The following is a 72089-nucleotide window of genomic DNA, read 5'->3' on the forward strand; positions in this document are numbered from 1 at the left end:
GTCATCACTAACTGCTAAAGAAACAGATCTGAATAACAACAGAAACACCAGCAACAGGAAATAGGACAATGTGCTTACTGCAGCACAGCAACAGAAGCAGAAATAAATGGTTTCTGTCTACTAAAGTACTAGAGGGCTTTTAATTTGTAAAATAATGCAGTATGTAACTTTAACACAGCAAAATTAGTAACTGAAAATGAGGCTTCCTACTAAAATATTGCTCTGACCAGTTCTACATATCACACAGAGGGAGTTAGATATAAGGACTCTAATGAATACTGAACTGTTGTTTATCTATATGTGAGACACAATACAAAAGATACTGTGTTGCTTCTAACTTTCTCTCTGAGCAACTATTTTACAGTAAACACAGCTGAAATCACAGCACAGTCTTTGTCTTTAGTTCATGTGTTTGTGATTTTGTCACGCAGTTACATAATCTGGATTTGACTGGAGGCTGTCCAGACATAGACTAGGTTTTGACCTAGTCTTGTTTTCAGGACTTTCACTCAAACATTTTGACTGTTTTAACTGTTTAACAGACAAAAACACCCCAGATTTGCACATGATGTCATTGCCACAATTTGTTAGAAGGTGTGTGGGTCCCTGGGGCAAAATCTTATTCAGAACCACTGATCTATTGACAACCACCCGGTTGGATGTCTGGAAATCAACACTTTCTGATGTGATTTACACCATGTTTTACTCACTGGGTTAGAACCTAAATATAATTAACCCTTCTGGTACAAGATGTTAATGTAACATTAGTAGATTATAATTACTCTAATTTTGGAGTAGTAGTTAAATTATAGTTTAAAATGAAAATTGGGATGACATCAAAAGCCAGCATTGGCTAACTGACATTGTGATGTTTAGCAGACATTTAGATGATGTTGGGTTTTGATCACTATACCTCACAACTGGAATGTTGGTATTCTATGGTGTTGGCGTGAGACGTTTGGAAGATGTATTTTAGTTTACTTAACAACGCAACTTCAAACCAACAAAATATCAACATTAGCTATTGTCAGTATTCTATGTCAAACTGACATTGGTGTTCCATATTGGTCAATCACAACATCACAACCTACAGTCAACCAAATAACAACATCTGAGTGGCCAGCTGCATGCATGCTGAAAAGTAACATTAACTTAACATATTCACAAATACTAAGTTTAGTGGTACATACATTGTACTTAATACTGGCAAATTAGTTTTTACTTGTACTCCGAAAGTACTCATGAAAATTGTGTGTTGTCACCAGTGTGTGTTGATTCAGCTCGATGGTCATTTCTGATACAGTGTGTTTCTGATATTTTGTCTACTTGACAATGTCATAAATACAGTTATGAAATCACCATAGTATGTGATCTGACCCAGTATCAATAACAATTATTATTTCAATATTACACACTTATATAAAGAGATATTTATTAAAAAATACTGGGTAGGGTTTTCTATTGCATGCATAGTTTAAGAAATCACACTGCTGTTTACTGTGCAGTTCATATTCAGAGTGAGTCCAAAGTCCCCGGCCTGTTTTTATTCCCACTCTGCACCCCTTTAAGTTTTCACAAAAATGTTTTTATAATCAAAAAGAATTATTAAGTCATTGATTGCCTATATGCTTTATAGCCAATTTCAAAAATAAAAACAAAAATAAGCCATTTATAGTTCTTCTTCGCATGTTGTGCATCTTATTGCTATGTGGATGCTGTGTGTTCATCAAGCATTAATAATGGCTGTGGTCAGTCTGAATTAGTGGCTTTGAGTCATCAGCCACACTACTACTACCTAAATCCTGTGTTGAATATTGCTCACTCAACCTGAGTCACATACACAAGCACACACAGCACTGTATTGGTGTGCCTCTTTGACAGCAGCAGCCTCAGGCCACTCAGCCTCCTTCCCTACACAATTACATCCAGGGACAAACTGCTTCCACAGTTCTTCAGAACAAGAATTCATTCATCCACCTCTGCTCACATGAAGGTAACAACACACACACACACACACACACACACACACATACACATGCAGTCTTGTCACATAGCATTTGGGCCATGAGTAACCCTGTGGGTAAACCCTTCTTACCTTGGGGGCTTCTGCTGCTCCCTGTTAATGGGGATGACCTTGGAACCTTAAGGTCCACCACACACACAGACACACACACACACACACACACACACACACAGAGACATGCCCCATTAGTCACACTTTGCTTGAGGAATCACCCCCCTCTTCAAACTGAGTTGAGTCACAGCCTCATTGTAGCAAACTCATATACACAGACACACACATGCTCATAAAAACAATAATCCATTATACTTTTGACCACCTCACTAACCTTTAACTAACTTCCTGTCAGAGGTGACCTTTGACCTTACCCTCAGGCTCCCCTTGCAAATGAATATTTCACGCTTAGCATCAGGTTAGCAGCTTCCTCCTTCCTTTTTAGGCTTCATTGCATTTTCACACTTACACACACACACACACACACACACACATGTATATGCAGAATACATGTTGAGTGTTAATTCTTCAGCTGCTTTGTGCATTATGAAATCCAGTAATGATAAAAAAGTAATTGGATGAAGACATAATTAAATGATTAATCATAGTAATAACACAATAATAACAGTAGTAACTATTTCAAAGATGTCACTAAATCATCACTGTTACATCTCCCCTTTGTCTTCCACCCTGTAAAAACACTGCATCACAAAGAGGAGTCCCGCCTTCCTCCTGACTGACCTGGCTCTTTCCTGCAAGTCATTCCCCTCTCTCTACCCCCTTTCCCGTCAGTCTCCCCTACTCTATAATAAAGGCACAAAAGCCCAAAAAAATAATTGAGCCGTTTCTCGCTAATACACGTATTCACAATGTATTTTGTTTTTGTAAATTGACACTTTTGGTGACTAAACATCCTGATGTTGAAGCTCACAATGGTTAAATTATGTGTATGTATCAAAAAGTATTGACCTGGTGAAGTGTTGACGTGTTGCTGTGGTGATGTTGATATATTGATATGGTGACATGGTGATATGTTGACGTGTCGATGTGGTGACGTATTGATGTTGTGACATGTTGATGTTGTGACATTTTGACGTGCTGATGTTTTAATGTGCTGACGTGTTGACATTTTGATGTTGTGACGTGTTGATGTTTTGACGTGCTGACATGTTGATGTGATGACGTGTTGATGTGTTGACGTGTTGACGTGCTGACGTGTTGATGTGCTGATGTGACGACGTGTTGATGTGATGATGTGTTGACGTGTTGATGTGATGACGTGTTGACGTGTTGATGTGATGACGTGTTGACATGTTGACGTGTTGATGTGATGACGTGTTGACGTGTTGATGTGATGATGTGTTGACGTGTTGATGTGATGACGTGTTGATGTGTTCACATGCTGACGTGTTGATGTGCTGATATGTTGACATGTCGATGTGATGACGTGTTGAAGTGTTGATGTGTTGATGTGATGACGTGTTGATGTGATGATGTGATGACGTGTTGACATGTTGACGTGTTGATGTGATGACGTGTTGACGTGTTGATGTGATGATGTGTTGACGTGTTGATGTGATGACGTGTTGATGTGTTCACATGCTGACGTGTTGATGTGCTGATATGTTGACATGTCGATGTGATGATGTGATGACGTGTTGACGTGTTGATGTGTTTATGTGATGACGTGTTTATGTGATGACGTGTTGACGTGATGATGTGATGATGTGTTGACGTGTTGACGTGTTGACGTGATGATGTGATGACATGTTGATGTGATAACGTGTTGATGTGATGATGTGATGACATGTTGATGTGTTGATGTGATGACGTGTCGATGTGATGATGTGATGACGTGATTACATGTTGATGTGATGATGTGTTGACTTGTTGACGTGATGATGTGATGACGTGGTGACGTGATGACATGTTGACGTGTTGACGTGATGATGTGATGACGTGATGACGTGATGACATGGTGATGTGATGACGTGATGATGTGATGACGTGTTGACATGTTGACGTGTTGATGTGATGACGTGTTGACGTGTTGATGTGATGATGTGTTGACGTGTTGACGTGATGACGTGTTGATGTGTTCACATGCTGACGTGTTGATGTGCTGATATGTTGACATGTCGATGTGATGATGTGATGACGTGTTGATGTGTTGATGTGTTGATGTGATGACGTGTTGATGTGATGACGTGGTGACGTGATGACGTGTTGATGTGTTTATGTGATGACGTGTTGACGTGTTGATGTGATGATGTGTTGATGTGTTGATGTGATGACGTGTTGATGTGATGATGTGATGACGTGTTGACGTGTTGATGTGTTTATGTGATGACGTGTTTATGTGATGACGTGTTGACGTGATGATGTGATGATGTGTTGACGTGTTGACGTGATGATGTGATGACATGTTGATGTGATAACGTGTTGATGTGATGATGTGATGACATGTTGATGTGTTGATGTGATGACGTGTCGATGTGATGATGTGATGACGTGATTACATGTTGATGTGATGATGTGTTGACTTGTTGACGTGATGATGTGATGACGTGGTGACGTGATGACATGTTGACGTGTTGACGTGATGATGTGATGACGTGATGACGTGATGACGTGATGACGTGGTGATGTGATGACGTGATGATGTGATGACGTGTTGACGTGATGATGTGATGACGTGGTGATGTGATGACGTGTTGATGTGATGATGTGATGATGTGATGACATGTTGACGTGATGACGTGATGATGTGATGACGTGGTGATGTGATGACGTGTTGACATGATGACATGTTGACGTGTCGATGTGATGACGTGTTGATGTGATAACGTGTTGATGTGTTGATGTGTTGATGTGATGATGTGATGACATGTTGACGTGTTGATGTGTTTATGTGATGACGTGTTTATGTGATGACGTGTTGACGTGATGATGTGATGATGTGTTGACGTGTTGACGTGTTGACGTGATGATGTGATGACATGTTGATGTGATAACGTGTTGATGTGATGATGTGATGACATGTTGATGTGTTGATGTGATGACGTGTCGATGTGATGATGTGATGACGTGATTACATGTTGATGTGATGATGTGTTGACTTGTTGACGTGATGATGTGATGACGTGGTGACGTGATGACATGTTGACGTGTTGACGTGATGATGTGATGACGTGATGACGTGATGACGTGATGACGTGGTGATGTGATGACGTGATGATGTGATGACGTGTTGACGTGATGATGTGATGACGTGGTGATGTGATGACGTGTTGATGTGATGATGTGATGATGTGATGACATGTTGACGTGATGACGTGATGATGTGATGACGTGGTGATGTGATGACGTGTTGACATGATGACATGTTGACGTGTCGATGTGATGACGTGTTGATGTGATAACGTGTTGATGTGTTGATGTGTTGATGTGATGATGTGATGACATGTTGACGTGTTGATGTGTTTATGTGATGACGTGTTTATGTGATGACGTGTTGACGTGATGATGTGATGATGTGTTGACGTGTTGACGTGTTGACGTGATGATGTGATGACATGTTGATGTGATAACGTGTTGATGTGATGATGTGATGACATGTTGATGTGTTGATGTGATGACGTGTCGATGTGATGATGTGTTGACGTGATTACATGTTGATGTGATGATGTGTTGACTTGTTGACGTGATGATGTGATGACGTGGTGACGTGATGACATGTTGACGTGTTGACGTAATGATGTGATGACGTGATGACGTGGTGATGTGATGACGTGATGATGTGATGACGTGTTGACGTGATGATGTGATGACGTGGTGATGTGATGACGTGTTGATGTGATGATGTGATGATGTGATGACATGTTGACGTGATGACGTGTTGACGTGTTGACGTGTTGACGAGATGATGTGATGATGTGTTGACGTGATGACGTGTTGACGTGATGATGTGATGACGTGTTGACGTGATGATGTGATGACGTGTTGACGTGTCGATGTGATGACGTGTTGATGTGATAACGTGTTGATGTGTTGATGTGTTGATGTGATGATGTGTTGATGTGTTGATGTGATGACGTGTTGATGTGCTGACGTGTTATGGAGTGCAGATTGGTCCTAAACGGCTAATTTGATGTCAGTGTTAATGCATCAAATTTGTCCGTCTAAAGAAGACAGAAAATAACGTCTTAACCCCCTCTTAAGTAGGGGTTACCTTTAGCTGTATGTATGCATACGTTGCAGTGATGTAGGCTCTTGCTGGTGAGTACGTTTGTGCTACATACCTTTCATATGTCTGTGAATAGGTTTTGGGACAGTCCATTTGTGTGGAGGGGGGGATCAAGACTTACAACTCCTGACTAAATCAGTACAACTTGTTAAAGACAAGAAGCTGTTGAACCGTTTTCCTTACTGGATATGTTCAGCTCTTTTTTGTTTTGTTTTAGTTCTGTATTTATCTTTTTGTGTTTGGTTTCATTCTTGCACAGCCAGAGGCAGAGGATTTTTGAACAAATAAATGAATAAATTAAATTAAAATATATTTACTTTTTTTTTGTCAGGGACTACTGTTTGAGTCAAGCATAGAAGCTGTACTAGTCCACATGTAGCTCTGGTTGTGTTTGTGTTTTTTGTCTATTGGTCTTTAAACAGGTTGCCAGCCACAGTGCTGATACAGTGGGTTGTGAGCTTCCGATGGTCAAACATGGGATTTAAACATTTACCAAATATCTTATGCCAGATTCTGTCTGGACACAGCTGCTGCTTAGGTTCTAAAACTTCATGAGCGGGTTTAAGTGACATCTGTTGAAGTTCAAGGATGTGTTAGTTTGAGGTGGTGTCAGTGGTTCAGGTGTGCTCCTCACTCTGCTCCAGCTCAACCCTGCCCACCTGCTCTGTCTCTACAGGCTCTACAGGTTCTCCCTTCTGCCCAGAAAGTGAACAACAGAGCATGTGTTTTCATTCTGTCACATTTTCTTTCTAAACACAATCGTGGTGTGAAACAGGAAAACATCCTGATCCACAGTCTGTTCATGAATGGACAAATGTAAAATTAGATTTTTAAAATGATGTTCACAATGTAAAATATAATTCACATCAGAAAAGATCTTTTAGACAAACACCACATTTAATGAGCATGTAAATAATGATACTGAAGCTACATTTTGCTCAATAAGTAGTATTATATTAAAATTCAGATATTAATAATGTCAACATTATCTCCTAAACCTCAGTTTATTGGTAGGTTGGCTAGGGGAATTTCTTCTTGTGAAATGACTGAGGAAGTGGTACCACCCAATTTTAAACGCCTTTAGACGTTCAAAACGGATGTGTTAACATGGATATTTTTTTCATCATAAGAAGGGAAATTAACGCGGACGTGAAATTAGTTGTTTTGAACCAATCTGCATTCAATAATGTGTTGATGTGGTGACATGCAGATGCGTTGACGTGGTGACGTTAACTTTAGATATTTTATAAACTGTCATGGCTTCCTGAAGGACTTATCCTTCAGCAAACAAAAAGAAAGAAAGAAAGAAAGAAAGAAAGAAAGAAAGGCAAGGAAGAAAAAAGGCAGAGAGAAGACATTCATTTTACTTAGAACCTTTTTATGGAGATTGTACAGTTACCTGAACCATTGGCTGGCTAACGTTAGCAAGGTAGTTTTACCACGTGTAATACGAGCCAATGTAGCTGAATCTAATATGTCCATTGCAAATAAACAAACATACAATCACTTAGAGATCAGAAAAACACACTCCCTGTAACTTCAGAACACTCCTGAGAGTTAACATGTTTTTAACTTTTATTCATTGTCAAAGTCATCAGTGATAGCTGTCGGTACATTATGTTCTACACAGTAAACAGTAACTGTTAGTAGTGAATTCAGAATAGAATAGCCATTATCATTGTATAATCAGTATACAATGAAATTAGGAGAGCCTCCTCAGTTCAGTGCATTCATAGGAGTGTATCATAAAAAAGGGCATCATAGCTAGCACAGCGCACTTGTGCAACTTTATATTCACTATTCCTATCTCAGTTTTCTATCTGTCCATCTTGTGAGAAGTTTTAAGGTGTAACATCATCCAAAATGCTGATGATTGGTACTGGCATGACTCCGTGGATCATCATATTTGGCTCCTTCTGTTCCACCTGTGAAGCTGGGCTTCAGAGTATGACAGGAGCTCCACATCTCCTACACGCTATCTCATGGAATGACACCATCCCATTTCTTAGCATGAGGACACATGCACAGCAGCATTCAGATTCATCTCTATCAGAAAAGCAGTTGTTCTATCAGAGTCAGACAACTGCACCAGAAGTGGAGGTCTGTGTGAATTCGGTCGCCATAAGCTGCAGAAACAGACATCAATATTCAAAGGCAGACATTACAATAAGTAAAAATGTTTCTGTGGAGGGCAGCATGGTGGTGCAGTGGTTAGCGCTGTCACCTCACGGCAAGAAGGTTCTGGGTTTGAACCCTGGGGCCTTTCTGTGTGGAGTTTGCATATCCTCCCTGTGTCTGCATGGGTTCCCTCCGGGTACTCCAGCTTCCTCCCACAGTCCAATGACATTGGTGACTGTGAAATTTGTGAGTGTGAACGTGCCTGGTTGTTCGTCTCTATATGTCAGCCCTGTGATAGACTTGTGACCTGTCCAGGATGTAGCCTGCTCTCGCCCAGTGTTGGCTGGGATTGGCTCCAGCCCCCCTCCATGACCCAGTACAGATAAGTGGTATAGAAAATTAATGAATTAATGAATGTTTCTGTGGAGTGGATCACACAGGTCCCAATGCGCCAAAGAGCTTCAGTCAACAACAACATTCTAAATTGTCTGGTGGGGTAGAGCTCAATGTCAGCACTGTGACAGTCTGAACAAGGACAGTTCTCATTTTTTTAATATGTTTTCTGATAAGACATAGAGGTGAGGTTTCAATGTAGGGAAGTCAGTTTTTGAACAAGATGCACATTTCCCTACTCCTTCCCCCTCATTTTTACTTACAAACAAAAAATCTTGCCTCCACATGTTACAGCAACTCAATAATGTCCCATCACGGTGTGTATTATTTGAGTGGTTTCTCTTTATTTAGTGCGGTTGAAATAGTCATTTAAACAGATAATGTCCAACATGTTAAGAAGAACTGCAGCACCCCCAAGTGTCTGTCCAGGGTTATTCCAGGCAAAATGGGAGCTGTGTGTGTGTGTGTGTGTGCCTGTGCCTGTGCCTGTTTGTGTGTGTGTGTGTGTGTGTGTGTGTCTGTGTGTGTGAAGAGTTTTATAATAGTGAGCATTTTCATAGAAGTGTGTGGTTGCTCAAACCTGCTGCTGAAGCCAACTGCTTTCCTGCAGCTCCTGCAACCTACTGTACTTGCAGCTGCAGCAGCAAGAGCTGTGATCCTGCTGCAGCCCCTTTCAGCTATTAAATCTGATGGCACATAGAATCCACAGGTAACAGACTTTTTTCTTGTACACATAATGGATTATGTGTGACCATGAAAAATCTTCAGACATCAATAAATATCCACATGGTGGCACTATCACAACTATTGTTGAGTGTGTGAAACATTTCACCATAGGCCAGATGCCAAGTTTCATTTCTGTAGCCTTTACATTAATTTTCATTCATTCATTGTAAGCGATATCTACAGTCTGTGTATAAGCTATCATTTCCTCGTCATGCTTAACACTGTATAAGTGAAACCATGTTTCTGGCAATCAATATCCTGGAGTAGCTGCAAGTTCTTTTCAGCGATTATTGGCGCTTTTTTTCTGTTTGTTTGTTTGCTTTGGGGTTTTTTTTGGCCAAACCATCCCCTGGTGAAACAATTTGAGACTCAGTAGTCTTATTAGTCCTTATTTTTATTTTTGACATCTTTTTTAAACAGTAGTTTTAGTATTGGATACTAATTTAGATTTGAAACATTACAGAAACTGCAATCTTCCAATAATATTTGGATAGAAATTCAAAAATAGATACCAATAGAGATGAAGTAGACAAACCAAAGAATAAATGGAAATGTTCTGTTGTCAAAGCTGATTTCACTTTAATGCACAAAAACCTAAAAGAAAAACACATTTCTGCTGGGCCTTGAAACTGAAAGAAAATTACATCACTGCTTGTGATCTTCTCATGATGATGCCGATGATGATGATGCACCGTTCATTAACTGTCAGAAACTCTTTTCTTATTTCAAGTAAATGCAAAGTTGTAAAGTAAACTAGCCACAGTTGAATTAAAACCTGTTCTATCTGATACAGGCTCATTTTACAGACTATGTAGAAGGATATGAGGGACTTTAAAGGAAACTGTTGAGCATTAAAACTGTAGTTTTGATTTCCACCAACCTGTTTTTTATGAACTTAATAGTTGTGGACTGTGTATGTTGAAAACAACAGGTTTGAAACTGACTGTACATTGTCTTTGTCACAATGAGAAGTAGCTACAGACAGACTGAGGTCACTGACCAGGATATGCTGATGAAAGTCTAATGATTATTGATTCTAATAACAAAACACAAACACACCCGCCCACTACAGTAACATCTGGCTGAATAGGGGATGTAAATGAAAGACTTACTATCATCCATGGAAGGAATGTTTTCTTCTCTCAGCCTCAGTCCAAAGACTGTAGTGATGAGGAGACCTTCAGTCAGGTCTCTACCGAGCAGTGTCAACGAAACTGCAGCTGCTGCTTCTTCTGCAAAATATTTTCAAAGGTAAGGAAGCATTTCCGTGGAGATTAAAACCAGTGAGACCACATTCAATGTACATGAGAATATATTTGACAAAAAGCAAAAAGATAAGACTGAAGTCTCACCATCTTGTGCTACATGCTGCAACTCTCCTTTGTCCAGTTGTCTTTACATCATTTTATTGAGGGTAGTACTTTATTTCAACACCCCCCCCACCCCCCCCCCCCACCCCCCACCCCCCTCCACACACACACACACACACACACACACACACACACACACACTACAGTTTTGTAATGTGACCCTTGTGAAGACATATTTTACATATATCAATTTTATGTGATGGTCTACAGTGTATTGTCATTCATTATCCATTTAAATGTCAGCATCCCATTATGGATAATATATGGGGGTTATAACTGTTAACAAATATTTTCATAAGCATGGTCCTTATAACTGTTTCCAATTAACATGTACATTACAGTGTATTATAGCATTGTGGATGCATTCACGTCTTAATAAAGGCTCCTGTGAACTCAGTTTAATAAATGTTCAAGTAACACTCCAGCCTGAGCAGTAACAGCCTATGAGCCATCAGCAGTGTGGTGAAGGTCCATATGCCTGCAGTGTGGGCACAGCTAGCTAACGCTATTTACCTAGTGGAAGCCATAGTTTTTATGGTTCACTGCTAAAGCTCGGGGGCACTGTGTCTCCATCCTGTCTTCCTCTCATCAGCAGTAAAAGCCCTCAATTTACAGGACACAGATCTGAGGGGGGAAGCAGTGAGCCACAGGGCAGCAGTTACACAGACAAATTACCTGCAAATCCCACCCTGAGGGAAGGGGGAGCAACCAGAAATGCTTTACAGAGTCATTTACCAGGAATGCATGGATTACTTTGGACTGCATGCAGACAGCCACAAGGGTCCATATGTGCAGACATAGAAACCATGCATTGGCCTTAGGACTGTAACCACACCAGGCTTCATAGGGCCAAATCACTCCACTTGGTAATGTAAAATGTGAGCAGACAGCCCACGTAAGGTCAGACAGGTGATGGAAGTATAATTATGATCAAGTCAAGTGACAAAGGACCCGATGTGAGGGCCTGACTATCTGCCACTGACAGGGACATTCAGAGAGACTGAAATGTTGTGTGCCTAGGTGATTACTGTCTCTGTCTTAGCATCGGGTGACCCTCCCCCAATGTTGCACTACAAAACTTGTTAAATCTGAACTAATCAATATTTTTGTATTGAAATTGATTACATTATATATAATTTGGGGGGCTGCTGAATTTTCTAACTGTATTTTTGTGTCTCAAAATGAAATGTCCAGATACCACCAGGGGAGTTCAACAAGTCAACACATCTTAGTAAATACACATAAAATGTTGCTCAGAGATGAACTGTTGAGAACCTCCCACGGGGCAAAACAATCTGACTGAATGTCAACAGGTGCCGTTCACACTGTTAGAGAATGTAGTGCCTGATGACATCTGATAATTGATACCAGTAACCTCTAAAGCTTGCTGTTAACTTTGGTTTGGTGTAGAAATCTCTCTTTGTAATCTAGAGAATTGCTCATCAGACCCATTAAAAAGTGTGATATGATATGGAAGGAGGCGGAGCTCAGCTCTGGCAGGGTATGATTTGCATGTGGGGAGCAGCAAAGTGCTAGCTGCTGGCTGTTGTCCATGTTTGTTTGGTACAAGATCATGTGACAAGCCACGTTATTGCAGGATTCATGGGATCATATACCAGAACTCCAGTGGTTACTGACCAGTCAAACAATGTATCATCTAGTATGGTTACTTATTGTTAAAGAAAAGACTAATATTTTATTACCTCGATATACTGTATATTGGAAATAACAAGAACAACGAGATACCATGCTTTGATAGTCATGGAGGATAGTTTTGGTGTAAATACTAAAACTATCCTCCATGCCTAACTGCCAAGCTCAAAAATGAAACACGAATCATCTGAGCTGAAGGTAGAAATCTTAACACATTCACCACCCATCCTTCTGCCATGCTGTTGGTGTCTGTCCACTGCCTGGTTTTAGGCATGTATCCCATTGATCTCATGCCATTGCCCCTTTTTCTGTTTGTTCCATTTCATGCTTTGACTCTCAGCTTCCGGTTGCTATTGGTGGCTGTAAAAAGTACAAATCATAAGTCACTGCCCTGATCAGTTTACACGGTTTCATGTACATTCTCAAAGCTGGGAAAACATGTCCATATTCATGTGGAAGTCATATGACACCTCTTGCATCAGAGATATTGGATTAAAAAGACAAACTTTACATCGATGGCAACTAGTTTATAAATACCTCAACTAGCTTAATGGCTGATGCAACTGTAGGTTTATGTTTATGTGGGGAAGAGTATCCAGATGTGCCTGTCAGTAGCCTGATGGGAGTAATAGCTAACATTCATGTTCATGACATCATTCTTTATGGTGTTCATCTGTGTTGATTCTTTCTTTGTGTGAAGTGACGTGTTTAAAAGCAACGTTTGCTGCTTTCTCACTAATGGCTCATCCTAAAAACGTCAGAGTCCACACTGCACTTCCTGAGGTCCTCCGGTGCACACCCATCAAGTTTGAAGTCAATCAGATGAGCAGTTGTTGAGAAAATTGAAGGACAGACAGAAAGACTGAGATTCCTCCATTCATAGTGAGATTATTTACAATCTTTATGTACAATAACTAAACCAGCTGATTTTTACATCGTTTCTCCAGAGATGGATGAATGAACTGAATGAATCGGATGAAGAAAAACATTTTAATTTGCCACTCAGACAACTTCTGAGACATCATATGGTTATAAACACATAATAAAACACAAATACCACATTCTGACCAGTCAACATGGCTACCATAACATGATCAGCTGATCCTAGAGCTGTGCAAGATAATTAATTTAATTAGCACCACTGTGTAAATGCTGGTAGATGTTGACCGCTGCTGAAGAAAGGCTCTTCTTCTTCTGTTCTTCAGTTCACACTGCGCAGATTCTAAAAATGATCAGATGTACTCGGCCTACCTACACACTGTGACACACTTCTAGTATCACAAGAGACATGATGCTCATTTCACAGTGTTTGTCATGTGACCCACAAAAAATTTACTAAAGTACATAAATAACACAACTGAGTGTGAGGGTTCAAGGAAACAGTGACAACATGAGACAAACCTTTCTAAGAGTCAGTATGAGACTATATAATAAAACCACATTAGTCCAGACAGTGGCAGTATCATGTGCAATGAATTCCTGTATATGGACACACAGTTAGCGGGCTGTTGGCTATATAGAGGAAACTGATCAGATGGTCCCTACATAAATAATCTCAATGTTCACAAAAACAGTGACATCATTTACAGTAGAACACGATTACCAGCTGCAGCAGCAAGGCTGCTGCTTCTTTCCACCTTGTCAGCCTCTGTGTGTCTGCGTGTCATCATGGTATAATGTGGTCCTGGTGACACTTTATTGTGTTATGCATTATATAGAACTGCATTCAGCAGTGGCATAATTAACTTTCAAGCCTTGTACCAAATTAGTCTTTTGGAGAGAATAACACTAGTTTTACTCGTACTGAGCTCAGTTTGTATTCATGATTCGAAGAGACCAAAGAGTGCATGTCGTGTCTCTGTGCTGTTACTGCTCAGTGGGGACGACCTCCAGGATGATCTGTAAGGTTCTGTTGATGGAATCTGAGGACAGAGAGAGAAAAACATATAATGACATAATTTCTACATAATTTCATGTGAACAATAAGATAACATAAGATTGTGTGCATCACTGTGTGCTTTATACACTTTTGCCACTAGGTGCATTATGGCAAAAGGAACAAAATAATAATTGCTTAAAAGAAATTACAACAACTCCCAGGCTGTGATGACTACAAACATGGTTCCACTTTTAAAGTTCAAGCAAGACTAGGCAATGTAAACCACTTGTTGTTATCTCTTATAATTTAAGCGTTATTATTATGGTGCCACACCATAATTAACAGTCAAAAAAGGGAAAAATGTGACATTGCTCATTGTGAGCCCATGCACAAGCCAGTCTGTGGAGTGTCCTCAAATGTCCACTAGTCAATAATAGGCCTACACAATGAACCAGGAACATAACAACTAACCTCTTAGATCATCTTCTCAGTAGCACACTACACACACACACACATCTTTGCATGACACACAAATGTAATATCTGTAGTGTCTTCTAAATTATTAAAAGTGACACTGGCTGAGTAGACATATTCTTTTCCTGTGATGATGTGAATGACTTTTTATGACATTCGTATTATAATATTAACAGTAATAATAATAAGTGATTAGCAGCCTACATTGCTGCTGTAATGACCTGTTGCTAGCTTGACATTACTACTTAACTACTGAAAGTGAAGTAGAATAAATCTAGATCTCTAAATGCAGGTGCTTCAGGGGGAATGAATTATGGCTTGAAGTTTTGTTTTAGAAATATCTTCTTATACCCTTAACCTTAGCTCATTAGATACCACCAGATACCAACAACTCTCTCTCTCTCGCTCTCTCGCCCTCCCTCTTGCTCTCACACTCACACAAAATGTGTGCACACCAAGTAGTGTGAAGTAGATTTGCTGCTTGAATGACAGAGGACCCTAATTGTAGCCTACTTGCATTTTTGATCAACAATGTAATGGTATTGTCAGAGACTTTAAATCATGATCTTAATGAGTAATGAAAAGATTCTGGGCTATTTTTCATTTTGTCTTATTTTTGTATAACATAAATAAATAAATCTTTGAGATCTGGCAGTTTTTGCAAAACACCGGGGTTGAATCCCCAGGAGCAGAGGCCTAATGAAGGCTATGATGCGTACTATAGTACATATATTATAAACATGCTCTGCCAGTTTAGCAATTGACCCTAAAACAATTCCAGCATTATTTTCTCATATGCTGTTTGTATGCAGTTCACAATTTTGTGCAAGAAAGGTCACATGGTGCTGACACTTCCACATAACTTTGTATCCCAAGCATGATTCATCATGGCACTGCAACAATTATTTTTTTTATCATGTTTGATGTATCATTAAATCATGAGCAAATGGTTAAAAATACCCATCACAACATCTCAGAGCCCATGTAACAGCTTCACATGCCTAGTGCACTCATCAGTTAATCAAACAACTTCAAACAGCTTCACTGCTAATCAGTCTGTTCCACTTTCATGTGTGCAAAAGAATTCGTTACCTAAAGCCCACTGAAACCACTTTGGTTTGTGGTGGAAGTAGATGAAGATGTAGTATGCTGGGATGCCAGTGAGGGAAATAGCAAAGCCAATCCCAGTGTTAACTGGGTCCGAGTACAGAGAGAGAAAGACCATGAAGAAACACGTGAGGCAGAATATCACTGGGATGAAGAGCGGGACCTGTGGACACATCAGGAGTGATGTCTGTTACTATTCATACACTGTATGTACAGTGGTTTCAGAAAGTATTCAGACCCATTCACCTTTTCCACATATTATTGTGTTGTAGATTTCATTTTAAATGAAGATAATTGTCATTTTTGGACTTAACTCTACACTGGGATGTGTCTAGAATATCACTGAAGTGCCACAGCAAGTCCAGACTCAAGCCCCATACAACATCTGAACACCTGAAGATGGCAGTTCACAGTCACTACACTTCCCATCCAATCTGATGGCGCTTGAGAGAATCTGGCAGGAAGTAATTAGATAAACCTCCCAAATCCAGGTGTGCAGAGCTTGAAGAGACTTAGTACTGAATTAAGGGTCTGAATACTTTTGTTAATGAGAGATTTTCAATTTTTCATAAATTTGTAATTTACAATGAGATCAACAACACAATGAAGTGAAAAAGTGAAGGGGCCTGAATATTTGATGAAGCTTGTACACAGAAATTGATGTTTGACTTTCTTATGGAGTAACTCATTCACATCTATCTTCTAAACCTGTTTTCCAAAAAACATGAAATATAGCAATAAGAACAACAGTACTGTGGAATACAATGATGGTGAATAAGCTGTAGGTGTGTACAGTTGTGGAAACACTGACCTTAAATGGACGCGGGAGGTCAGGCTTTGTGTACCGCATGTAGATTAAACCCAACACCACCATACCAATGAACAGCCACCGCAGGAAGCTCATGAAGTTCAGCAGGCCGTAGATGTCTCCTACAAACAGCTGGAGCATGGTCATAGGATACTGCACACACACATACACACACATACACACACACACAAACACAAATGTTAAAATCTTTGTAGCCAGTATGGCAGTTGCTGTGGTTTATCTAAATTTATTATTATTATTTAAATTATTGGCCTGGTATGGCCAGAGAACATAGTTTGTGACTGGCTGGGAGATGTCCATTAAAATCCATTATCAGGACAGCAGGTAACCATAGAAACAATATTATTGCTACACGCTACATTATCAGTGAAATGACTTGGCCTGAGGAGAAAACAATTTTAAACATGCACTATGGTCAATACTACTTGTTTCAGCGTTATAGTTTATTTGAATTGAGGGTATTAGGGATAAATGGTTTTGTCAGTATTGGATAATGAACAGTTATTGATTGTCATTATTACTGTTACTGCAGTGAACTGACCAGTATGAGAACAGCAGGCAGTGGAGTGTTTCTGCGGACGTGGATCATTGACAAAACCTCAGGGAGCTGTCCTTCACGTGATGCCACATAGAACATTCTGGTGAACACACACACACACAAGCACGCATACAGAAATTTTACAGTTAATATTGAACTGAATAACTGCATGACTAAAACATGTTCATTTTAATGTATGTATCTTTTTAATGATGTATTTTATATTTGTATCTGTAATGTCACTTAAGATGTAATGCTTGTTGTTTTATCTCACCTGCATAGGGACTACAGATGTGAAATTTTTAACCATCCATTGTTCCTATCAGATAAATAAATAAGTAATCTGGATCACATTCTCTCTGTGTTGACATTATAATAAATGAGTGTCAGGATGTCTGATTTCTATTTCCATTAAGAATGTCTCAGGTGCGATAACCAGATAAGACAAGATAAGAATTTATTGTGAAATGTGCTGTATGAATGAGTGTGTGTGAACAGGTGAATGTGGCTTGTAGTGTAAAGTGCTTTGAGTGGTGTAGTCCATTTACCATTTGAAACCTGCACACTATGCGAGTACAAACTCCAAACAGAGGCAGTGAACTAGTGCCCTATCTACTTTTTTAAATTGGTTGAATAGTTTTTTTCACCTCAACTGCAGATATGTGAAACAGATATACTTTATAGGCCCATCAGATATACTCTACATATTAACATATTTTAATTAAGAAGCTTCTGCTTTTTCTTTCAGTTTGCTGTTTTTAGATCATAAGTTACTGTCAATAAAACTCAACACTTCCTGCACAGATGTTTTAAATAACATAAACCATATCTTGGCTTTTAAAATGAAATATCCACTGGAAGTGTTATTTTCCAGGGGTTTGCATGTTTATCTGAAATAAATACCTAACATTATTACAGCAAGTACAGTATTTTGTCAAGGTTATTTTAATGTACATAGATGTGAGATGAAGGCCAGCATCTGTACCTTGACAGTGCAAAGAGGCAGCCATTCATGGAGCCAAAGCAGGACAAAGCCACAAACACTGGAACAGCTATTGAGAAGTTCCCCATCAACTTCTCTGCAAATGTCTGTGCTCCAGGTACAAACAGAGGGAGAGAGAGCAAAGTGAGCAAGAGTATGATGTTGGATTCAAACATGTAACATGACCATAATATGTCAACAGTATCTGTAAAAAACAATTCTTCAGAAATTTCAATGGACAATGTACATCATTATTAAGATCTTTCACCTTGTCAGCTGAGACAATCTGACACCTGCAGACCTCCATCAATAAGTGAAAGATGTATCCCAGGCTATTACTAAGAAAAAAAGAAGCTAGTTTGTCAAGAAATGTTGATCATGGAATTCCCACTAAGCCCACAAATTTTAATTTTTACATTTAAGAAACAAGCAAAGTACAATAAGTTAATTTGTGATCTTTATAAGCATTAGTAAGTGTAATTGTGAACCTGGTTCCAGTGTGCAGGTGGGCTAACCACATCCTGGCTTCAGCACACACACGTGGCACTGAAAACTACTTTATCTTTTCATTTCAGTCTTGAAAGGAAAGCAAGTAGTATTTCCCAGAATGTTAGACAGATAAGGGCAGTGGTGTTCTCATGAGTGTGGATGTATCAGACTCTCCAGCTATCAGTTTACTGAATTGTGGTTTGTCTGATTTTATTAGCTGTAGTTAGAATTAGAGCACTTGACAGTGCTGCTGACAATAATTGTCATAAATGGGTCAGAAGTGGGAGTAAAAGCTGCTTATTATTCATGAAGCCATTCAGTGCTGATTAGTCACAGTCCATGCTTGTATCAACAAGCAAACACTGTGAGGAAAAAGAATAGGAATTTGTGATGCATGATTGTGATTTTGCACAAATGGACACTGAAATGATGTTGTCACTTGAGTTCATTTCTAGGCAACCACAATGATGATAAATATTCACATGACATAGGTGGACATATGTAAGTCCACCTAGTGGAACAGGATCACATCTGAAAAAAATGCATTTCACCAAAAATAACGCAACACAAAAAAACACAGAGATCACAGTGTCTGCAGTTATGAGCGGGGATTTATACACTGAAAGGGGTCTATATCATGAAATTAAAGCAGGTTGTTCTTGTCTGTGAGGTAATTTTTCAAATGTATCTACTACAATGGTCTGCATATGAAATTGTTTAAGGATGTTGAACATGTGTAAATGATCTGGATCAGTGGTTGCCAACCTACAGTATGTGTTGGGGCCCACTGATTGTGCCATGAAGGTATTGTAAGTGGACCGACAAATCATTTGCAAAACAGTAAAAGTTTTGGTAAAATTATGTAATTATAAAAATTAATTAATTAAAAATATATAAACAATGATTTTTTTATGTTTCAAATGAAATGATTTTTTTTTTTTTTATTAAAATGTTTTAAACTCCTTTTTTTAATTTCTCTCATTAAAGCCTATCACTGTAATAAGACAATAATAGGAACTTTTATGTTGTTGACAGCCGGACCACTTTGCTGCCAGATCACACTGCATATTTTGCAGTTTTGGTGTGATTGCATGGTAAACGTATATCAGTCAAAATGGATAGCTGGGGGGTGGCCTGGTAGTCGAGTGGTTAGGGCGCGTACCATGTTGAGCGCAAGACGCTCTTAGCAGGCAGTCACTGGTTCGACTCCCAATTGGTCCAACTCTTTCCTGCATTCCCCTCTCTCTACCCCCTTTCCTGTCAGTCTCCACTGTCCTATAATAAAGGCATAAAAAGCCCAAAAAATAATTAAAAAAAAAAAAAAAAAGGATAGCTGGTCAGCAACAGGAAGTAGCCTATTAAAAGGAAAGAGAGTCAAGAGACAGATGGTGAATCGACAAGCGATCTCTCTTTGTCAAACAAAAAGAAAAATTGAGCTGAACCTGCTTTCAGTTCCATCCCAAAAGTTGTTTTTTTAAATATTCATTTAATATTTATTATTATTATTGTTATTATAGTTTTATTTGTTGTTGTATTACAATGATCTTAGCTAATGTTCCACTAAAGATTAGCTTGGTCTATAAGGTAATTTTGTTTGTCAGTTTTCATTACCATTAATACACAAAGCAAAGGCTGATATTGATAACCAACACAATAAAAGGTTAATTTTTTTGTTTGTTTGTTTGTTTTTTTAGAATTTAGTATTTCCTTCATACCTTACAAAATAACTGAAAATATATTTAGCTGGCTTTTGGGATTTGCCCCCAGCTGGTACCTAACAAATACATGGTACAGTGTTGGTGGGAAGCCAGGCAGGATCATGTGAATCCTTTCTACAACTCTAAAACTCAGTAACTATGAAGCAACATGTACATTTTCTAACAAATCATGACAATAACTTGTCATTTTCATACACAGTATGACCACTAAATGTAGACTAAAGGGTTGACTCCATAAACAAAATTTAAAACAAAGTACTGGTACATGCTTCCAGTCTTACAGTGACTAACCTTTATAAACCAACTGGCCAAAGCAACAAAATGAAATTAATTTTTCATCACAGTCATCAGTTTTGAATTTCAATATACCTTTAATGTATAGGCCAGCCTCCTCGAGACAAGTTCTAGACATGATTTAAACTCTGTAATTAGGTTTGAGAATTAAAGCACACTGTCTGTGAGAAAGGAAGAACAGAGTGTAATTCCTTTATCCCAGCGCAGCCTTCAAAGAACAGATAAATGCTCCTAACACCTTTCTTAAGGCACTCCAATCACTCATCTTGCATAGGGCAATAAAACTAACTGCATTAGAAAAGATCAGAGATCTCTTAGTGAATGAATCTTCCCTAGCTATAGGCTTACAGTAGCACTGATAGTAGTCCTTAGTCTTAAGCAACGGCGGCTGTTATTAGGAGATATCTGTGATGTGATTAGCGTCAACAGGTCTGGGCTGGAACAATCACATTAACAGCTGCTGGGAAGCTGAGCTTTCAGAGACACTTGGCTAATAATGACAGTTTAAGTGCAGGAAAGCAACCATGGCACTCACATTAGGAGAAAACATCACTAACAGCACAGCAGTGAGACCTCAACTAAAAGGGTTACAGTAGCACACACCTCTCCACTGCAGGAGAGCCAAGGCCAACTTGAAGCGTGAAGAACTCACCATCAATAATCTGCTGACAGCCAGTTGGTGGTTAGTTTTGAAATGTAAAAATGAATGACTCGAAAGCAAAGGAGACACTAAATGCACAATGAGCCTTTTGGATTTTTGTTGTTTTTTTGTCCATAGTTGTTTTTTTAAATATTCATTTAATATTTATTATTATTATTGTTATTATAGTTTTATTTGTTGTTGTATTACAATGATCTTAGCTAATGTTCCACTAAAGATTAGCTTGGTCTATAAGGTAATTTTGCAAAGGAGACACTAAATGCACAATGAGCCTTTTGGATTTTTGTTGTTTTTTTGTCCATAGTTGTTTTTTTCCCTGGAAAAAAATACTTATTTAATATCCAAGCTGTGATAGTCGGACTTTTGGCCAACAGAAGCTATGGGCAAGGGGTTTTCAAAGCCCAACACTATGGACCCTATCACTGGTTTACTTTGATACTGAAGAAAATTTCAAACTATAATGGATCTCAGGTAAGTTCTGGAGTTATCTGGAGTTCAGTATCGGGACAATTGTTTGGAAAGACAGACATAGTCATAATATTTTGAGAATAAGGCAGTAAAACAAAAAAAAACATACTATTATGACTATGACTATTACAAAGCCATATTAATTCAAGATAAAAGTACATATTTGGAGAACAGAATGTTGTATTTTTTGAAGATTGACTACTGACTATTGACTATGGGGGCTTCAGGCCTTCTGTCCCAGTTAGGAATTCCAAAGCAACGAGTGAGCCAGCTTACCTTTTCCTGGCTAGGCAAAAAATCTGATTGTATATCAAAATTTTTATGGTTTTAGAACGGTAGCCCTTTCATTTCTGAAGCAAACTTCACAGAAAATGAGGGTAAATTAGAATTAGAAGAGAAAAATTGTTAATTGAAAGAGATTAAATATAACATTTAAAATGCTGTTTGACCCTAGGGTTAAGGGTTCCTGAGTGGGGAACCCTCAGATTTTGCTTAGATTTTCTATACCAATAATTTACCAATGCACTACTTTGAGGAAATAGTATTCAGCCACTGAATAATGTTTTATTTGGCATTATATATTTTTTTTTCCATCTGTGTTTAAAAAAAATGTTATTACTCACCACAGCAACAGCATCTGATGCCAAGAGCTCCTCTGGTGACAGCACCGTGTAATATGCCACGTTGGTCAACACATAGCAGGAAGTCACAATCCCCATGGAGATGCAGATAGCTAATGGCACAGTCCTAAGGACGGGAGTGTTAATAACACAAGTGGCACACTGTTATTCATTTATTCACTCATCTTCATTTCACCTCATATGACCTCTGCCTTTTTTTTCTTTCTCTGTCCTCTCTGTATTGTAATAACACAGTAGGAGGCCGCTCTGTTGCTGGTAACTATTCATACACTTACTATGAATACACTGAATTTCAAGAGGGTATACCCTTCATTGTCAAATTAAAGCTGTAACTCAAATACTAAGGGCCGACACAGATAAGTAATGGTTGGAAATGTTGTGTCCTATTACACCTTACATGTTAAAGTCAGTGAGATGTCTACATCCAGTGCCCTAATTCCATCAGTATCATGCTCAGCACTCTGCTGCTTTGACTTTCTCTTTTTACAACCAATTATTTCCATTCACTTCCATTTGCTGTGTCTGGATTGTTGTTGAAAGTCAACACATCCTACAGATTTTGTCATAATAAAAACCTTTGAGGAAAGGGAGGAATTAAACCCATTGAGCTGCATCAAAACTTTTAATGTCAAATATAATTGTAGGAGGTGCAGTACTGAATTTCATTAGAATTCAATCCAAATGTCTAAGAGCAAAATGGAAGCAACTGGAAATAGTTAATGAAAACAGTATATGAGTTTGAGAAGAGAAACTCAGAGCAGCAGAGTGGTGAACTGCACATGACCATCGTCGTACTGATGGATGTTACAGGTAAATGAACATTATACTGAATTTATCAAAGGAAAAACTTGTTGAACATGTAGGGAGTGTTGAGGTTGCATTAACCACATTCAGCAGACTGCTGTAATTGTTGCTTAAGCAAGAAATTCAAATAACTGAGATAAAGTATCCATCAGTATCTATCAATCCATTTTCTTTCTGTTAACAAATCCCATAAAAAGACACAAATCAAAAGTCTGTACTCTGTCTGTGGCTGACACACAATGCCTATTGGTTCCTAGCAAACACACAATTAACATGTTTTTTAATGCTAAAACTATAACTCAAACAGGAGGACTGCAGGGGTGCATTTTTTGGGGACTATTTTCAGCGGCAGATTAATCCACAGAGTATTCTCAGAAGCAGGGCAGTGTATGTGGGATTGATTCAAAGTAAACAGTGGAAATGAAGGCCAAGCCCAACAGTGTGGCTCACTGATGTGTTTTTAATTTGTTCTAGTTTTTGAACAACAATGGAGCTCTATGGCAAAGAAGGATAACATATATCAGGCTTTGGATACACACACAGTATGTACAGGACACACTAATAGTTTATTTGGCTCGCCACATGAATTTGCTGATAATAAGAAAATCTTTTATACGTATTACCATTGTCAGTTCTTTCTACTTTTGGGGAGGACAAAATGGTAACATTTTCTGTGCGTTCAGGCCTAATAAAGTTGATATGGCTCATGTAATAGGCTACAGTTGCCATTTTACACATCCAGTAGACAAAGAGCAAGATTATCATTCACCTGGCGTGGTGTTTGAGCCCACTTGATAAATGTACATTCAATATTTACTTTCTTATAGATCTATGTTTAGTCTCTAAATGAAAGAGCAGAGAAGTTGGATGTAGAGCAGACTGTGGAGGACTGTGCACAAGTCTCACTAGGATCAAATGACTTATTGTTGTAACAACTACTACTATGTTGCCTTGCAATAAAACACTTAGTCTGTGTTCACTGGCTTCAGCTACTGTGGATTTTATTTAAACATCTCCACTTTTCTGCTTTATTCTGCTGTTAATTCTAGTGGCAGCTATTTGACATGTGTATCTTAATATTGCTACATAAAGTCTAAAGACCCCATTAATAGCAATGAAGGTAGACTAAATGACACCTGTTTCTATTTCTCTCTTTCTGTGTCCAATGCAATACAGCTCAGCAGCACCACACATTACAGCCTCCAAACTTATCTTACAGTTGAATCAACTCTCTGAAATAATTTTATCAAAACTGATCATTATAAGGAAAGATTCATTGCAAGACAGTTATTTTCACTGTTACTGTATTAAATTGCAGTAGTTTTAGCAAGACATACCTAATAAACTGCCAATTTATAATTATTGGTTGTATGCACAGGCTGCAAGTGTCTAATACTGTTTTCCACCAAAATCAGCAGGTATAAGTGGGTTTTTAAAACGTCGGTGAAGCCGGAAAAACCCCTTTTCCCCTGTCAGTTGAGTTTGCCTTTCTGTTCACACTGAGGACACACAACTCCAAGGGGTGATGTCATCACATGCCCTTAGAGCAGAAACAGTGGAGGAAGAGTGAGCTGCTAGCCACCCTGCAAACTGGGAAAAGACTGTTAAAGTGTCAGAGCCTCTGTATAAGATGTTTCCAGGTGATTGTGTGTTTTTAAAACTTTCGGAGCTGCAGCTCACTCTCTTATCCCCAAGTTCAGAGTGGCTGTGGAGTTTCTGGTGTAACAGCATCATGCTGCACAGGTGACAGGCCTGTGTCTGTGTGCTCCAAAAGATGTTACAGCAGGAAAAGAGGCGAAAATTAGTGGGTTCACCTGGGTTTTGTGTTTACATCAGTGCAGGTTGGAGCCAATAAATACCCGCGTCCACTGCAGAGTCGTTTGACCCAGCTGTGAATCCTCATTGAACCCTTTTACACTGACGAGAAAAGCCCAATGTTAGCGGGTCTTAGTGGCTTTTTTGTCCAGTGGAAAAGGGTCTTCAGTGGAATTTATTGGTTGCTTACGGTGTGGGTACACCTGTGTATACACCTGATAGCCTAAAGATTTTCTTAGATCTCTCTCTTTGTCACTGTCTGTGACAGTGAGGTGAAAGAAGACTCATGGATGGATAAGATGCTTGTAAACCCAAGAAAGAGAGAGCAAGCAAGAATGTGCTTCTTTAAGAACCCCTTCAAATTTGGAAAATGGAAAACTCTATGTGGAGGGCAAGATTGTCTTTAGTGTTGTAGGGCAGATGATGACCAGCTATCTGGAGAGAAAAAAAACCTTGTGGAAACCACAAAATCCCTGGGTTGTCTGGATGCCTCCCAGGGATCAGCTGAAACCTGGAGTCTGGCTACCATCCACATGGATGACGTGACCACCATAAGAACAACAGCACCTTGCACCAGACACCTACTAGGAAAGCGTCAAGAGAACATCACAAGGGCAAGAACGAAAATCAAGCCATTCATTTCAAAAAGCATCTCAAAGAGCCAATTCCACCAGTGGCAGAGAAGCCAATCAAAAGTCTTGGATGATGGTATGATGCGCATGATAAGACCATCAAAGGTCTGGAGAATATCGACTGATCTATGCTGCCCACCAAACAGAAAATCAGGTACATACAGTTCGGACTACTACCCTACCCTATGTGGCCGCTGAACATCTGCAACATCATCCTCACAAGAGTTCAGAAGTTGGAAAGGATAATCAGCTCTTATATGTGTCTCTCTCTAGCCTCGCAGAAGAGTCCAAGTGCACCAGGGTGAGACTTGACATGACCCTGTCAGAGGGACGGAAGTGAACTGCCAAGACTGCCACACATTCTGGGACACCAGAACCCCCTGCTGAACCTAATGTTGACATTGTGGGTCTAGTCAACAAACCGGAGCCCACCTGACAACCCTGATGATGTGTCTAACAAACCTCCCATCACATCTCAACATTGGAGTCTAGGTCAGTGCTTAAACAGTCCATCACCACGGAGAGTATTAGAGGGAGGTGGCACTAAAATGTAACATTTTTGCTGATTTACTTTTATTTGAGTACAACTTTACACAGGTAGTTTTACTTCTACTTGAGTAACATTTATTTTAAATTACAATACTTTTACTTGAGTACAGTCTTCCAGTACTCTTTCCACCCCTGATTAATACCAACACATCACTAGTACAACCAGTACATGGATTAATCTTACCTCTCAGGGTTATCTACCTCCTCTGTCACAAAGTTCAGATAGAACCTGGAAAAAGAAACAGCTATTGTATAATCTCCAACAATTAAAGACTGACAAGATGATATGTAATACACTGACACCACCACCAATAGTTAATGACTGGATCTTAGGGCATAGAAGTACAGTACGTGTGTGTGTGTGTGAGGATCATACCCACCACCCAGCGTATGCATACATCCCAGAGTAGAATGCCAGTGGCATACCAGACAGCTTCCAATTACTCAGCTCAAAGGCATTCTGAAAGTTACTGGTCTCCCCTGCAGAGACACACACACACACACACACACATACATACACACGGTTTGAAGCACCATAATTGTTCCTAAATGAAGGATTGTTGTAGCATTGGAATGATCTGTGTTGTTACACAAGACCAGGAATAATAATGTTGATAATAATTATTATTATTATTATAATAATTATAATAATTAATAATAATAATAACAACAACAAAAAACTTTTTCAGTTATTCTGTACAACATTAGTATTTCAGACAGATTAAATCACGCTCATGTAATATTTTTTCTGCTTTATGTAGGAGATCACATTCATGAACAAAACCTGATTATTGAACCAAATAAAACAATCTTATGGGACAATAATGTTGTACCGCATTATTGAAAACGATGAATTGTGTGTAATGATCACTGTGTGAAGACTGCAGAGGTGAACATTGATATTACCAGGGCCAGATTAATCAAACAGTGGGCCCTCAGGGCAAGAAGTAGCTGTTGCTCCTCATGGTCCTCTGTTTGTGATTATTTGTACATTTTGCCAAGTCAATGAACATTTTTGCGGCCCATATCACTTTTTAAATGTGTTATTATGATGATGATTATTATTGTCATTATTATTATTATGGCTGTTATTTTTGCTGTGGTTATTGTTATTATTATGTTATTTTACGTAATAAATACTAGGGCTGTCAAACAATTAATTTTTTCTTAATCGTGATTAATCCCTGATCTCAATAGTTAATCACAATTAATCACATGTTTTATCCCATGAATATAATTCTATTATTTTGCATTTCAGAGGTGTTTTTTCTGACCCATAACTGTCAGTCTGTCTGAACTAGAAGCTAACGTTAGCATGTTTGACATGTCATTATTTAGACGCTCTGGGTAAGTTATATTTTTATTTTCTAACTCATTCGATCTTCACCAACGATGAAGTATCTTGCTCCGCCATGTAAAATCTTTGTAGGAAGTGTTTGTGGCAGCTTAACAACAAGTAAGGGTGCATCAAAGGGTCAAAATAGTAGTACCAAGTCCCCTGGCAAGTCAATCTGGCCTTGTACATATGTATTTATTGTATATGTCTTTTAAATGATTGTGGACTGCTATGCAAGTAAAGGAATAAAACACAATGCTATTCACAAAAGTTCACTACTTTTGGAATTGTTCTGGTTGTGATTGCTACAAGTGGCTAGATTGTTGCTAAAGTTATTCTAGAAAGGACAGAAAAAAATGGTTCCTTGACACAAGCTGCTCTCTCCTGGGGCTTTCGTTAACTTTTATATAGAAAATTGAAAGAAACCATTTTGCACTTTTGCCCCTTTCTACATTAGATGGCCAGGTGAGGACTAGCTGTAATCCTTGGGGCCAGTAGTGTTATTACCTTTATCTAATGTGCTATTCACAAACTATGAATGATGATTATGAGATGGAACTATAGTGGCATTATATGTGATATATAATAACAATTCCACTTAGCGGGTTAATATTTTACAGCTGAAGTGGAATATTGCATGTAGAATAATGCTTTATACACAAATAGCCAGATTTTAAAATTAGATCAATAGCTGATGGAAAGACAGTGGATCTGTATGCTACACTGATTCACATCCCTCGGAGCACTTGCTGTGAGGACATTGTGAAATGCTTGCACTGTTGCTTGCTGTGAGCAGCTGTGTATCACGGCCTGCAAGGTTTCAGGGTCATATTTATCTAACATGTTGTTATGTGAGATAGTTGTTGCAGCTGCACGGTGTGAATGTTCCTGAACAGCAATGAAACACTAAATGTCCCCTTGACTCCAGTGTAGTATTAATAGTGGCTTTTAGGGGTGGTGATGATTATGATGATGATGATGATGGCTTACCTTTAAAGAGCTGGTACAGTCCAGGTGCTATGATGAAGGCGATGGCAATCAACTTACTGACGGTGAGGAAGATTTGAATCCTGGCTGTCCATGTCACGCTCATACTGTTCAGGTACATGACAGAAGCTAAAGACAGAAATAGAGTCACATCCTGAGATACTGATAGAGTACTTACATATTCAAATATTTTTAGTCTGTGATTTCTGTAGTTTTTTAAGTTAGTTTTGTAAATGTTGTTGAATGTTTTTTGTCTGCTTACCTGACTATGATGTAAGCAGGATATAATCAATTTTGTCAATCAACACAATGTGCACAGAACTACCTTTCTGGACATAAAGCTACTGACTGTATCCTCAGCACATGAAAAGATAAAAAATTGCACATACATAAGGCTTAATTATGCTAGAGGGTGTATGATTTTGGCTTGGAGGCAGAAAAAGGGGCAAAACAAGTGATCCAACTCACTCTTGGCTGTATTATTTTTCTTTGAAAAACTGAAGTTATTGTAATTGGCCCAAAACACCTCAGAGATACACTATGTGATAATATACTGACTCTGGATGACATCACCTTGGCCTCCAGTGCTACAGTCAGAAACCTTGGTGTCATTTTTGACCAGGACTTGTCCTTTACTTCACATATAAAGCAAGTCTCTAGGACAGCCTTCTTCCACCTGCGCAATATTGCAAAAATCAGACCCATTCTGTGTCTAAAGGATGCTGAAAAACTAGTTCATGCATTTGTCACCTCAAGACTGGACTACTGTAACTCTTTATTGTCAGGATGTCCCAAAAATTCAGTAAAAAGCCTCCAATTGATCCAGAATGCAGCAGCACGAGTACTGACAGGAACTAGGAAACGAGATCACATCTCTCCTGTGTTAGCCTCTCTGCATTGGCTCCCTGTAAAATCCAGGATAGAATTTAAAATCCTCCTCCTCACCTACAAAGCCATTAATGGTCAGCCACCATCCACCTTAAAGAGCTTATAGTTCCCTATTTTCCCAATAGGACACTTCGCTCTCTATCTCTGCCTCTGGAGCAGCAGGATCCAGATCCACCACTACTCATCTTTACTATTAACCACTGTTACCTGTCATTATTATTGATAACACCATTACCTACACAGCTGTTCCTGGTCTCTCTCTCTCTCTCTCCTCTCCCCTCTCCTCCCCCCACCCCCTCTTTTTTATCTCCTCCTAAACCCAACCGGTCGAGGCAGACCCCCCCCACCCTGAGCCCGGTTCTGTTGGAGGTTTCTTCCTGTTAAAAGGGAGTTTTTCCTCCCCCCTGTCGCCAAGCGCTTGCTCTTTGTGGGAACTGTTGGGTTTTTCTCTGTAACAAAGTAAGGTCTTGACCTCACCCTGTAAAGTGCCTCGAGATAATGTATATTATGATTTGGCGCTATACAAGTAAAACTGAATTGAATTGAATTATTTTTCTTTGCACAGCTGCTGCGAAGTTTATTGGTGTGGTGGTCTTTTTATATATAAAAAGATCATCCTGGGTCCTATTGTCATGTGGACAGCTGACATTATCCTCTTCTTCCTCCTCTGCCTCTAAAAGTTTCATTCCTGTTAGCGTGTGCGCTTACATCTCCTGTCATTCACAGAGCAGGATGCAACAGGCCAAAGAGGATATAACCATCCTGACAGCTGATGTGTTCCTTTAACAGCAGTTCATGTACGTACTGATGCCGATGGCGGTGGCCAGTTTGACAGCCACAGGGGGGACGTGACAGGGCATGAACAGTGGCTCCAGGATGTACTGACCAAAGGCCAGAGAGATGACTGCCATCCCTGCAGGCCTGCAGGACACATGAACACACACACACACATACACACACACACACACACACACAACCACACAAACACACAAACACACAAACACACACAAAAGATAGATAGTTTTGTACAAACATATAACATGCCACATTAGATGTATGAATTAATAGTTTTATTTTTACACTCAGTACTTTGACCACTGGGACACGCGTAAAATGTAAATAAAAACAGAATGTGATGTGCAAATCATATAAACCTATATTTAATTGAAAATAGAACAAAGACAACATATCAAATGATGAAACTGAGTAATTGCATTATTTTACGAAAAATATTAGCTCAGTTTGAATTTGATGCAGCAACACTTTTCAAAAAAGTTCAAAAAAGGTTCACCACTCTGTGAAAGTCTTTGTGGGCAAATTGTGCAAGAATTTAAGAATAATGTTCCTCAATGCAGAAATTGCAAAGAATTTGGGAATTTCAGCTTCTGTGGTTCATAATATCATTAAAATGTTGTAATGAGAAATCTGTGTGAAAGGGACAAGGCCTCAGCAGCCACCTCTGTAGACTTCAGAATGAGTCATGAGTAAAGTTATGTGCATAGTTAACATCTACCTTCCAATACACATGGCACCTGGTTATATGGTGGGGGGTCATGGGGTCCTCCCCCAGAAAAAAAACATTGTAATTTAAACACATTTTTGACACCAACTAAACTCTTGGATTAAGTTGAGACTAGTCTAGATTAGTTAGACTGAGGTGGTGTGAAAATCAAGAATCTGTTTATAACTGGTGGATCAGGACAGGAAGTGATTCTTAGAAGAATGGCTGTTTCATATTTGAAATAATCATTATGAAAACATTATGTAGCCTTAAATGGTAGCACAGCTCAAACAAGACAAATTGTATAAAACTAAATGAAACTATATTAAACCTGGTTTGATGATGTAGTCTAACAAAGTACAAACACTCTGGATTAATTAAATTACCTCACAACAACTATCTAACGTCACTTGAGGCTTGAGGTGTTGGCGGTCCTGTGTAATCTTCACCAGAAATGTAAAATTATATCACCAGATTTGAGTATTGAGGTACAATTATATTCATGATTTTGTAAAGACAAACTAACATAAAAACTGTTATTGTATAATGAGGATGTTTCAGAGCCCTGAGAGGAGAGGGAGAGACGTCGCCCCCAGAAGAGCCGCTGCCTCCTCTAAGTATAAAATACTAAAATATAACAGATTGTGGATATTTGTCACTTTCCTCTGATGCTCTGATGAACTGGCTGCTGTGTCTTGTCTGCTCGTGCTGTTAGAGTCTTTTCACACAGAGACATACTCAGTTGTAAATTTGTTTCTCATGCTCCGCACCACATTTGCTAAAGTCCAGTTTAGGTGCCCTGGAGCAACCAACCAGGGGCCTCACAAGACAAAAAAAACATTTTGTGAGGCCCCTTGTTGGTGGAGGCCTGGGGCCCAAGCCCATGTAGGCCACTGGATATAAGTTACCTCTAAGGCTTGAATCATCTCAAATGTTTCTCTTGTAGTCTAGAGAATTACTCATCAATGAGTAATTCTCAGCTCTGTCAGGGTGTGATTTGGACCGCTTGAGTTAACAACACTTTCATTAGTTGCAAATGTAGATGTTCAGTTCACTGTTCACCAAAACCATGAACGTGCTCTTTTAGTGATAAATCACAAACATTGTGTGTGTGTGTGTGTGTGTGTGTGTGTGTGTGTGTGTGTGTGTGTGTGTGTGTGTGTGTGCGTGTGTGTGTGTGTGTGTGTGTGTTTAATATGTTATGGGCAGGTTCCTGGACAAAGCTTTCTCATAATAACATCCTCATGTGGTGGACTGTGTATGATTCCTTCTGAAGCCCAGCGCTTCAATGAGAATCAAATAAGGTTGACTGCTCCCACAGGCTCATCTTATAGCTCATCAGTAGCTCTCTCCTCATTTCCCACAGCAGTCACTGAGCTTCTGCAGCCAAAGAAATTTCTCTTTGTCTCTTTTGTTCTTGTTTTCAATCTCTGTCTCTGTCTCTGTTCATTTCCCATGGTTTCCATTCAGTCCCTCTAGCCCGAGGCCAGCATAAAATTGGGTAGCTCAGGATAGCCCCTAGACTGTTTATACTGCTTCGCTTTGGCTGTGTACACACACAGCAACACACGGAGCATTTTCTCCCCTCACTGCTCTAAACTAAACTCAGTATCCCACAAGGTCACAGCCAGAGAGTGCCTTTATTTGCCCAGTGTGATGTCAGTGACAGATCAGGAAGCAACATGTCTTTCATCATTAATTGTATTATGTGTAAATTGCTTGGATTGGCCTGATTTTTCTGTTTATAACAAAGCATTTTTTGAACACCAAACTCTTACCACCTGTAGGCGGTAAGAGTAGCTCACTCCTTCATGGAGGATGGCAGCTCTCGTCCATATGGAGTCACAGCAGTTACATTGGATTTAAGTGGAGACACAGAACAATGGCTTGGTTAGGTTTAGAAACAGATGGTGCTTTGGGTTAAAATAAGTACTTCCTCATCATTAGATGATCTTTGTTCTCATGGTTACAATAATAACAACCAATGGTCATGGATAATAGAAACAACATAAACTGTTACTTTCACATGGGAATCGAACACCGCTGTCCTGTGTCATATTCCTCTGTTTTGTTGATCAGCCACCCCAACCTCCTCCTGATGTGGACTTTGTCGCTCTATAAACTACGTCACTGCACTTTTCCCTTTGATCTTGTCATCATTACTACAACCACTAGATTTTGCCTTGCAACAAAACCTAACTATGGGTCATAGTGACCTGCTGACAGATGACCTGTGGGCTTGTTTCTTACAGGACAGTCTCTTTGTCTGAGAAGTTTGTATGGACACTTTCACAGGGTTCTTCTCTGTGTCTTCAGCTGTCCATTGGAATTTACTGTAGCTGCTGTGAATTCAAACTATAGCTTCTGCTCTTTTTGAACAGGGGACAGGTCTAGAACATTTTAGCTGGAGAGGTGGGGCAGAGAAGAGTCAGAGAAGAGCGGCACATGTAAATAACATCTAAAAAGTAAAACAGCAAAATTAAAGCTCTATATTCTCAGTAATGATGAACTGTATATAATGAATTATTCATGGCCAAACTGTTTATTTTGTGTAAAAAACTTGACATGTGATATGAAATAGCAATAACAAATAATTTACATTGGTAGGGCATAGTCTCTGGTTTTTCACTAAATGTGGTTGTGCATAGAAGAGAACATCTTCAGTGACAACAGTCTCAAAACTATGTGTGATATAGGGTGTTATTTATAACACACCATGTATTAAGTCAGCACTGATACTGAATTCCTTATTGTGAACTACAATTGGGTCTCATATTTGAGTCACAGATTAGATCATCATTAATGATTGTTGCGGCTTTCCTTTTTAATTTCATTGTAAGATTGGAGGTTAGGTTCCCTATGGTTAGGTTGGTGTGGGATGTGAAGAGTGTGAAGCCTTCTCTGTGTCACTGACACTGCAACTTGGGATGAAACATGCTGACTCCTGCTGGTCTATATCTTGGTGAGCTAAATTGCCACAACTCACTGTCCACTGTGAAGGAGATTCTTCCCACTCCAGTGTTCCTCTTGTTTTCCTAAACCTCACTCACACTGCAAGAGTCCAGGTCATAGCTACCTTCACATTGTTAGACTGTTTAGCTTCTTTAATGACTGTTCATGTCTAAATGGGGCCACTACTCACCTCCATAGCTGAGGAACCCAGGGTCTTGTAGATAAGGGGATAAATGGAAAGTATTAACTTAGAAAATGATATTCAAATCTAGTTGTTGTCGAGTTTGAACTAAGTAGGGAAAAAGACAAGACACATGCAATGTTAATTAGTAGGGTTGTGAACGATAAACCATTGCAACCGGATATTCGGTTCAACAAGTGAGAGATACGGCTGCATCGGTAGCAGCCTCCTCGATCAATACGAATTATCAATGAATTCCTAGATGAATCGGTTATAGAGTCATGGATCGGGTATCGCAAGACTTTGAATCGGTTGGCGGCATTACACACACGCCAGGTCTCTAAAACAACGTGAGAGCTGAGGCTGCCTGTGAAACGCCGTAGCTGCCTAGCTGGTATTAGCATGAGTGATAAACAAGGGATGACACGGAAAATGGAGGAGGTGGAGAACGAAAGCGTCAGCCTGACCGAAGGTGATAATGCACCGAGAAAGATTTTCAACGCATCGGGGAAACAAAAATCCAAGGTGTGGACTGTTTTTGGGTTTTATAAGAAGGAAGGGAAGCTCGAACAAAGTTTGTTGTTACTATTCTGTGCTACTTTTACCTCTGGAGTTCCCATCCAACGATTCAGCCAGACTTTTTTTTTGGTCCATGTCTAAAAATAAATACATTGACATGTGATTTTGTTGTTCTGTTTTGTTTTGTTTTTTTTGCCAGTGCCAGTCTTTTACATATTTAAAAAGAAACTATTGTACTGTCACTTTCATAGACTTGGCTTCTTTATTATATAAAATATCTACAACAAATATTAACCATAGAATCGAATCGTATCATTCTTACACTGTATGGAATCGATTCGTATCGAATCGGTCTGTAATAAAAGGATATCGTTTTTGAATCGAATCGTAACCTGTGTATCTAGATGCATATCGAATCGTTTATCACAGAGAGATGTGCAACCCTATTAATTAGGTAAGAGCATGTGACACTGCAGATTTTGGTGTTCAGTAGCATCATGAATGTTTTATCTGGAGTAAGATGCAGTAAAATGTTGCAGCCCTGTGAGACCTGGGAATATATCCCCTCTGTCAGACAAGACATCTTCACAACATGGTGCGGTTCTACTGTGATTCACACGCTGAATGTGTGCTGCTCATCATTTTCTCTAAGCCTACAAAAAATGCTTCTAAGAAATCAGAACTCCTGCTGATTGTCTTTTTCTCCAGCTCACAAGATTTCCACATGCTACTGATACACAGACCTTGATTTGCAGAAAACTCAGAGGACAGTGACAACTTTCTCTTATTCCTCCTATCCCATCCTCCCATTTTTGCTGCTTGTTCTTTGCCTGTGTGTCTACTGTCTGGCCCTGAAGAAATAACAATGCTTATTGTTCAGTTACTTAGTCAAGTCACAAAATCATTGACCTCCTAAAGCTGAAACTTATATGCCTTTTCTTGACTTAGATATTACATTTGGTTGTATGATAATTTATGCATATACATCCTCTCAAACAGATATGTTAGCAAAGGTCAGTAACAGGCAGGACAATGCTCTATGTGAGTGGTATCTTTGCCAAGGTTTTTCTATGATATACAGTACATGTAATGGACCTGGTGATATTGACTTTTTGAAAATTACACAGAACTTTCACTTTGCTAATATGCTGGCAGGGCACGGTGTGTTCACTGTCGATTCATGAAGGAAAACTTAATTCTTCCATTGGAACATAGTTCTCTCAACTAGCCAGTCTGGTTTGCTGCTGCTTACATGCCTCCTTTTAAATTAACTGCTAGCGTCAGCTGCCCCAGGATTTAACCTGCGTAATGTATTGGGTCTTTGCGTCCTATAACTTTCAGTATTAAACACCACACAGACCAAACATCAGTTTACTTACCAATGCCTTTGCTCTCCTTTCCTGCACCATCAAAAACATAGAAATAAATTCATTTTAAGTTATCTCCCTCCTGATAGGATAATCGTTTACTGTGATAACAAGTCACTGGTACAGTGGTTCCTCCCCAGTGGCCAGTATTACATCAGGTGCTCCACAACCACAGCAATCAGAGGGATGGATACAGGTGTCAGGACACATGCATTAAATAAAATACAAATAATTTGACCAACATTAAAGCACTGCAATGTGTTAGTATTGGTTTAGACAACAATTCTACTTATGGACAGTCAATAGTGACAAGCCCAGCAACTAACTTGGGGTGGCCAATGAGATTTTAACGGTGGCCCAAGCCACCCCCAGCCACCCCCTGGCACCGCCTCTGTGAAATGATATAAACTTTTCAGAGCAAGCTGTCAAGCTACAGGTTCAATACTTTGTGTTGAATTTAGTTGTTTATCAAACAGATTAAGTGACATTCAGACAAGAAAGTGGCACAGCAAAATCAATTGTCTCATCCTGTCAGAGGAGACTCAGTGTTGTGACTGCTTTGGACAGGGTGAGTTAAGACAGTAAGTCTCTGTGCTATGCCATATGTCTTTTGAGGTGTAGTCACCTCAACAGAACATGGTTAGTGGCTGGTGCCACACAGCTTACTTTGAAGGGTTTGAACTTCAACCAAGTTTAACTCCGCCAGAAATATCCATGTGGACTGATTCACCCTCAGCGGACAAATCCGCTGTTTGCAGGGATTCTACTGAAATGAATGAAATTTGGTCTGAAATGTAATCACTCCAATAGTCTAACTGAGTCCTTCAAAAAGAGTTAACAGTGTTCGGGCCAAACAGCTTCAACTTTAAACTTTAAAGTTTTCAGTTACATTTTTGGCCACCTTGGTGCAGTGCAACAAGCAGTGGACACAACACTGACATGTTATCACTTTATGAAGTTGTTATAATGTAACTAAATCTATTTACACACCCAGCAGACAAGAACAACGGTAGGAGTAAAGAGGTGTTTGAGGGTACATATTCACTCTCCTCTTAGCTCTGTGTTTGGTCTCCACCAGCTCCAGAGAGAAATATCGGAACGCTCCGCTGTGTTCACCAGCTGCTCTCTGACTGTGTCTGTCTGCTGTTTGCTGCTCAGCGGGTTGTGGACAGAGGGTTTATCAGGGTTTTTTCACTGAAAACAACTGCTGCTGGAAACAAGGCTGATGAGACTCAACCAAAACAGTGACAGTTCAGCCATAAAAACCAAAACCAGGAGCTCAAAGGTGCTAAAATGATCCTTAGAGCTGAAGAGGCCTACGACATGATGATAATTCTTTATGGGTTCATCACTATAAGAAACACCATTTGACCCATTGTTAATATAAATACATTTATTAGTGCAAGTTCAACACACTTAGTTAAGGAGGCAGATATTAGCCTACCTTATAGCAATAAGATCAGCCCACAGCCTTATGAAAGCCATCTCACGTCCAAAGGCCTCCATTATGTATGTGTAATGTCCACCTGACTTCTTAATACAAGTCCCCAGCTCAGCGTAGGACAGGGCTCCTGCAGTGAAAGAGGTGACAGATTAGCTTTGGCTCTGAAACAAGAAGGGAGGCACAGAATAGTCCCAGGGCTGTTAAACCGTCTCAGCCTCATCTGGAGAAATGAACGCTCCCTCCCTGGGCCCCATGATCACCAAAATATATTACTGGGGCAGCCTTTCAGTGTCTTAACCCATAACTCAAGACAGAAAGATTTAGGTGAATGGAATTTAATTACAAGGTTAGGGAATAGGAATTAAGGGAAGCAGGAAAGGGGTTAAGGAAGCGTGCTCAAGGATAACGTGCTTGGGCCTTTCATTACAGTGCGAACTGGAGGATTTAAGTATACTGCAACAACATATGCTGCAATACATTGATTTCTACCCTGACTCCTAGAAATTACACTTTCATATTACCATTATCTTTCCCCAATTTTTCAGTGGTGTCAGAAGTAATCGCTTTTTTAGTGCCACATTTATGAACTGTACTGGAGTTTTGGGGGAAGAAGAGGAAGGTCTGCAGTGTGTGTGTGTGTGTGTTTCACATCCTGACCCCTGCTTGTGATTTGATTAAAGGTCGTTTTGGTTAAATATTAATAAGCACATTGTGTCTCAAGACACCTTCCTGTATTAAACCAGACCACAATCTTTCCCTAAACTTACCCAACTGTAATAATACTATCGTCAGCAAATACTGTACTGCAAGAGCTGGTGTTTTGGATGTGAACAAATGAAATACGTCAGCAAATAATTTGATGACATTAGTTCAGATACATTACATGACAACTAAGTTAAGATAAAATGTAATTAAAATGTAATCTGGGCATAATAATAATAATTATTATTATTAGTAGTAGTAGTAGTAGTAGTAGTAGTATCATTATCATCATTATCATCATTGTTATTATTATTGTTATTAGTATTATTATTATTATTATAATTACTCATCCGATCATCTTCAAATTGACTTGGTGGGTGTATTGCTGAGGATCTGCGGAAGTGCAGTGTCGACTGAGAACTTTTCTGGATGAGCTATTCTCAGGAAAGCTTCAAACACTGCTTTTCTTCATGGTAGCTGATGTGAAGTTAAAGGTGGAACTACACTGCGGACATGCCAGGGTTCTAATGGTAGATGGTGAATGCATTTATGTAGTGCTGTTCTAGTCTATCGACCATTTTACAGTGTTTATACAATGCATGTCTCATTCACCCAATTATACATTTATGGTGCAGCACCAGGAGCAGTGAGGGGTTCGGTGTCCTGATTCAGGACACTTTGATTCACTCTCTGAAGGCGACGGGGGTCAAAACATTATCATTTTAAAAATGTAATACTTTCTGGATCTCTTTTTAGGAAGCAGGAGCAGCAAGCACATGGCACATGTACATTATCACTGTTATTACTACTATTATTTGTTTTCCATTCCTTCACACTGTAGCCATTGTGTTACTGTAAGATAAGAGCAGGAGATCTTGGCACACAAATAAACTGATCCAGGTCATGGAGTTACACACCTTCAGCAACCTGTGTTTCATAAGACACTAGACCAAAATAGTGTGCAAAGTGTACACAGTATACAAGTGTATAGACATCTATAGACATATATATATATATATATATATATAAACTCCCCTTATTCTCAGCAACAATTGAGCACATTGTGAAAATATTTGTCCTAATCAATGGATTGCATGTTTGTAACATTTCTAATGTGGCATCATTCTAGCATTCTAACATGGCATCATGTCTGTGACCATGAGGCGTTAGAGTGTAGGCCCCAGGGTGGAGGTTACACACAATTACATCACAATTATCACATTTCCCTTGGCACTTCCCTTTACATTTCTGTATAATAGCAGTGAAGCAGGTCACATGTTGATCTTATACTGTAAAAAATACCATACAAGTTTAATCATGTCTGCTACTCAGTATGTTTTACATTTTTGGTTTGTAGCTAAACTAACCAACATCAGTGAGACTAAAGCCGATATTCTCACATCACTTGTTACACAAGATGCAGCAGAAATTGTATCATCAGGCCAAAACACTGTTGTTTAAAATATAAAGTAAATCCAGTAAAAAAGGGTAAAAGTACAACTACAACTTGTTATGTATAAAATCTTTATCACTGTGAAACACATAAATTGAACACCTAAACCAAGACCTTTTATTAGGAAGTTGCTACATTTCTTTGTATTATTTTCATCCTTATCCTTATTTGGTAACAAGTAGTTGTGTACAGACACTTTATGCTTTTTTCCTGTCAAAGTAAAAAGGACAACTTATCCATCCCTGAAACACTTATGAACTAACTTACCAAAGAGTGACAGGACACCGCAGGCGATCCACACCATCAAAGACATTCCGACACTGCCCGAGTTTTTCAGGATGCCCTTTGGAGAGATGAAGAGCCCAGCTCCGATGATGGTTCCGATGATGATGGAGATCCCTCGGAGCAGGGTCACCTTCTTCCCCAGTCCCACCTTCCTGTCATCCTCATCCTGCAGTTTCCCTGTGGGATCTGATTGAGTCCCATTTGCTGCAACACTTCCATCACTCTGAGTGGATGTGAACCTTTTGGACATCTTTTAAAACACAGCACACACACTCAGTTTCTGTTTGTTGTGATGGACTGTAGTGGTCTAGCCCTCACCCACTCTGTGTGATATATGCAGGCAAAGTTACAAAACTTGGAGTAAAACTAAATTCCACGGAGGAAAGACCTTCTTGTACTCTCTCTCTCTCTCTTATTGTCATTCATGCTCTGCTCTGTGCTCTCTCACTGTACAGCCCCTAGTGCCTGCTCCTTACCTCTCTGACTTCACCAAACTTTTTTTTCCTCTTGTTCCTCTACCTCCTTTACTCTCGTCAGTATTGTTGTCTCATCCTGTTTGGTTTCCTGTAGTCCCTCCCTCCCTCTCTGTTTCTGTCAAGCTTTTTATCTAGAGTTCTACCTCTCCTTTAAAACCAGCTTAGCGTCACTGAGGTGTTGGCTCCTTGGTGCAAGTAATCATGACACAGCAGTAATCATATCTGTTTTCAAAGCCACCTCGCCTGCTTGCAGGTCTCAGCTCCCTCTCCGGTTTCTCTTTTGTGTGTTTTTCAGTTCTCAGTATCTGGCTATGTTTGAGACACAGTTTTAGTCCCGGCTCAGAGGTGACACTCTAACATAATAAGCGAAGCTGTATAATTAATGTTATAATGTTATAGATTCATCCACGGCAACCACCAGGAATAAGCTGGAACAGGTCATCAACTCACAGGCTACTTTGTCCTGTGTTGGGGTGTGGTACAGAAAAGGAACAGAAACTAGCAAAGTGTTGGCAAACCCTCCAGGGTTGATTATTTGGAACAGACCCACTACACCCACCCACACACACACACACACACACACACACATACACACCTACACACACACACACACACACACACACACACACACACACACACACACACACACACACACACAAACACACACACACACACACACCTACACACACAAACACACACACACACACACCCACACACACACACACACACACACACACACACACCTACACACACAAACACACACACACACACACACACACCTAAGGCTACTATGTGATAAATTTGTAAGGCAACATTTACTAAGAATACAGCTCAAAATGCTTCTCAGTGACAACAGACTGAAACAATGAACAAAAGAAGGATGACAAGGACATAAACGGCTCATTTGAAAGGTTAAGGCTGGTCTGGTTTTATGTTTATTTTTATAATCTTTAAATCCATGAAAAGATCAAAAACACCAACGTGTTGGTCTGTATGTGTGTATGTGTGTTCACACTTCCCTGCTCTATCCTTGGCTCTCATCTCCACAACCACTGGTTCCCACTGATGATTTGAATCAAAAAACAGCACACACATACTCACCCTATCTCGAGTTAAGCTTACAAATACTTTAACAAAGACACATGAGCTGATATTTGTGTACATGTTCATTACTACTTAAGGGATTTGCTGTTTATACCTGCTGTCAGCAGTGTGTGTCAGAATGTGCCACAACAGACTTGAGACTATCAAATAACTGACTGTATTCATTTTAAAACAAGCTTCTCTTTTCCATTGTATTGTGGATTGTGACAGAGGTTTCACAAGCACTGGCTGAAACCCACAGCCCAGCCACACAGCTGCACTGGGTGACATGTGCCTTTTTAACCATGAACACACACACACACACACACACACACACACATTAGTTTTTTTTTTATTCAGTCCCACACACACCATACTGCTGCCCCAGATACTCATTAGAGCCCCAGATGTAGAATAATCCGCCTCTGAAAATAGTCCCCAACAAAGTAGAGCAACGTTTACTAGAAACTACAGCAGTGAACTGTTGAGCTGAACTTTTGTTTAAAACACAAGTGTACATTAGCTTTATCCTCCAAACATTAGTCACAAATATATAAAGGCACAGTGATTCCCCAACAGTATGGCTCATTGATGTCACCAGACTTCCTCATTAAATGATTACTCCAACCATATCGCACAAATACATTTTTTCTGTTTTTGTTGATGATTGCTGTCTTGTCTGCTGTGGTTTTTAGACTCCACTTGTGAAACTTCTGTCACAACCCACAATACAACGGAAAAGAGAAGCCTGCTTTGAAAGTGATACAGTAAGACATTTGAATAAGGCTGGAGTGATGCAAACTGCGGCAAATCCCTGAAAGTAGTACATGTACGAACATGTAGAGCGTGTACACAAATATCAACTCATGTCTTTGTTAAAAGTATTTTGTTAGCTTAATTAGAGTTATACAGATTCAAAATCTATCTATCTATCTATCTATCTGCTGATTATCATTAGGTCTTAAAATGTCAGTAAAATAGTGAGAAATATCCACCACAGGCACGTAGTGGCATCAGTGTTGGTCTGTCAAAGGCTCTGTCACAATTTGACACTTCTATCCAGTTTTAAGCTGCATTTTTGTGCCACCTGTTTAGCTCCTGGCTCTTTCACCCATACAGTATGTTTGGTGTAAGATTTCAGTTAGTGACTGTGTGGATTTTAGGTAATAAGTAGTTTAAGTTGGCTGTCGGTTGAATGTAGCCTTTCTACTGCTGCCACGAGGATTACTGCCATCTTTAAACAACTATGCCAACTATACCCTGTGACTGTGCCACCAACCACAGCTCTCCTCCTGCCCAACACCAAACCATCAGCACCCACCTGACGTTCCAGCTCTCTTTCATCCTGACCTGGACCCCTGTCCAAAAATGGCATCTGCAGACACTGTGGCTTCCCCTTAACTAGTGGCTGACAGTGTTTGGGTGGCAGCCCACTCCACTTTGAGGCTAAAACAGCCCTCATCATGATCTATTCCCATCATAAGATGCAAAAAGAGGCTGAGCACAGATGCTCCAGATGTCTTCCTTGCTCTGTGCTGGGAGGAATCCTTCTTCCAGGTCTTATGACATCACTCACCTGCTCAGACAGCCCGTCCTCAGTTGGCGACTTCAGTGCACAGCACGGAAGCAGACTGTGCACTCTCCTGCCATGAAAGCCCATAGCTGTCATTGCTCCCTGATAATCTGGATAAACTCCCAGGACTGTTGTGTTCACTCCCCTCCTCTGCCAGACGAGTGATATCTCATGTAGGGACAAACGATGCTGCTTGTCAGCAGACTGAGCTCACCAAAAAAGATTTGAACAACCTCTTAAGCTTTTTAAGCTCTTGTGGAAAGTCTGTTTAACTCTGGCCCATGGAGCAGAGCATTTTAGCAGAATCCTCAGTCTCCACAGCTGGCTCCAGTCCACCTGCCGAGTCTGACTCCATCCCAGTGCACCTGTGAGATCTGCTGATGGAGCCCTCCCGGTTACTCGCAGGTCACATGAGGTGACCAGGTTTTTACTATTAGGCCTCCACCCTATGGAACTCCTTGCCTGTTAAACTGAGACATGCTAGGTCTTTAGTTTGTCTTAAATCCTTTCTAATACTTTGTTTGGAAATGTGTGACATAGGTTGTTATTTATACTAATCATTCATGTTTATTTCATCGTACTCATGTTGTTGTTTTTACTCCCTCTGTGCTCACATTCTTGTTCACATTTTATTTGCCTTGTCTGGTTTTATTTCTTAACTTTTTTTACACTAAATTGTTGAGAAAAGTGCAGTATAAAAAAAGCTTATTATTCCATCTGTCCATAAGCTTTCACTGGAGAGAAACATCAACTTTGTGTGGAGCCATCAGTGTTGGGCAAGTTACTCAGGAAGAGTAATGAGTTCCTTTTTTACTTTTTACTTCTTTAAAAGTAATAAAACTATTTTACTTATTACTTCATATCAAAGATAATTACTTACAATACTCATTATATTACTATATTACTTTCACAATTCCCCAATCCCAACCCACTCTCTCCAGAAAGAGGGACATAGGCCTACAACCTGTTTGGGCAGTTTTGGCAGAGTCAACAATCAAACAATCAAAAATCTGCATAACCAGAAACACTGCAGCCTCTAGAAAAAAATAATAGTATTCTCTCATAAGAACAGCAGGGAGTATGTCATGGTTTTACAAAACATTAAACATTGCACATTTAGGATAAATCACAGCTTCCTGTTTTATTTTAACCCTGACATATTGAACAAGGTCCCAATGTTCAGAAGTGAAATAATGATTGTATCTCATTAACACCAGCTTCTCAACCCCATAGACTGGATATAAACCTGGACTTAGACTCTGGATGTAAAAAGTGCAGCCAGTGCTGAAGAGCCTTAAAGCTGCATTCTGTCTAGTGACCATCAGGGGGTGACTCCACTGGTTGTAAACAGAAGTCTGATTGTATTGAAGTCTATGTGAAAATGTCTCTACTTCTCACTGATTTATTACTTCAGTAAATGTTTTCCTGACGAGTTTATGTCTCAGTCTCTAGTTTCAAGTCTTCTTCAACACAACATGATGTTCAGTTTTTACATCATGGTCCATTTAGAGGAAAATAGACCATAAAGCAGGGGATGTATTAGGGCGGGGCTACTGTGTGACTGACAGACTGTACCACACATAGCAACCTGCCTGACAATCAGGATAGAGCACAGAGCAGGTCAACCCTAACCCTAACTAAAAACAAGCCCTAAAAAAACAAATTGTGTTCTGGTAATGCAACACTGACAGAATTTTATTGCCGTTTTAGAAACAGTCATCCCTTACACTACTTGTTACTGAGGAAAGTGATAATATTACAGCAATTCGTTACTGAGTAACGCGTTACTGCCCAACACTGGGTGCCATGAGGAGACTGTAATCTTTCACAACTGAATACCATATATGAAACATAACTGACAAATAGGGGCCATTGATGCATTACACTGGTCAGTTTCTTGATCTATGCAAAGTATTGCTGCAATGACTTGTAGTCTGAGACAACAGGAGAGAAGTGGGAAGAACAGGGATCCAACAGGGGCCCACAGCTCATTTTGCCCTAGGGCTACATGGCAGGTTTAGTCCTGCCCTCCGACCAAACAAAGGGATGATACCAGAGATAAGAATCTCATGACAGCATGTAGCATTTAGCCTTCAGCTATTCATATCTCTACATCTGGATGTCATGTTCCAGCATGAATGATTAGCTGCTTTACAGCAGGGCTGCTTCCAGGAGTCAAGATTATCATGTCTGTCAAATCTAGAACTTTTAACTTACCCATGTTGAGAGTGGTCTATCTGATAATGGAAACACCACAATCAAGGTTTAACTCACTGTAGGGAGAATAACAGGAGCAGAGGACTCAGAGGAGGCAGCCAAGCCAATAGAAATCCTTTTTCCCTTGTTCAGTTGAAAAGTGAGTCCAGCTAGTTATCAAACTTGTTAATAACTCAGTCCAAGACACAAGAAATAGATCTATTATTCTACATCAGATGTTCCAGGAGATTCTTTTTCAGAACACACATACACTGGTTCTAACACTTTTTGTTAATTTCACTGCTGAATCATAAGAGAACCAGTGAAAAAAACATGATAATATCACAATACAACACAGGACATTTTTTTACGTAATGCATGTGATACTGAATAACTGACCATTGTCAGCTGATATCAATATGTGATACAATTTACAATTTGAGTTAGGGACACAATTTGTCAAATTTACCTTATGCCCTATAAACCTAGAAATAAGTTCCTGCAAGAATTCTTTTTTTCGGTCAACAGGCAGGTGGTTTTTTGGAGCTAGGAAATTATTTCAATTTCCCAGTGTTTTCAGCTTTTTCTGGGACCGTGGGAACATCAGTTATGTTCCTTGTATCTTAGTAATGCAATTGGAAGTCAGGTTATACTACATGTTCAGGGGCAAGCACATACAGGAATCTCTGCTGCACATTCCCACAGCAGTGTCACAGGTGACAAAAAAGCAGCAGTGAAAGCAGGTCGTGTCAAGATGAAGCCTCCATATAAACACACAGTGGAGATTCCAGGACAGTGATAAATAAGTGATAAAGCTCATTACAAAACAGAGTGATCTGAAAATTTCAGGGACAATGGTGCAAACTGTATGTTTGATGTGGTGTAATTATTTGTCACATAATTTGTCAAAGTTTGTGTCCTGCAAACAGGTGCGATGACAACGTGATGAATGTTTCTGCAAACAGTTTCCCCTGTGTGCTATATGATCACTGATGTTTGAGCAACAGCAGCACAAGCCAAAGCTCTTATCTCACTGCAAGAGTAGAAATGAGTAGAATCAGGCTCCAGTTTTTCCATTTTATTCCACTGAACACACACTGGGTGTGTGGGTTTCCTTTTGAGCAGACTACATATCCAGAAACTGCAGTGTAAAAACATGTCACCTCTGCTCTGTACAACCACCCAGCACTCACTGAGACAAGGAACAGCTTGAATACATGAAGAACCAGAGTTTCATTTGGCCGATCATCTCAACACAGCCACATCTATCTCTCCCCCTCTTGCTCGCTCTCTGTGTCTCTCTGATGTTGAGTCACTTTGTGTAGCGGCCCATTACAGAAAGTCCAAATGCTGCCACTCCAGCATTTGGTTTCACCTCTTGCAGTTATGGAGCAACACTGTCAGTCATTAGAGCACTGACTGGTGCGAGGTCCCTGGCACTATTGTCGTTGTAGAGACATTCTGCTGGAAAAATGAGTTCTTCCAATGCTTGACATGCCAGCAGCCTCCATAGTACCCCCAAACACAGTGATAAATGTTGGGATAAAGTTCATATTTCTGGAGATAAAACATATTTATTTTTTAAATTTGCAAGACTCCAATACAAAACATGCTTCTCATACATTTTTATGAATGGCAGATCCAAAGAAAAAAGTGTGAGAATAAGGGCCAGGGGAGGCCCTGTGCTCGAGGAATTCAAGGAGAGTAAATTTATGTTTCTTAATTCTCCACCAGGTCATACAGTTATGGCAAGACTGTATGACCTGGTGTTTTACTAAATGTGTTCATTTATCCATCACTGGATGAGCTGCTCAGTAGCTAACAAAGAACAACCACTGCTGGTGACAAACAATAGACAGAGGTGAGATGTGAGACAGAGGTGAGAAGTGTTTTCTCTCTTTTGTTCTGTCTGTGTGGGATGAAGATTTGCAATGCTCCCCCCTCCAGCTAAATACTCTTGTCAGGACAAGTGTCTAAAGGCAGGAGAGAGAAGAACAAAGAAAGTAAAAAGAGAGGCAGAGACGCACAAAGACTTCAGCTTCTTTTCAGTTTGACAGCCACTGCACTACCCACTCTGAACCAGGAAGCAGACCAAACCAAGGACACACAGGCACCACTCACAGAGTTTTTCACGAGCTGGGAGCAGCCCCCTCAACACCAAATGCCCCACACAGACATTCATTACCCTCTTCACCCTCACCGCTTTATCCCCAGTTCATGAATCCCAGAAGAGGTCTCTGCAGAGGAGACCCAGCCACCCTGACGCTACAGCACTGGTGCAGGGTGGGAACACACAGCTGGATCTGACAGGCTGGATGTTTTATAATCATGTAGGACAGTGACAGGAGCAATGATGGTGAGGACGAAGAAAGCCACATTTGTACTGTTTAAGCTTATCCGGTGTAAAATCTCATATTTAAATCCCATAAACAGAGGACATGGATTTGTAAATTTAAATGAAAAATTAAAGGAATTTAAAGTGTGAACCGGGTCATCTGAGTGTAAAGTGTAGCAACAGTTTCTCAGCCAGTTCTCCCCTTTTTTCAGTGCCCTCTTCATCAGGTGTTCAGGCTGAACACAGCTCTCCTCTGGTCTGCCTGAGTGATGCCACGATCAGACTACATGATGTGTATGTCTTTTGAGATGGTTTGGCTATTCTTGGGTCTAACACACAGGAGAGGGTAAAGACATGCTACATAAAGATTTTTGTGTCTCCGCAGGAGTTAAGTGTTAAGTCCGCTGAATGTCCTCAGGTAATGTCAGGAGGAGCTGAGGACAAAGGTTTGACAAGTAACAAAAATCTGTGAATGTGGAATTAAAAAGAAGAGAACTTACTGTATGAGCCCTCTGAAGCCTACTCATCACCTCTGCTGCAGGCTCCAGGCGACAGTAGCCACCACTAACAGAAGAATTTACATTTTCACACTAGCACTTAAAGCTTTGGACACTTGAATTTGTTTGTGTATCAAAGTCTGAGTTCTGTCAATCTGACAATGGTATACGATGGTGGTAAAGATCCAAAGCTCTATACTAACCAGTTATAAATAAAAGCAGCTGGTGCTGTAATCTGGTGGGCTTGCAGGATGGGTTTTGTAGGCATGATCTCATTTCATTTTCCCCACGATTCTAACAAATAGGGATCTTAGTGATGTGTTTCAGTGAGGAAAAATAATTATGTGTAGTATGATCTGCCACATAGACTTAAATATGTTTTTTCTGCCTTGTCATGTGGGTGATAAGTAAAGAGGAGGTAATTGATGTTAAAGGTGAAAACATTTTGCTGCCCTGCCATGGGCAGGAAGGGTTTGGGAAGGGTCACAGAGCAAATCTGAAAAGAATACAACCCTCAGTCCACTGTGGCGTGTATTCACAGCTCAGCACTTCTTATGACAGCAGATATTGTATGGAATGTGGAGTAAAAGAGAAATAATGAAAACACTGTTATAACCAGTTGGATGGAGCTGCAATACATGCACCTACATACACACAGTTTTACTCCTGGACTTCCTCTCACTCTGTAATGATGTGCTGGTGTTGCACTGACAACAAACATTATTCACAGCAAGCATTCTGCAGGACAACACAGGTTGTTTTAACTTTAAGCCACCCTTCAGTTACATTTCATTTGGGGATTTGAAGTAAAGATGATTAAAAAACTACACAGAAACAATCCATAACCTACAGAACGAGCTGATGGACTCTGATCTTAGCCACATTAAAGGGACACCGAGGCCCAGTTCAGACCTGGTATCAGCATGTGTGTTCAGTGGTCAGTGGTCAGCTCTGAGTATGTCTGTTCACACCTGCTTTAAAACGTCTCCAGTGACCACTTGTGATGGGATCTCACTTCCCTGCTTCATATGCAAATAAACAGGTATGCTGTGTTGTTTTTAGCCAATCAGACGGACGGGTCAGGACGCATTTGCGTTGATAGGATCACTCAGAACGGATGTTAAAACCAGGTCTGAACAGGGCCTAAGACCACATTCAAACTGGATTGATGTCTCTTGGGGAGGTGTGGTGATTTTCCCACCACAAGTGCAGATGAGTGATTCTTTTTATCCCGTCCGGAGAGCATATCTGGTTAAATTTTCACCCCCACACCCCACCCATACCTACAGCTGCAATTTTATACAGTTTTTTTTTATACAGTCAACCTGAAAAGCTTGTTCTGTTTTTTTCACAGCTGTTTGAAATTTTACTTCAGTGTGAAAAAGTTGTAGGTTCAATATGGTGCCAGAAAAAAGTTAAAGCCAGCAGGAGATCAAGACCCAATGAAAGCTCATCAGATGGGATGTTGCAATGTGAGCGACATGCAGGTAGTGTTATTCTCTTTTTTTTGAGGCCCATGTTTTAGCAGTTCCTGTTTGCAATGTGTCTTATCACTCTAGTCACTTGGTTACTTTGATTCTGAAGAAAACTTCAATATGCGATGATTCTCAGGCCATGGGAGATAATGATATGCTGGGGACTGAGTTATGACTCTGAGACTCCACCTTATTTATTGAAAAGTATCTGTATCTGTATCTGTATCGGAATCGTTATCGGTATCGGTATCGGTATCGGCGATACTGGCCCGTATTTACTTGGTATCGGATCGATACCAAAATATGCAGTATCGCACACCACTAATTGTTACCTGTAGCCATGCCCTATCTTTTTGGGGTGATGTTGCTGAAAGGATTTTGCGGGAAGGATATGTAAAACTAAATTGACTTAGTATTCAACATCTTTATTATGGATTTTGAATTGGGGTTGGCTCTGTCTTCTGTGTATTTTCTTTCATAAAGAAGCAACTCCATTACATCTGAACAGAAGCCAACAAGTGTCTGTGATTATAATTAATTGCCAGTACAGCACCACGTTTACTGCTCTACCCTGACTCCACAGTTTTACCAGAAAACAGCACATGCTGTAACAATGGGCCGTCTATTTTCATGCTGTAATCAGTGGGGATTCATAATCCATTAACCTGCTGCTTCAGCAGACTAAAGGGAAGAGAAAGGAGGTAAGAAAGTTCATGTGAGAATGCTGTTGAGTTTGCAGCTTGTTAACTGCCGGCTTCAGGTTTTGTTTTAAATATATGCTATTAATCCAACATTGTCTGCCTAGAGTGTGATAAGTCCTGAGGTGACACCTTCTAGCACCACTGTCACCTCTTCATGGAGACAGTGTTGTGGTCCTGGTCATGGCTCCAGTTGTGTTCTGCTTTTCCTTGTGTCTCCTGTGTTGTCTCCCCTTCCTCTCTCTTTCTCTGTGCTTGTGTGTCTCTGGACATGGCTGTCTACTAGCCTCCCCCTGATTGCTTCAGTCAGCACAGTTGCATCTCATTGCGTCTCATTATCTGCGCAGTACCTCAACTCCCGTTCTCCAGTCACTATTTGCCAGTCTGGTATAAGGCCTGGTCTAGGCCTCCTGGTAAATACTAGTCTAACCTTCATCTCCATGTGCCTCAAGCACATACTCCTCGTGTCTGTCTGCCAGTTTCTCATCCAGCCATCCCTCTCCGACAGGCAGCGTTCATTCACTCGCCACCTGCCCGCCCCTCTGCCATTTAACCACCCCTACTTCCTTCACCTCAGATTCTCCGCTCCATCATTCCTCACCTGCCCATCTCTCACTCCTCATCCAGGCTTCACCTGCCCGGCCACTACAGCTCTTTACAATAGATTCAGTTCAACCATTGAGTGTGTGTTCTGCTTAACAGCGGGCCTATGAATTAAACATAGACTCTGCCTCGGGCTTCACATAGAGGCCTGGCTTCAGCTGCTGCATGGCCCAGCAGGAGGGAGGACAGTATGTGTGATTTGGAATGAAGCAGCACAGTGTTCAGCCAACACAGTGTTACAATAACAGACATTATGTTCCTTCAGAATGAAAGAAGTGAGAGATGGGTGTTGGGCATTGGTAGGTTATGAATTATTGGCAATCTGAAATTAACAAAATATTAACATTAAATAGTAACTTTAAAATGAATGAAAGTTCCTCTGGGCACCATCCAAACAGGAAAGGATAACCACTACTGGTGCAGTCTCAAATGTTACTATTAATTTGGAGCTCTGATCAATAATTACCTTAATAACTACAATCAAAATTACCACATCAACAGTAAGTTGAAGGATTAGTAAATTCTACTGAGTAGAGGTTGGCCTGTAGGATTATTATACTGCCTCTTCAATACTGGAATAATCACATCTCCAGTACCTACAATATCTATGGTACCTGTGGTATCTGTGGTTCTGTAGACAAAACAAGTACCCTCACATTTTCAGAATTTTGGCACCAACTTGGTATCGAAGTATCAGTTCTTGTGATATCCCTAATATATATGTATAAACTCTCTTTTCTATTTGTATATGTTTATGTGTTGTTTAATGTGGAACCTCACATTGTTGCTCAGTAAATTGCCTCGAGGCCGGGTTCAGTGATCCATCAGCATCCTAATGACTGGGCAACACCATTCAGTGCTATATAGGCAGGTGATCACTGCTCTGATGAATGCTTCCCCTTCTCTTCCTGTAAACTGGCTGTGAGCTGGCTGGCATGTCTGTGTGTCTCTTAATGATCTGGCTTCCAGGTGGCAGCGGCGTTACATCTCCCTCTGCTCCCATTGCAGCAAAGCCGACTCACCTCCTGGCTGCAGATCTGGAGTAGGTGTCCCACTTCAAGCTTTCTGGCAGTTTATGAGAGTATGGTGGCAACCACAGCGAAAAATGGCTTGACCCAATATGTGATGGATAAACCCACAAAGTGGGGGTCAAGCTTTTTGTGTTGGCCATGGCTACACCATGAATTTCAATGTGCGTGTTGGCAAGTCTCACACGCCCACTGTGCACGGACTGTTATATGATGTTAGCATGGACGTCGTCATATCTTGAGACTGGACAGACCAGTTCCAAACTTTTCTTTACTTGGTCAGCATGAAGTTAGCCTGCGGTAACTCGAGTGAGAACGGGAAAGAGTGTCCCAGTGGGAGAGCAAAAGAGAGGCACAGTGAGATGGGTCATGTGGCAGGTGTCGCTGTGTGCAACAATCCATCCAGCGATGTGTGCTGAGACGGTTCAGAGGCGAGCGAAGGATGTAAGTGCAAGACAATCCCTACCCCACCCCCATCATTGCATACAATAAGAACATGGGTGGGGTTGACCTGTCAGACCAGCTCATCCAATACTACTCCACTGATAAAACTGCCCACAGTCTGCTACAACAAAAGCCACACCACCCTTCACTGTGGAACACACAGCCACAGACAGCAGGTACAGCACATGACAGGAGGAGACAGGCGTTCTCAACAGGACTGCTGACCATGTTCTTGTTGCCATTGCCATGGTAACAGATGCCAATGAGAAAGCCACTGAAGGTCGCAAAACCCATCAATGTTACCACCAGGTAGACAAAAGCTACAAGTAATGTAGCTCTGTGATCTAGCTATCTGTCTCATTGTTGACAGGAACTGTTTGAGGAGTGGCACTAGTTAAAAAAAAAAAAATATATATATATATATATATATATATAAATATATATATATATATTTAAAAATAATAATAATAATATATATATATATATATATATATATATATATATATATATATGTATATGTATTCAAAATATGGTGAAAATAGCTGCTGCATGTGGAGACAGTGGCATTTTAGTGCAACATTTTTGCAAACTCTATGCAGACAGAGCTGGAAGTTGCATCAACACAGCAGAAACACAGCCGGTGTGAACACACACAGGCCCTCTCTGCAGCAGGTCAGCAGCCGCTACGTACACGCAGCAAAGGCAGTGTGTAGCCAGCGTAAACACCTGGGTGGCCAATAGAAACAAGGCATACAGAAAGCATGGAACATAGATTGTATGGCATGGAAAGTAAATGGAAAATGAACCTGAAACTGGGTGCTATGGAAACAGAGCGCCTTCACAAGTGCATCCACAGCTTCTTCTTGCTGCTCCACTTCTTCTTTTTAACGGGGCTAATGCTTGTTTCTTGGCATTGGAGTGATATATCTTTGTTGCTGGCACCGATAGCACTCCAGCCACATGAACTGAAGATCAAATAAAAACAATTAAACAATTTCTATCTCACATCAACATTTCTTGCAATGTAGGAATGGTTCATATTATACTCTGCAAAATCAAAGACAAAGACTTTTCCGGTTAAACCCTATAATTCACTGTCAGAGCTGCTGAGGTCCCGTGGCGTCTGACAGCTCCTCACTCTGAGCATGACTCCACCAGAGGATTTCAATAAGTCAAGACAAACCTTTCTGAAAATATCAAAATAATGAGAAATTCTAAATAACACAGTGAAGGAAAAAGTCAATACGAGAGACAAAGAGAGTCATAGATGCATTAACACAATTTATGAAGCCCACAGCTCCCATTCCACCACAATAGCATTCAGAGGGAAACTGCAAATCAAATTTTCTGCGCATCTCATAAGTGGTGGAGCGACCACACTCACTTATCATTCTCTGTCGTGCTTTCTTCCTCTGTTTTCATTCTCTCTCTTTGCTCGTCTCAGTAATTGCCAAGGCCTCTGGCGTGGAGTGTATTAGGACATCGTCTGGAGCTTCTTGTTGAGCGCTTTCATTTAGGCGTATTCTTTCAGCAGCCACTGTATGCTGCTGAGAGAGAAACATTTACATATGAATAGTTAGGGGGGGGGGTTTGGCCTTTGTGAGTAAACTATTTCACAATAAGACTTTCAACAAGTTACCAAGATTTTTCAAAATCCATCGTAGAAACTGTTTCCAACTTGAAACACTCCCTATTTTCATGTCAAGAAATAGTGAGTACATGACTATTTCCCTTGAACTGTGCTCCTCTCAGAAAGGAGTGATCACTGTTTCTACAGTCAGTACAATTCTACAACCATTGTATTTATAACTTGTCAACATTTATCACCACAATTTTGAAGGCTTATTTTCTGACCTACTACCCTAGACTAGGAGCACCAGCATGCAAAACACCTCGCATTATTGACAGTACATAACAAACAGGCAAAACAACAACAAACGTTAGCACAGCTGTAGAATCTGTGCCAGTCCACCCTCTGGTCTGGCAAGGGTTGTTTGGAAACCCTATGTATTTGACTTGTCAGCTCATGAGAGAACAGCATTGCATTCACAATGTAATTTCTAATTAGGGAAGGTAAATTACACTGCACTGTTTATCAGTCGACCACTTTGGCCTTGACTGAAACATAAGAAATAAGAATACTGTATGGATTGCTGTGAAATTCATGTTTTTTTACAAACTGCTTAAGTCCTGTGGTGGTCCCCTGACATTTGTGGTTTCAGGGAAATATCTCAACGTTATGGATTGTCCTGAAAAACTGGTGAACAACTGTCCACAACAGGATGAACTGTAATAACTTTAGTGATCCTCTGACTTCATCAGGTCAATCATCTGTCCGATGTGCCCAATACAAGAGTACTTTGTGCTAAATTGCAACTGTTAGCATGACAACTTGCAAAATTATGATAGTGACCATGGTAAATATTATACTTGTGAAACATCAGTGAGTTAACTTTGTCATTGTGAGCATGTTTGCATGCTAACATTAGCATGCATACAGGAGACAAGTAGCATGTTTTCCTCTGTTGGGTTTCTCTCTGTAATATGGTAAGGTCTTGCACTTATCCTGTAAAGATTTTGGCGCTATACAAATGTCGCCAGGGTGACTGGTGCACCAAAGTTTCAGCGAGTGCCAAGCACTCAGGCTATCCTCGTGGACTCACCTGATGACCCTGCAGATGAGTCACGGTTTCCAGATGAGCTCCTGGTGAGACCAGAGTTACAGGCATTCACTGGTGTGATGGCTAAGAGAATCACGGTTCTAGTCAGAAACATGTCAGCACGAGAAATTAAAGACTGGTAAATGTACTCAAGTGATGTCACCTGAGTCAGCATCAGTTGAAGCTGAAGTATAAAAAAATTCAGGGGTGTGGAGTTTAGCAGACCCCTGTAGCACCCCCCACCCCCACCTCCAGACTGTGCTGCAGGCTACAGGCTCCTGGATAAACCACACGTGAATCACTGACTGAACTATGGCGATCTTCCTTCGTGGGTAATGTCAGCACTTTGCTTTAACAGGGAGGAAGACGGCCTGGAATAAAAGACGTCTCTGGTTCTGCAGCATTGATTTAGGGTGTTTTCACACCTGAAGTTTGTTTGCTCTGGTCCTATTCAGTTGATGAGTCTGTAAACTTGTAGCATTTCCCTTTGGTTCCGTTTGATTTCACACAGAGAAAAATTCAAGTGAACCACGTGAGAAAGTTCACTCCACTTATTGGTCAGATTGTCTGGTGAGAGCAGGAAGTAAACACAGGAAGAAGGTCCTGCACTCTGGACTGTGCCGTCCTATGCAACATAGATCAGTGTCAGAAATGACATTTCTTCGTAACTCTAACATGTATCTGAACAAGGTCCACGTGCAGTTGTTTTGGTCTGCACCTGCTACTGCTTTCACACCTAACCACACCAAACGAATCACACCAAGGGGGAAAACGAACCAAGAAGCACAGGTGTGAGAGCAGCAAGCTTTGCAAGAAGAGGAGTGTGTTGTTTATTCATTTTAAAGTAGGCAGTCTTGTTGTAAAGCTGCAGCAGACAACATTGTAACTTATTGATCCAGTGGCATTAAATGTATAATGTATAAAATAATTATTTAACAGAAAATCTTCATACTGACATCCTTATAATTTAAGCTGATTTTTGGTGGAATTTGATATTTTTCTACTGAAATTATAGGCACAAATACTGACCTATCTGTGCTGAACTTGATTTCCTCATGGCTGTCTTACAGCTGTGAAAACATAAGCTGCAGCTACAACAGCTGTGAAAAACACCACAAAAAAGACAAGAATTTAATCAACATTCTACAGTTTGTTTTTGTGTCATTGATTTGCTGCAATTTTCTGGTATCTGGGCCAAAAGGGATTTTTTTTTTTTTTTTTTTTATGAGATTTTATAAAAGAGTTTTTGAGTTTTTATTCACAGTTTTTAGATAGACTGCTCGACCAGTAAGTGGAAGCTAAGAACCTCTTATTTGTTCAGCAGCACTGGCTGGCATGTCAAACCCAGCGCACTGCCACAAAAAATGCACTGACAAACAAGGCCAGTTCTATGAATATAAAATACTGAAAAAAAGAGAACTAGTATATCACTAAAAATCAATGCTTAAATAAGACTTCATGAGACTAAATCCAACAGTAAATCACAGACTAGAACCAGTGATTCCAGCCCTGTCCTCTGGCAGTTTACAGAGGATTATCATTGGAATTTGCTTCAACAGACGAATAAACACAAAATGACAAACCACAGGTTTCTCTGGCAAACTTTTTGCAGTGTTTGCAAGTTTTTGGCAATAATTAAATAAGTATGTGTAATTACCAGCTGCTGTCAGATAGCTATGTGGAGGAGAGGAGGGAGAGGGAGCCTCAGCAGCTATGGAGGTATTCACACCTGACTCTGCTGCTGACTCCCAATTACACTGACTGCACCTTCAACCGGCACAGGGAGGAAAGAAAATCTTGAGGCAAATAAAACCATCACAGTGTCAATCAGTCTTAGATACTTCTTGGATACATGGATCCACTTGTCAGAAGTCTGGTGTTTGCACTACATGATAATATTCAGAGGGCCGTCTCCCTGCCACCTAATCACTTAATAGGACAGTGGGAGGAAGAGTTGGGAATTGCTATATCAGATATAGACTGGCAGGCCGTAGTCACACTGGTACACTGCTCATCAATGTGCATTAGACATGGGTTGATACCACTTCAGGTTCTGTATAGGCTGCATCTGTCAGCAAGTAAGCTGGCCAAACTCTATCCTGGTTTAGACCTGATCTGCGTCAGGTGCAGTCAAGACCCAGTCAGCCTCAGTCATATGTTTTGGTTATGTCAGGTATATTTAACACCTTTGTATATGTGTAATGTGGTTATTGATCCTAATCCACTGAATGTTTAAATAAAGGAATGAAGTTAGATGCTTAACTTGCAACCTTTCCAAGTAAACAGCTGGTAATGGTAATGCTGGCTATGTAGCAATAGCAAATCTTACAATTAGCTCCTTTTTCTCCCAGAGTGTTTGAATTTCACAGCACAATTTTCTCCATGTTTTATTTCATGATGCCACTTTTCATCCCACTGTCTGACAGACAGGGCAGAGTCAGGTCTGTGATGGTTGCTTTGGTCTGACTCACTGAACAGATACCTCCACTGACTGTAGTGACTCACGGCTGGCTGGGGTTCTGCTACTGGGCTAAAGGTGAACAGTAAATGACAGTTTGAACTTGAATGAAGTTTTAGCCTTAAACTTCTATCTACCCACAACACTCACAGCAAGTTTGTTGCTATGTTTAGTTAACTTATTTTTCCTTTCATTTTTACATATTTTACTTAATACTCTCCTTTTCTGTCGTTTTGTTTATTCTACATTTGATTTATTTCACCTGTTTTAATTTACTTTTTCTTTACCACAGTTCATTTCACTCTCTCTTTTATTTCTCCAGTGTGTCCTCAAGTGTTTCTACATTTTGTTTATTAAATGTGATATACTGTGCAAATATAGGTAGTATTATAATTATCATTAACATTATTATCATTACTATTATTAGTAGTAGTAGTCGTAGTAGTAGTAGTAATTGCTCATTGTGAACACATACACACAAACACACACAAACTAGTCTCCTTAGTGTTTTCAAATGAGTCATTACCAAACAATGGATATTTAACCTCTTAAAAAACATAGCTTTTAACAGCACATTAATGTGTGGGGTCTTCTAAAATAACTGAAAGTGACACTGACTTGCTGGTGTCATGCTCCAGTGGCTCTTGCACCTGTTTTTCTTTAGTGCTCCCCAGTGGTTTCACTTTTGTTTCTCCTGTCTGATTTTTGAGTTCTCTTCGTTTTCACCAGTTTTGTAAGTTTATTTTTTGGTTTAATAAATCACCTTTTTTCCACCTTCTCCCTGGATTGTCTGCATTTGGGTCCTCAACTCCACAACACATGACATTGGTGACCTCATGGCTGCCTACAGGCATGGTTGTCACAATGTTAGGTTTGGTCTCACCGACCTAAGTAAGTACTTAGTAATTAAGTACTAATAATGAGGATACTTGAAACTGTTGATGACATTGCCCATTGTGAGTGTGTTAAAATAATCAATAAAACAATGCCTTTCGACACACAAATATTTACTGTTGTATGAAGTGTTCTGTATTGCTCTTTATTGGGTTTTATATTCATATGCAGTTAGTTGCTGCATAGAAACAGTACAAGCCGCTGCTGTTTGTTACGTTTGTTTTGCTATGAGAATTCATTCAGAACTCCAGTGGTCACTGGCCAGTCGAACAGTATGTTGTGTGGCGTGTTTACTCAGTCTTAAGATTTATGCTTCTGGCAATAAAGACTTTGGTGAAGTTGGTGAAAAAATCTTTGTGTGGTTTGTCCAGATGTTGTCGTTCAATCAACTTTAATCAGGGCTTTAGCCCCGGAACATTATCCAAGGCCAGTCTCACAAACCCTCAGGCTGCTGATGTGGTGGGACAACCCTATTTGTTGATTTAACAGGTACCAGATTAGTTATAAATTTGGCCATTTTGTTCCACAATTGCTGGTAAGTTGCAACTTACCAACAAATCTGAAAAAAACTTTTTTGTTTTTAGTTTGTTTTTTTCCTTTTAAACCATTTTCACAGGCTACATGAGGCTACATGTGTACTATATAGTCGTAACAGAAATCCCTAGGCTATAATTGTATTATGTCAGCAAGTTGAGAAAATAGCAGCTGCAGCAGTAGATGTGACTGTCATACACAAGTGAGGTAATGCAAAAGGTCTGTCAACTCATTCCTGCTTGTTTATAGTATCGCTGGTGAAGTTGACTCTTACCAGCACAGGCAAAAAACAACCCTCAGGCCACCGGGATGTGTCTTGCTTCTCCCAACAGGCTGTCCGTCACTGACTTAAGACCTTTACTCATCTGCCTAACTCAACATATTCTGTTAGTTCCAGTGCGACTCTCAACTACTGCAGTGTGGAATTAACCTGGACCACACAGACGCTGGGCTGAATGAATGGGCCATTCTGAAAGTCTTGGGAGTACATGTAATGACAACTTTCCAGTGCCAACATTTTTAAAATGATTCCTTCCTACAGTGTCTGGGGTTTGCATTTAAAGGGTTTGGCTAAGTGTAGTTAAATAAAACACTTGGTTAAAGTTATAATATACCTATAACTATAGTATAACTTTTTTCACATTCAATTCAATTCAATTCAATTCAATTTTATTTGTATAGCGCCAAATCATAATATACATTATCTCAAGGCACTTTACAGGGTGAGGTCAAGACCTTACTTTGTTACAGAGAAAAACCCAACAGTTCCCACAAAGAGCAAGCGCTTGGCAACAGGGGGGAGGAAAAACTCCCTTTTAACAGAAAGAAACCTTCAACAGAGAATTTCTTTCATTCAGATGTCTTAATATGACTAGGCCTATATTATATATTTTCTGGGAATTGCTAGAAACATCTGGGATAAAGATGTTTCTAGCAATTTCCAAACTAGCGAAATTTTAATCATGGCAACAAAATGTTTTTCAATAAAGAAAAACTGTGTTTTGAAAATTGACTTTTATCCTGTTTTAAGACACATTTAAGATGCACTTTTTGCATCTTGATTTAAATTATCAGAGAAAACAGCCAGGCAAATGGCAGCTCAGGTCCCACCCACTCAGGGATGTCCATGCATCAACTCTAAGATGTCCTTTGTCCACTAAAGAGTGAATCACTGATTTCTAAAGTGAAACTGTTTTATTCGTTGTTTCTTTTAACCCCCTGAGTTGTTATGGAGAGGAGGAACCTCTTCCGATCGACTGCTGGTAAAAATCAGTAAAGACTGACAGAGAGAAGGGGAATGACCTGCAGTAAAGAGTCTGGGACTTGCCTGCTCTGTGAATTACTGGCTATGTCGTGAGCTTGTAAAAACATCCTGAATGTCTGGTTTATAAGTTACCAAGGAAACAAAGGGAAGAAGTCTCAGTCTCCAGCCATTCCAAGGCATCATGTCTGCTGAGAAGCATTAGCAAATCACTGATTTTTAGAGTGACACTGCTTTTTTCAGTGTTTCTACCAGTTTTAATCCCCTGGTCCGTTTGATATGGAGATGAGGACACCTCTGAGGATAATTTGGCTGCCGGTAAAAACCTCCCAAACGCATGGTTCATATATTAGCTGTTAGTTGGTTTGATTAGCAGTCCAAACTCTCAACCCTTCCCTGATGTCACACTATATTGCCAAAAGTATTCACTCACCCATCCAAATAATTGAAATCAGGTGTTCCAATCACCTCCATGGCCACAGGTGTATAAAATCAAGCACCTAGGCATGCAGACTGTTTCTAGAAACCTTTGTGAAAGAATGGGTCACTCTCAGGAGCTCAGTGAATTCCAGCGTGGTACTGTGATAGGATGCCACCTGTGCAACAAGTCCAGTCGTGAAATTTCCTCGCTCCTAAATATTCCACAGTCAACTGTCAGTGGTATTATAACAAAGTGGAAGCGATTGGGAATGACAGCAACTCAGCCACGAAGTAGTAGGCCACGTAAACTGGCGGAGCGGGGTCATGGATGCTGAGGCGCATAGTGTGCAGAGGTCGCCAACTTTCTGCAGAGTCAATTGCTACAGACCTCCAAACTTCACATGGCCTTCAGATTAGCTCAAGAACAGTGCGTAGAGAGCTTCACGGAATGGGTTTCCATGGCCAAGCAGCTGCATCCAAGTCATATATCACCAAGTGCAATGCAAAGCATCGGATGCAGCAGTGTAAAGCACCACTGGACTCTAGAGCAGTGGAGACACATTCTCTGGAGTGACGAATCGCGCTTCTCCATCTGATGGACGAGTCTGGGTTTGGCGGTTGCCAGGAGAACGGTACTTGTCTGACTGCATTGTGCCAAGTGTAAAGTTTGGTGGAGGGGGGATTATGGTGTGGGGTTGTTTTTCAGGAGCTGGGCTTGGCCCCTTACTTCCAGTGAAAGGAACTCTGAATGCTTCAGCATACCAAGAGATTTTGGACAATTCCATGCTCCCAACTTTGTGGGAACAGTTTGGAGATGGCCCCTTCCTCTTCCAACATGACTGTGCACCAGTGCACAAAGCAAGGTCCATAAAGACATAGATGAGAAAGTTTGGTGTGAATGAACTTGACTGGCCCGAACAGAGTCCTGACCTCAACCCGATATATCACCTTTGGGATGAATTACAGTAGAGCGGGGACTGAGAGCCAGGCCTTCTCGTCCAACATCAGTGTGTGCCCTCACAAATGAGCTTCTGGAAGAATGGTCACAAATTCCCATGAACACACCCCTGAACCTTGTGGACAGCCTTCCCAGAAGAGTTGAAGCTGTTATAGCTGCAAAGGGTGGACCGATGTCATATTAAACCCTATGGATTAAGAATGGGATGTCACTTAAATTCATATGAGAGTCAAGGCAGGTGAGCAAATACTTTTGGCAATATAGTGTATATTTATTCAGCTGCAACTTGAAGGAGACAAAATTCTGCTGCAGCAGAAAATGAAAATGAACAGCAACTGACTCAGAGTTAAAGTGATCTCGGTTTCTGGAACAAAAAACCCAGAGATTCCCTCATCTCAGGGTAAAGAAACTCTCTCACTTTTACTAAATCCAGTTTCTGGAATAGAACCCAGGAGAAGCTGATGCCAGTGGCAGTGGAGACAACAACTCCCATGATCATGATGTCACCCAACGCCATCTTTTGTTTTTGTTTCTATTTGAGAGACCCCTAGCGGCAGAAGTTACGTACTGTTGTGTTTTAGGTTACAAAAAATGTTTGTAAATGGATCATTTCAGTTCCCCGAACTCAAATTTCCCATCTTAGTATGTTTCCAGGTTTTGAGGAGTAGCACTACTTTGCGCAGCTTGAACACAAACATGATCCCAAATAACTGATAATGTTAGCAACTGTTTGCTAACAGGTTTAGTATGATGTCTGTATGATTTTTCTTTTTCAGTGTCCCCAAGAGGCCAAAAAAAGTGATTGCATATTTAACTTATACATTATGTCAACACAAAGTCCAGAGTGGAAGCAACATGACCATTCACTATCTTGACCTTTATAAACTGTGACCTGCAGAATACTCCAATAAGAATGGAAGGGGCGCTAGGCAGTGATTAAAACTCAAATATAATTTTAAAAGGTTGAGCAGTACTAAAGTAAAAGTTTGTATCTCTGCACAATTCTACTGTTACTACAAAAACTTTAAATGAATTATCCCACCAAAGAGTCACCTAGTTAGATATTCCTAAGTGTTGCATATAGTGACCCACAGGGACAGTCATTGCATTCAGCCTCGACCTTTGCCTCAAGTCTCTACAAGACACATGCAGGTGGTCTCTGCATGTTTCATTAAAAACCTGTTGTGGATTTTAATGTGTGTAGAATATTTGATGATGCACTTTTACCACTTTTTTGTACTTCACATATTTTTATATTTAGGCCTTTTATCATTTGTGGTTACATGTGAAGGATATTCTCCACTACAAAAAGGGAACTTTTTTCTCCATCATGTAAAATTTGATAAAAATAATTCACTTACTGAATTCACAGAACTCTTGTTCTGACTCAGTTGAATGCTCCTGAGACACTTCTGTTTACTGATATGGCATCAGTTCATTTCAGCTTTGTGCGCAGTAAAAGAGGCAAAGCAATGCTGTTCAGACAAGATACTGTGGCGATGGATGCTCCAATACTGAACCTGTCCAGATTACTGCACAGAGAATATTCAGCCAGTAATCAAAGCTGAAATTGAGGTCCACAGTCCCATCATTCTCAGCTGACCCCTGGTTTACCTCCAGCAAACACACAGCCATGCACGAATCGTGAAAGAAAATACACACACGCTGGCACAGAAGCACTTCTGCACAAAGAATATGGTCTTAACACATGAACAGATACATAAAACAACATTCAGCTGCACCAGTGGAGAGGGAAAGAAAGGGAGAGAAAACAAAGAAAAGATGATGGTAGAAGAAAGAGCTATGGACTTCCAACAGACCGATCAGCTCACACACATATAACCAGAGGATCAGGTTTGTCTGTGGGGTGCTGTGTTGAAGTCAGTGGGGTGGTACACCAGTATCTGAATCCCCATAGGGGTGTGTTTCTTCCTGCTGCTACTGATGATAAAAGAGGCTGACTTGTAGACCACTGTCACACACCAACAACACTGTGAGATACTGTAGGTAGAACAAGATACAGTGGGATGTTCAGGCCAGAGAGGCCACACAGAGACACAGCCTCTACTGATACTAACTTTTCACTTTCAAACCATTCTCTGAGATGAAGACTGAATGTGGATTAGAACAGAAACGCTGTCCCTCATGCAAGAACCACGAATGAAAATAGAATTTGTTATTAAGCAGCACATACAAATTATTTAACAACAGCTGTGGCAAACAATTCATGTGTGGTTCAGACTTGTCTGAGGCAAAAATACATAATAACCATTGACAATGGCTATTAAGTTGTTAAATTAGACAATCAAAATGTAAAAACAAAGAAAAATGGGGTTTTAGCCAAAATATCTAAAAGGTCAATACCTACCTGTCACCAGGGTTATTTAAACTTGAGGTCGGAGAATACAAATTGATAACAGAAAGCCACACTACACACTGGGGCTGTGGGGTTTGACCAATGTGGGTGGGTTAATGACAATGACAGACGCAGAGGCATTATGGGAAGTTTAGGATCAGTAGTTTGGAGTAGGCTTGACCCATTATTAGAACTAAAATTCAATATGTCTTGACCTCTGCTGCTTTAATTTTCATCATTCATTCCATTTAACCATGATTTAACCATTCAAAATGACATTTTTTTTAATCTGTCTCTCTGCCCCTCACTTTTTTGGAGTTAATTAGCAAATCATTGCAGTATCCCTTTGATTCTTAATTTTAAGCTGTCATTGTTATTTAGATGTTAGAACACAGCAATTAGGTTATATTTGATTCTGTGTTACTGTTGGGATTTTTGTAATTTCAAGTTTCATGAATGTAAAAAATTGTTTGAAACTTTCACACCTAAATGGAATGCAGCCAATTTCAATCTGCTAAATTACAAATTTAATTATATAGGCTGAATTTCCATATATGACAAACACCAATCCATCATTCAGCGTGTGTGGCACTGACTTTGGTGAATGACAGCCCACCATCAGTTGAACCCAAATATGTAAAGGGAGACATGAATCAATACAGGTTTCTCATTTCAGATAAACAAATGCAGTGTTGAGCTGATCCACTGGAGCTGTAGCTGTCAGGTTCTTATCAGCACAGCAGTGGAGCTTTCATTGTCCCCGAAACCACATCAGCTATTGATAGCTCCCCTAAAGAAATACCATGAAGAATGCATGTGACACTATGTGTTCATTGGACATGTATCTGGAAACAGCTTGCACTGAGAAAGCAATCAATAATGTTGTCTGTTGGTAGTTGGGTTTGACTGTTTTGACAGCTAAAGCCTATTTTTTTCCAGCCTTGCAGAGTCATTGTTGGTTTCAGTCTTGCAGACCAAACATTGCAAGGAGTTCAAGTTTTTATTAGATACTAAAACACAGCAGAGAGGTTTGTATTACTGATCTAAGAGCTCTGGGGAATGATCAGTGTCATTTGTTGTTTATTAAACAGCGATGACGTGATGATGATGAAGAAAACTCAGCTGACACCGTCTTGCTTGTATATAAAGAGGTTTATTACAAAGAAGTCCAGTATCAAACCAAGCACCATGGATTGCCTGAGAGAGGAGTCAAAGCCAATATGAATCTCCTCTGAATAACAGCTCTAACTCCCTGTCTATATAGGTTGGTTGTCTTCATGAACCTAAGACAACGTATATGATCCATACCATAAAAGGCCTCATTTTCAGAGAGACAGTCATCTCCCAAAGCACCTAGACCTGAGATCAAAAAAGGCCACATTTTCCTAAGACAGAGAAGCACTCATCTCCTAGTGCATATTTTGACCTGGGGCCACTATCTAAACATACCAAACCCATGAAGTCACATAACCTATAGAAATTCAGATACTACACATTTATTTTATCTTTTGTTGTGACAGTAGCATGCTAACACGCTAAGCTAAGGTGATTAACATGGTAAACTGAGTAAACTAAGTGCTACAGCCTCACAGAGCTTCTAGCATGGTTGTAGATTCTTGCCCTATGGCTTTTTTTCCTGTCATATAATTATTCTGTCTGAAACATGGTTTATTTCATCTGATTGGAAAAAGGCTTCATGATATCCTCCTCACTGATCATATGAAAATGTTGACAATCTTGATTAAATTCTGGGTGTTTAATCACACCCACCCCCATGGGAACCTATCGGTAATCTGTAGGTTAGAGTACCTTTTTCACAGTTCTGGTATATAAAGCTTTATTTTGAAATATGCAATATAAATGAAGTTTGAAGTACAGGGCTACTAAAGACTGTGTGTGTGTGTGTGTGTATGTGTGCGTGCCTGTAGATTTGGCCATCACAGTGAGAGGGTATTGTTTTTACCACAGGTGCCGGCTGGTTAAAAGCACTGGAGTTTACACTACGTTTCAGTTCTCATCATCTGAGAGCATATTTTATTTGTTCCGAACAAAAGCACCACAGCTCTTATTCCTCAGCAGCCATTCCACACAATTCAATGAGAGTATGTCAACATGGATTTTAGTTTGGTCTGACAACACTAACCTTTTCTTTGTTAGGTTGTAGCTTGTTTGCTGTTAGCTCTACCTAGCAGCTGCCCTGCTTGCCTAGCCTATCAAAGTAGCCTCTTGTTCCCTACAGTTAATGCTACCTCAACTACATTATTGATGTCACACGGCAGGATATGTTTGTTTTGCATGCATATTAATTGTTATACTTTATCTATGATTTGATGTGGACACTTAGCACTCCCATCTACACCAATCATTTTAGAAGCTACATACATACATACCCACAGCTAGCAAATGTCACATGTAAGTGGAGAAACTTGTATTGTAGCTTAAGTTACTGTTTGTAAGCTAACGTTAAACTATAAAACACGAGCTAACCTTGTGTGTTTTGGTTCTGCAGAACATGAACAGAGTTCAGAGCAGCTTCTCCTTCAAACTGTGAGACTGTCAGGAAAAGAATGCAGTAGCATTAATGGAGCATCATACACATTAAAACTGTACGACATTCAGAAAATAAACATTTACTTACAGAATAAAGTGGGTGTCAGGATCCCTCCGCTCTGTTAGTACCAGGGAACGACCCATAATTACAGTCAACTGAAAATCAATTATCACTAACAGCAACCTGAAAATAAGAATAATTTTAACACAACTGTGATAAAACGAGGCACATATGGCCTGTGCTCTCCTCTGGTGACTGACTCTCCGGTGCCCCCCCCGGCCTGCTTCATCAGCTCGTCAATTACTCCAGACCAGGCATGTCAATCAAACAGGCACGCCCCCAAAAGTAAAAATCTTTAAGGCCTAATATCTTATTATATTTTTTAATTAATTGTACAAAAATTTTCAGATGGACCACCAGAGAACTGATCAGGAGGAATGAATTTGGCCAATGACACCGCAATGAGTAGTTTTTTGGAGCCAGCCCCCAGCGGTTTCTTGGTGGTATTGCACTTTAAGGCACTTCCACATAGGCTTCACTTTTCAGACCTGGAGTCTTTGTCCATTTTTATATACAGTCCATGGTTGCAAGTGCAGAAGAGTGGATAATTAACATGCTAGAGTACTGGGACTGACAGCTGGACCAGCCAATCCTCAGTCAGGAGTAGGAGACCGAGGGGCCAAGTTGGAAAATGCTGTGAGGATGCCAGTTCAGGAACAGAATCCAGGCCAAGGCAGATGCGACTGCTGCTAGATTTATGGTAAACGACTGCTGAGAAAACCCACTGGACACCGGTCAAAGGAACCAAGAATCTACAATACTGGGTGGAGGCTGAGCCTCAGCCAGACGAGTGAGTAGAGTGTTTTGAGATTCTGATGGTATGTGGCAGCTAACCAGAGGTTCCTGGGCTGTTTATTTAAAGTTCACTATCAGACAATAGCTGTGAACTGTGAGAGAATACAGCAGTGGATTTGTGAGCTATACAGTCGCCAGCGGAGCATGTCGCGGGTGTGGAGAAGGAACTGTACATCAGACAAGTAGAGGCAGAGACAAGACCAGGTCAGCTGCACACATCACTGGACTTTATGACCTACACCTCCCCTGATATTAGACTGTGGTACCCCCCCAACTGAACTTCTCATTTTTGTATCCTGTTTTATTTTAAATATCATTACTATTTATTTTTATCACTGCACCCTGGGACTGTTTTTAAGTTTGAACTTATTTTACATGATTTTAGTCACTTGCACTTTTAAGTTGCTTTTATTCCAGGGAACAGCATTTTACTCCTTTTCAGAATATCACCAATCCCTCACTTTTTAAGATGATATTTCCCTTGTGAATTATCTTCTCAACACTTCCTCTTACCTTTTCAAATTAAAAGCCCTCTAGTGTTTCAGTGGGCAGAAACCCTTTATTTCTTAACAAGGATTTTATTGCTGTGCTGCAGTAAGCATATTCTCTCATTAGTGATGATTCCTCTATCCCTCCCACTCTTCTGCTCTCTGCCCGGTATAAAAAGGGATCGTCCCGTATTTGAAAATGAAATTCTGTCATTTAATTTATATGATATTTAATGACAGATAATGTAAAGATATACATATACAATATACATACAATGTAATAATGATATAATAGATATGTAATGTCAAGTGAAACCATCACTGTTACACTGATGATATCCAGATATTAGTGCCTATATGGGCTAATGACTGTCAGTCTGCCATGAAAGCTGGATGTCTTGCAATTTTCTCCGTAAGTCAGATTAAACTTAAATGTTGGTAATTGGCCCAGCCTGATATAGGCACCAGTTTGATCAAGTTACACTAACTTTCAAACTGAATGATTTCTCATAGTCTGACAGTCAAGAACCTGGATGTCACATTTGATCCTACCCTCTCCTTCGATCAGCACACTAAAGACATCACGGAGACCGCCTTTTTTCACCTACGTATCACAGCTAAAATTTGGTCTTTTCTGTCTATGACATGTTTTCTGGTCTGCTATATGCTCATATTAAAAGTCTTCAATTGGTGTTGCAGCTAGAATTTGACCATATGACACCACTTTTGACCATTGGCTCCCCATCCATGTCAAATCAGACTTTAAGGTGCAAAGTTCTGATCTCCACAAACCTTATATTCCATCCCATGCTCTACGTTCTCAGAATACAGGGCTCCATCTGTCATCAGAGTTAAAAAGACGTCTGCTGGCTGCAGAGCCTTTCCCTATCAGGTCCTTTTCCTTTGGAACAATCTTCCTGCTGACATCAGACTGTCTGACACTGTTCCAATCCAAACTTAAGAATCAGATCAGAATCAGAATCAGAAGCCTCATCTTTATGCCTTAACTTTCAGTTTGCTCCTTATTCTTTTACTATTTCAGTCTTTGCGCCTATTTTCATCCTACTCTTGCTCTCTGCAGGTATCTCTGCCTCTGGAGCTGTTTTATAATTATCATCATTATTGTTGTTGTGCCCTCACACTATGTCAGCTGGGATTGGCTCCAGCCCCACCGCGACCCTGTACGGATAAGTGGTATAGATAATGAATGAATGATTGAATTGCTGTTGTTTCTGTTGTTGTTGTCGTCATTATTATCACTATTTTTATCATTATTATTATTACCGTGATTTCTACTTTACATCTCTGTGGAACTTGTATAGTCTCCTTCCTCTTGCTCTCCTTCCTGTCCTCTCTCTCTCAGCCCAACTGGTCCAGGCAGACGGCCTCCCACCCAGCCTAGTTCTGCTTTAGGTCTCTGCCTCTTATGGGTTTGTCCTTGCCACTGTTGCCAAGTGCTTGCTCATGGTGGGACTTGTTGGGTCTCTCCAATCGATATTAGAGTATGCCCTAAACCTGCTTTATATGAAAACTGCCTTGATTTGACACTATATATGAATGCAAATACAAAGAAAGACTTGCATTAATGTCCTGGGCTGTAACCCTAACCACTGCCCCAACCTTGCTGTGACTTGGCAAACAGATAAGTCAGACCACTGCAACTTGCCATCTTTCCACTAGTTGGCCACACTTTGCAGCTATGATCTTTATCAGCTAAAAACAAACCTGGACAAGCCAAAGATATAGCATGAAACTTTCAAAGCCTTACTCATCTTCTTACCCTTCATCTGGTAAGCTGGAATGATCTACAGCCCACATCAGCAAAATCCAAAGCTTGGGCATGTCAGTAAAGGTGAGATTTTTTGCTTTATCTAAAGTCTTTTGAAGTAGAATGTTTTACAAGATACTTTTTTTTTTTTAATGAGGGCTGAGTGGTTGGTTTGGCAAGTTTCTAGTCCCAGTCACCAGCACACACCTACTGTCACAAGCTTTCCTACAGGAAACTTTCAGGACTCTCTGCCATGAGAGACAGACTCCCAAACAGCTGGAACCCGAGAGGCAGTGTAGAGACCACTTCCATCTACGTCAGTCAGGCCAGAGTAGCACCATTAGACGTAAACTGAACAACAAAAGTGTGTGAGTGTGAGTGTGTAAGATAGACAGAGCAAGTGTGAGTGATGCTGAACTCCCTGCTGTATATTGAGTGACAGCTGTCAGACTAAGGTCATGTGAATTCTTCTGGAAAAATCAGTCAGCAGGGAGTGTGAGTGTGTCCAGAATTCACTTCTACCAACGTACAAGTGTACTCTCCATCACATCACACCAACCTGATTCCTTTCATGCAAGGGTAGCCATCTTGCTTTATTTTTCTCAATCAGTCCCACTTCCTTTTGTCCTTGCTTCTTTATTGGACATTAACACGGCAGCTCTCTCTCTCTCACACACACACACACACACACACACACACACACACACCTCCTACGTCCTTCCCTGGCTACAAGTCTGAATGTGTGTACTGATTCAATGAACAGTTGTGTCATGCTGAGTGTGACCGTGGCCTCTTGATTCTGGTGTTGAAGTGCCCCCAAGTGGCTGAACTGAGAAATGCACATGAAGAAGAGTGATGTGATGCAGTCAAAGTGACACCAACACCTTAATAAAAACACACACACACACTACTGCAGAGGTACATAACAAAGCATCCGGCGTCTGCATGAGCACCAACACATACACATTAGTTAACAAACACATGTAGACGAACACAACATTACGCACACGCACACACACAATAAAAACCTGCCATTCCACAGCTAAATGTCAGCATCTTTTAACAGGAGAGTGATAAATATCCCAACACCAGCAGCTGTTTAAGTCACCAGCATTGCACAATGCAGCACTCCCTGCCTCTCAGTGTGTACGTGAGCATGCATGTGTGTGTTTTTGTTTCAATTCAGTTATTTCCATTGTGCCAGCCAGGTGAGATCAATCCTTCACAGAGACCAAAAGCATTTCACCACATCAATCATTCAGGGAGCCCAGAAGTATTTCAGTTCATTCGTTTACAAATAAAATTAATAGTCATCTATTATCAAGCAGTTACAGCAAACAGGACACCACACAGAATGAGACCGCTGCTCCACAGAGACAAAGACACTGATCTCGCTCAGGTGATACCCATTTATTTTTGACATTTCACAGTGCATGGTGTTTTGGCTCAGAGCTGGCTGTCAGAAAAGAGAAGTGTGTTTTCTTGGCATTTGCTTTCCTTGTGGGACTTTACTTCTTGTGGAGAAACCTTCCCAAATGTAAATGTCAAATGTGACATCTGCAACTGTTGTGTTGCTACACTCTGATGTTTGAATGGTGAATGTTTGCTCAACAAAGCCTATTATTTGATAAGAAGAACCTTGATAGAATACGTCCACACGACCACGTTTTCGTTTTAAAACGGTGTTTTAAAATGAAATTGATCTCCATCCACGTGATCATTTTAGCTCTATATCAGAAACGATCTGCCTCCATACTAACACACCTGAAAATGCATACATATATGACCATCTGTGTACACTGGGCAGGCGCGAGCCAGTATAAACAGGAAGCAGATCATCTACTCTCAGTCGTGTAAAAACTTTGTAACTCTATAATTAAAAACCTACCCTCCTTTATGAAAAATGCATTTTGACTACATTATTTTGTAAATACCAGACATTTCGCAATGTAATGTAATTTCTGCAATTCTAAAAATACAGTTTCAACCATTCATAAAACAATATTTTAAACGTTACCCAAAATTCCTTTTTCCTTGTTCATGAAACAAATAATTAGTCTTAACATTTTGAGGTTTTTACATTACAGAGAATCAAAGCAGTGTTGACCAAGTCAAAACAATAGATGAAGACTTGTGATGATGCCTCAGCTTTTTGGGGGGGGTTTTTTGTCATGCAGCTGCTCCCCTCAGGGGTCACCACAGCTGATTGCCGCATATTCTAGTCTGGCACAAGTTTTAGCCAGATGCCCTTCCTGACGTAGTGCTCTACGGGAAATTAAGAGTCACCAATTAACCTAATGTGCATGCCTTTGGACTATGGGAGGAAGCCTGAGGCCCGGGGTTCGAACCCAGTCCTTCTTGCTGTGAGGCGACAGCACTAACCACTGTTGATGATTCCTCAGTAATCCAGCCAAAAACTGAGTACAACATGTTTCAATATTTTTCCTTTTCATATTTTTTTAT

General features: G+C 40.2%; 1 protein-coding gene across 3 annotated transcripts; it reads right to left on the reverse strand.

Moving 5' to 3' along the window:
• Positions 1-13496: 13496 nt before the first annotated feature.
• Positions 13497-40624, reverse strand: slc7a11 (solute carrier family 7 member 11). 3 transcript variants are annotated; one of them, XM_071457826.1, is made up of 14 exons: positions 40492-40624; positions 39998-40265; positions 37576-37702; positions 36144-36164; positions 30417-30532; positions 28727-28852; positions 26781-26880; positions 26585-26629; positions 22583-22706; positions 18333-18436; positions 17351-17447; positions 16792-16941; positions 15966-16143; positions 14248-14442 (listed from the first exon to the last, which is right to left on the reverse strand). In XM_071457826.1, exons 2-14 carry the CDS (start codon positions 40263-40265, stop codon positions 14387-14389), a joined length of 1512 nt encoding a protein of 503 aa, XP_071313927.1. In that variant the 5' UTR covers positions 40492-40624; the 3' UTR covers positions 14248-14386. The 3 variants fall into 3 exon arrangements, with proteins under 3 accessions (XP_071313928.1, XP_071313927.1, XP_071313926.1); XM_071457825.1 differs by lacking the exon at positions 40492-40624 and having other exon boundaries at positions 39998-40404; XM_071457827.1 differs by lacking the exon at positions 36144-36164 and having other exon boundaries at positions 13497-14442; positions 39998-40497.
• Positions 40625-72089: the final 31465 nt, after the last annotated feature.

Source organism: Trachinotus anak, unplaced genomic scaffold (genome assembly GCF_046630095.1).
Source record: "Trachinotus anak isolate AG129_WGS33_773 ecotype Australia unplaced genomic scaffold, CSIRO_AGI_Tana_v1 ptg000021l, whole genome shotgun sequence".
Classification (NCBI taxonomy): domain Eukaryota; kingdom Metazoa; phylum Chordata; class Actinopteri; order Carangiformes; family Carangidae; genus Trachinotus; species Trachinotus anak.

Excerpts from the sequence above, each read along its gene's own strand:
- slc7a11 (XM_071457826.1), bottom strand. The coding sequence starts at position 40,265 with ATGTCCAAAAGGTTCACATCCACTCAGAGTGATGGAAGTGTTGCAGCA. Across the intron at positions 37,703-39,997 it reads CGGTGTCCTGTCACTCTTTG|GAGCCCTGTCCTACGCTGAG; the intron begins GTAAGTTAGTTC and ends CTTTCACTGCAG. Across the intron at positions 28,853-30,416 it reads GGCCACCGCCATCGGCATCA|CTTCTGTCATGTACCTGAAC; the intron begins GTACGTACATGA and ends TTCTGTCTTTAG.